General features: G+C 45.6%; 2 protein-coding genes across 2 annotated transcripts; both read left to right on the top strand.

The window, feature by feature from the left end:
* Positions 1–16,537: 16,537 nt before the first annotated feature.
* Positions 16,538–29,572, top strand: LOC147717248 (keratin, type I cytoskeletal 12-like). Its single transcript, XM_086924197.1, has 8 exons — positions 16,538–17,093; positions 19,313–19,395; positions 20,803–20,959; positions 22,077–22,238; positions 22,321–22,446; positions 24,093–24,310; positions 25,310–25,440; positions 28,785–29,572. The coding sequence occupies exons 1-8, from the start codon at positions 16,596–16,598 to the stop codon at positions 28,808–28,810; spliced, it is 1,401 nt and encodes a 466-aa protein (XP_086780323.1). The 5' UTR covers positions 16,538–16,595; the 3' UTR covers positions 28,811–29,572.
* A 9,733-nt stretch (positions 29,573–39,305) lies between these two features.
* On the top strand, positions 39,306–40,271 carry LOC147717249 (uncharacterized). The gene has a single exon (XM_086920499.1). The coding sequence runs from the start codon at positions 39,306–39,308 to the stop codon at positions 40,269–40,271; it is 966 nt and encodes a 321-aa protein (XP_086776625.1).
* The last annotated feature ends 31,818 nt before the right edge of the window (positions 40,272–72,089 follow it).

Consider the following 72,089-nt stretch of genomic DNA (forward strand, 5'->3'; position numbering starts at 1 on the left):
GGCACAGGCAGCAACTGAATACTATGACAAGGGCAATGCCTAGGAAGGATAGGATCTTCCATCCCCAAGCAGTCAATGTTGTCCAGAACCAACCGGACCAAGTCCAGGTGCCTGGATTCTGATGTATCAAACTTGCAATTTTATGAAGACGTGTAATAGCTTGGTATACCGTTGGTGCGTTTTCTGGAATGAAAACACAGCAACTTGACCCGATGACCTTACAAGCTCCGCCTCTATCTGCCAAGATGACGTCAATAACGAGACGGTTTTGAAGAACAACAACCCGCATGGCGGACTGCTCCTCTGTTAAGTTGCCTAGAGCGGAGGTAGTTTCATTCACTACTGCTTCGAGTGTTCTAGTTAATCTACGTATTAGTTTACTGTTTTGGACGGGGCCTGTAAAGAAAAAGAATCCTTTATTGAAATCTGTGTATTGCTCCCATGCCGTTTCAGTATAGTCGACAATCGGGAGATCTCTTCTGAGTCTACTCTTTACTAGATTTGTATTTCTGTGATAATCAGGAGGGGCTAGGAAAACAGGTGGCAGAAGGAAGGCAATGTAACAGGTACCATCCCAATCTGGAGGTAAGTGTATGTATGCGGTATGGCCACAAACAAAATAGGAATGACGAGTAGCTCTAAAGGAAGACTTGCCATGATCACTGAATTCGACCACAGTAGTACATTTACTATGACCTAAGTGTACTGAACCCTTCTTTCTGACGCATAAGTCACCTGTGACAGGTAATACTGACATAGCAGGGAGAACTGGTGCAGCTTCGGATTCAACAGTAAGAATCATGAGGTTAATTGTATAATTACCTAATCCATATACTTCATTTTCTAGATCAGTTCCTGTACTAATGGGAAGTCCCTTCTTGTCAGGGTAGCAGGCGTTGAGCAGAACTAGGTTCAGGTTTCCCCAAATCCAATTCCCCTCGAAAACAGCAATATCAGAATCTAAAGAATTAATTAATCTAAACCATGCACCACAGGAGCCATTGTGAGTGAACGGGTACGGAAAGAGAGGCAGAACTCCCTTATATTTCTGGTAGGGAGGGAGTCGGCCACATATCCAACAGTTTGTAGTATTGTTAGTCTGATGGGAGTGATGTAACATACTAATGAATGTGTTGTTGCGCAGCGCAAGTCTGTAAGATAGTTCATGAGGCGGTAATTCACTAAAAGAATGTTCGGCAGTTACATTGTAAGCAGAGTGTTCACGCTTGAAGATAGGGTAGTATATTGGCAGTAGTATACTAGCAACAATAATCAAAAGACTTAGAAAAAACATAACCAATAATGTCACTATACAGTGACTGCGGAGTGATTTACAGTATGTACGTTTCTTGAGTTGTCTCTCTCTCTCTCTTTCTCGATCTAGGGGATACATGTCAGAAACTATTTAACCGATTCACCTAGGGGAGGACTTAAACAATTAAACTGTCTGACTTGCTAGATCGAAGTTTTGTTCGATACTCCTCTTGGGGAGTTTTCTCTCGCTTGGGAACTTTAGAGTCACTCGATTCGAGGCAGTCCTTTGAGGGGGTGGACGAGTCAGTTTCTGGCAGCAGTTCGTTGCATTTTTTAATATGACTCGTGTGGATCCACCCCTTTCGGCCTTCCACTTTAATCGCGGTCCTCGTGGTCAGAAGGACGCTCTTCGGCTCTTTCCAGCGGGGCTCCAGCGGGCTTTTCCTGTCGAAATTGCGAATCAACACAGTATCGCCGGGACGGACATCGTGTGGCTTTACATCAGTGTTGTCGGGAAAGGCGGCGGCAACCTGTGAACGACATGATTGGAGTGCAGACATCAAGGAGGCAAGGTAATCTGTCAGCATATTACAGTCAACATCGGTAATTTTCTTAGGCATGGGCGTCCCCCACATATTCGGTGGTCTGCCAAAAACCACTTCATACGGGGATAGCCCTGATCTCGAATGGGGGACCATTCTCATGTAAAACAGTGCAACTGGCAGGGCGACTATCCAGTCGACCCCTTTCTCTTTACAGATTTTGGCAAGGCGTGTTTTTAATGTCTGGTTATGCCTTTCTACAAGGCCAGCGGCCTCGGGATGTCGGACACAATGGAATCTCCACTGATATCCTAGCAGAAGGGAAACCTGTTTCATGAGCTCGGATGAGAATGGCTGTCCGTTATCTGAGTACACGATACGAGGCAAGCAGTACCGTGGGAAGAATTCTCGAACCAGCTGCCTGGCAGTGGTCGGGGCAGTATAATCTGGGACTGGATATGCTTCGGTCCAACGGGAAAGTGCACAAACAACTACGAGTTAGAGCTATTGGCATTGTAAATGACAATTTTTTTATTTATGTGTTGGTTTTGAAAACATATAAATAAATGGCATTGTCATTTACAATGTCAATAGCTTAATCTCCCCCAAATGCCACACACAAACATACAGACCCACACACACGCATAGAGCCCCACACTCACGCATAGAGCCCCCCCCCCCACACACACACACACACACACACACACACAGACCCACCCACACACACACACAGAGCGCCCCACTCACACAGAGCCCCACACCCACACAGAGCCCACATTATACGCTTGTCTGTTGATGGCGAGAGACTAGGAAATTAATTTGTAAATTATATAACATGATGACATGGATTACATCAAACAGTTACTGGGGAAGACAGTCATGAGGACTAGGTGGGCAAGGTAGTATGGAAGGATATGATTAATGTTTAATTATGTAGGTAAATTTACACACACAATGGAAAAGGCAACAAAACATCAATTTTCATAACACAGGGTACGCGCTACAAACGCAAGGATATGCCACTAAACTGCTGATTCTCCAACGAAGGTAAGAGTGTTAGTCTTAAATGTTGGCATTGTTGAAATCAGTGGAGATTAACAACTGTATGAAGTGAGAGGATGGTTTGCATGGTGGGCTATAGGAGAAATCTTGTGGTGGGGAAGTTGCCAGTGACCACCAAACAGTAGTTGGGACTCGAGAGATAGGCAAGCGCACAATCTCTCTCTCTCTCACACACACACACACACTCACACAGGGCTACTGTCAGTAGCTGGCCCGAAAGAGCGATACCTGGAGATCGGGGAAGGTGTTAGACACAGTTAGCAGTTTACGCAGGTCAACATGTTGAGTCTCATCTACAGCCACAGGCGCCTGTCCATCCTCTTCTCCCGCGGGCAGCAGGAGAGCAGACTGCTATAAGTAATGCTGCTGACGGCACTAGGCGCTATACCTTCATACAGACATATTAACATTACAGTTGTAATCCCTAGTAGCAGAGAGTGACGCTCACAAGAGGGACTGCACGAGCGGTTGTCAGCACAACTACGAAGCTGCAAAGTGCGTCACATTAATAATACTCGATTGTAGGGCTGCAGCTCTAACGCTGCTTGACAGCAGGGTTACCATCTCAATATTACTGCCATACCGAGTCGTCACTTAGCTATTACTATAGACCACATAATAATAATAAATATAGGTACCACTGCATTTACTATGTTAATTAGATGTATTTTTGCCGCAATGATCCTCTTGCAGTACCGCTGTTTTAGAATTTTAACATTACAGCTGTAATAATACTTTATGACTGTGATGGTGCTGAAGTTACCCGCTGGCAGCACTGCTGCTTTAGCTGTACTCTATGCCAATGTTGCTATGGTAGTTTCATCAGCTGGAAGTTTTAGTGATGTTTCAGTGAGTGTCTCTGCCAGCACTCCTGCTTGTTACTTTATTACTGCTGCTGTTGTAATACAACGGTGTGACGAAAGTGCTTCTTTAAGCTTTGTGTGAGTGTCTATGTTTCGATCCCAACTGAGACCTGTCACTTTAATACTTCCTGGTGGAAGTGCAGCAATAGTACTATTCTCCAGCGCTGCTGCTGTTTCACTGTTTTCCTGGCACTGCTGGCACTTTCATGTTACTACTCTTCGGCAGCAGTGCTCTTTTTACTCAACCGTCGAAACTTTGTGTTTCTTACTGTGTTCTGTGAATGGGTTTTCACAGTGTACTTACTGGTGACTTAGGGCATGTACATTTCCACCATTGGAGTATTTGTGAAGGAGTGGCCCAAGTTCACAACAGCTGTAAACAAGGATGGACCTGTTGAGCTAATGACAGAGCCCTTCTTAGTACGAGGTGGGTCACAGAGCTACTAATTCCTGGCTACTTGGGACTGTCACTTCCGGGAAACCGTGGACATCGGATAGTCATGCCTAGGATCCCCAGCCTCCCCCTGTCAGGTGTCCGGAGCCTGAGTCAGGCTGGAAGACCAATGTCCGCCACACCCACTCACCGTCTTGATCGAAGGGGTTGGATCCGAAGAGCGGCATGGTGCCGGCCTTCGATCCCAATGGTCCTGGCACCGCTGTCCACCCTCAGGCCTCTCTTAGCACCTCTTTGGATTTGGATTAGAGCATAGATGCCAAGGTTTCGGATTGCTATGAGTGACGTGTTCATAATTTTAGGGAAATTATGAGCGACTTTTCAACGACTATGAGTGACACTTTTTTGTGAGTAAAATCAAGCAATGAAAACGTAAATATCAGAAATTACACCAATTTGAGCAACGCGACTGTGCCACCAAAAGCAAATTTTCATAGCATAGCAAGTCAGTGCAGCAGTGGGAGATCATAACGTACACCATAACAAACACGTTTTCAGGTGGACCTCATATGCTATATACCTGTTTTGCAAGTCATATTCCGTTCATTTAAGCTTACTTAAGGATTTTATTTTCTTCAGAAAAATCAGCAGTCCAGCCGACAAGGCCACAAACAGACAAAAAAAAAACACCTCACACACTGTGACCTGACCCGCCATCTGGAGATCGGACTGCACTGGTGGCAGAACGTCAACTAAAGAGATAGCTGCAACCTCATCTCAGGGGGGAAATTGCCATGGTCTCAGCTGTCTTCAGTTTAGGCTTCATTGAAGCTCCGGGGCGGATCGCCGGTCCAGCTCCAAATTATCTATAGATTCTCTCACTGTGGCAAGGCTGGATACAACCTCTTCCTCACTCTTCCCTCCGGGGCATAGGCTTCCCCACTGTGCAGTTCCGGGTCAGGGGCTGCGACCTGCTGCTGTGCTGCCAGTGCTTGAATATCTGCTGCAATTGTGTAGTGCACATCATGCATTTTGCAGCTGCAAACTGACTTTGTCCTGCACCGGGCAACATAAAGGAGCTCTGGCCCGTGTCACCCAAGATTCGCTTTGGACAGGCAGGACCCGGCTGGCATGGGTTCCTCCCACACCACCACCACTTACCGATATTATCCTGACGTGGTCCTTTTCTGCCTGGGAGTCCCGTTAGAACCAAAATGAAAGGCCACCGGGCACTGATGCAGGGCCTTGTCCGGTGTACTGTATCCAATTAAATCAGAGGAGAAAGCCAAGCAATGAGAGCTGTAACAGGCACACCACAGTGATTACTGATGCTCAAAAATAAATAAAAGACTATCAAATTAACTGGGTGAAACTTCTGGCACAGTGATCAAAGGAGTATTGTCGGGCCCAGCGTTATGAGAGCCTGCATGCAGGCAATATGTTCTCCGGCAGCCGCACCTGGGCCCGAGTCACGCAACATGATCCTTACAGGCTACAGGCACCAACTACATTCTGTCCAGCAGCGTCGGCGGATGTACTCACTTGCGAGGCAGCAGGCACAAACCAAATATAGCTGGCGGTGCAAGCACAGGTAAGCTCACTCTTGGCAGAATTAAACATTTAGAAAATGTCATAACTGGCGCCCATTTCCACGCCGCGTGCAGCATCACGTCCTATTTATAATGTGCATCTCGTGTCTCCGCATTGCTGGACGAATTAAACATGGATTGGAGCCAGAACACACATTTACAAATGGGCATCCCTGCGTTATTAGCGGTGGTCGCACTTTATTTTGTCCACAGCTGCGGCAGTGAACTTTGCGGTGTTGGTGCCCCTGCGTCTGTCCAATCTGATCCACGGCGCCCCAGCCTGTATAAACGAAACTACTTGGGCAGGCCCCGCCCGGGTCTCGGTAATTAGGCAGTCGGAGTCAGTATCGGAATGTATAGGAGTGGTGGGGTTAGCAAGTTAGACGTTCCCCGTAATATCAGCCAACAATGGACAGCGCAAGGGGGCTTCAGCGGAGTTGGGGGCCGCTGGGGTCCGTGGTGCGGGCTTTAATGGCAGGGGACAGTGGGGTCAGGCTCCTACACAGCGGAGGGCGAGGGGGCGTCTTGCGGGACACGTCAGAATTGGGCAGGGTGTCATGGTGCCCAGGCAACAACAATAGCGGGGGGACGAGGCCGAGCACGAGGAGGTTAGGTGCGAAGTCGTGGGGAGGCGGGCACACGGGAGGGCTCGGGCGCAGGGAAGAAAATAAGCAAGGGCATTGAGGGATTGTAGCCAGAGGGACCAGGAGTAGAGGGTGTGATCTTCCACAGGGCGGGGTGGGGGCTCAAGGATATGTGAGGGGCGTTTGGTGATGTGAGTCAGGGGTCTTAGTCTGCGAGTCGGGTCAGGCATGCTGACACGGAGGGAGACCGGATTGCTGGAGAGGTATGGAGAGGCGCGGCGCCCCCCTCCGGACGGCGGGTAAATGGAGGACAGAGTAGAATGGTTGGAAGCTTGTTGAAAATTACGGATATGGGGCTGTGTAGTAGATGCCCTTTATTGTCACGGGGCTGAGGATTGAAGAGTGGCATAATAGGAGGGGAGGGGCTGATGCTCGGAACTGGGGGCTCTGTTTTGGAGGGCGCAAGGGACAAAAGGAGCATGGTGCAGGACAGACAAGGAAAGGGAAAGAATGGGGGGGTCGGGAAGACGCAGCTGGGGAACAAAGTTGCGGTGGGATGGAGGTTTACTGGTAGACGGAAAGTGCGGTTACAACGGAGCGGGAGGTTTTATTCGGGGGATGGTGGCATAGGCTTGGTTGTACGGGGATGGGTAACGTCATGCGAGGAGGAGGGCGTTGTCACCTATGAACTATTGTCACTGAGGAACTGCAGAGTAAGATGAAGAAGGTGCAGGAACGACTGGAGAAAGAAGACACTTCGTGGGGTAGTGACGCAAAAGCACCAGTGAGAAAACCGCAGCATGAAAAACAAGAGCCAGTGAGGTAAGAGGGAGGAGGGGTGTGTGTGTGTGTGTGTGTGCCTGTGTGTGTGTGTGTGTGCGCGCGCGTGTGTGCTTCCGTGAGTGTGACTGTGTGTGCGCGCGTGATTGTGAGAGGCTGCCGCTGTGAATGTGGAGCAAGAGATGTGCATGGCGCCGGGCTGGACGTGCGCGTGCCCCGGTCTGTCTCCCTTGAGAGGCATCTCGGCGACAATAGGTCTCGAGAGCGAGATCTAATAAAAAACAAGTGGTGGGGGATAGAGCTGCCCATTGTTCATGATGCCCGGGGCATTATGTTTGTAAGCTACGGCCTTCGGAGCGTAGAATAAAGACAGCTGCATCAATGATGGGCTGAAAGGAGCACATTATGAATAGTGTGCTCTTTGATCACCTAAATATTTGCAGTAAACAAAGCGTTCATATATTAAGTACACATAAAGAGTGCACAACAGTGTCTGTACTGGGCAGCGAATTATGCCCAATTAAAACGACCGAGATGTCCCCTCTAAGAAGAGAGTTACTTTTACTAGTTAGACAATCATGACAACTCCGTCGCTCCTCCCTCGCAATCAGACCTGTCCACTAAGTCAAGAGTTGGGTACGGAAGAATGTTTGCGCTCAGGATCGCATTACTTACCTCATCAAGTCTGCCGGTCTAGATAAAGTGTGTGAGTATGCATTAGTTCAGGGTGAGCAGTAGTGTGGGGATTCACGACTTGGGCAACTTTAGAGCGACAATTAATTCTGTCCGTGCTAGGCCATGGTTGTAGTTACTGGACAGACAGGTTATGGTCGAAGTTACTGGACAGACAGGATGGAATATATCATACTGTCATGATTAAAGCACACCCTATTGGAATGCAGTTAATGAAGCCAAAACAGGGGAGATCCCACATATCTTCTTTCTGGTAAAGCATAAATGTGTCATTTGTACATGGCATTGCATTTCTAAGGTTTTAGTTGATGCCAACCTTTCTCAGTTATTAGGAAACGGACGAAGAGGTATAACAAACCCACACCACTTCCTGAAAATGATACATTGCTATGGATTGGATTGCAATTACATTTATATAGAGCTTATTACCTTCGAGGAGGTTTTGGTAGCAGTAGATTTGGGAGAGCTCACGAAGTCAAAAGGTGTAAAGGAAGGTTTCATACACATATAGAAATTTACATAGGTCCGGGCAGCCCTTGAAAACTTGTGCAGGGGTCTGTAAGAGAGCATTATGCTGTATGGTCCCTTTATGCAGCAATGCAATGGCCAAGATGTACTGAAAGTTGCTCCGGGAACTTGGGAGGTGCAGTACTTAGGTGGGAATGCCCTACCCACGCCTCAAGATGAATACTTAAAATTAGCATTTAGTGTGCTTGGAAACACAATAAAACTGCATGGAAACATTAGACGACCTGGATGCTCAGGGAGAGGGTCCCACACCACCAGCTCAAGAGGTGCACCTTTGTAAGGCCGAAGCTTTCAAATCCCCGAAAGGTGGGAGCCAACCCTGCAGAGGGCGCCACGCATAAAGCTACCCCAGTGACAAAGAGATGCAGCACCCGTCCACGTAACGCCCACTTACTTGACACACAGCTGCTCTGAAGTCCCGGTAACCGCTACCTCCCGCCACCTCCAGCGTTGTCGGTTTGTTCCAGGCGACGGTCAAATACGAACACCCGACCACCTCTACAACCCCATCGTTCTCCTGCAGCCATGTTTACTAATAGTATACAAAATGAGGGGTCTCAGTGAAAAAGTATCAAAACTACATGAGTGAACACTTTCAAAAGTATTTTTAAAAAGAGCAAATCACAGACAAGTCCTTCAACACACTGTTATTTAATCACAATGTGCTTATTCAAATTACATGTAGCAAATTGATAACACAGTTGTCATAGTGCCCCAGGGGAAGGGAGGGTAAAAAAACTGTGATTGGGTGAGGAGAGAGGGATGTCCAAGGTAGGTCAAAGTGCAAACAATGGTATCAATACATAATTCATAAACAGATGATGCAGCTGGCTTCAGAGCACTGAGCCAGTAACATGAGGGAGCAACTAATGCTCTATAGTTATAGGAAAACCATGCTGGCAACGCTGATATTTAATATTTAAAATGAAGGTTGCGCCAACTGGTGTATAATAGTAGCCGTCGACGTTTCGACCCCAAGACTACAGTGGTAGGTGTACGTCGCACCTTAAAGGGGGGTCTTCATCAGGACAGAAAGAAGAAGCCCAGGGGAACTGGTTTCTCTCTGAAAGTTTAAGATAAAACGTGTGTTACTATATACAGTGTTAGATTTGTTAAAGAACGCGCTAGAAAAGCGCCACAACACAATCAAAATCAAGAGAATTGAATCACCATGGAAAGTTGGGCTGTTAAGGACAGGAGAACGCAGAAGGGGTACATCAAAGTATCCGAAAGGATTCCAGGGGTCAATATTTACTGGAACCATTAATTCATTTGGAAATTCGGTATGTTGCCAAACTGGTCATCAAAGTTCTAAAGGAGAAGACAGAGGCCAAGAGGGACATATAAATTGTACCCTATAAAACACAAGCTAAGCAGACATTATCAAAATTTAGCTGCAACGGACTGCACCTTACAAATTTGTGGTGGGGAATAGGACCATAACACCAAGGAGGTAGTTATTCCACCCTAGGTATTCAGTTAATATAAAAATAAATGAGGCAGAGGGGAACCACCTCGTAATCTCATTGTCTAAAATGTCATCAATTCAAGACTTAAATGCAAGGGTCAGATTGGAATGTAACCGTGCTTTATCAAATTGGATTAACTGCAGCCATGATATTCATATTCAGCAGTACAACTATTGTGGGAGCGTCAGGGTCATAAATCACTCAGAGTATGTTAGCTAACCCATACAAGAGTGCCCAGTTCGTATCCAACTGCTTCGATGGATAGAAATCTCTGTTGTACAACTGTGCAACTGTGATTGCAACCATAATGTTCATGCTCTACAACCAATAATAAGGACAAGTTACTGAAAAAGCCCCATTATACTGGTGTATAGCAACAGTTCAGTGATTAGGAGCGTCAATTAGTGCCTTGTACATACCTAACTACACACACAAATCCTTACGCTGTTTTCTGAAGCCATCTTAACCACTTGGATGCTAGGCGTTTTCCCCCTCCTGTGCTGGAAAATGCCATTTTAGTGGCACCATGACGAGCTCAGCTCGTCATCAGCACACGACCCCCGTGGGTGATGACGAGCTGAGCTCGTCATCAGCATCGAAGGGGTTAAAACCGGAAAAAAATCTCCATTGTTCGATTGTGTAACTTCAATTGCAGCGGAGACTGTAAAAAACCCTGTAGTGTTTGTGCTCTACAATCATTAATGAGTATAAGTAAGTAGAAAAGCCCAAATACTCGGATGTCCATCAAAAGCTCTATAATCGTTAGCGGCACCCTGTGCCTTATACGTACCTAACTGCACAAAAACACTTCCGCTATTTTCTTGTGCCAATTCGAAACTGGAGAAAGAAGCGTCTGTGCGTCAGCCGGCAAATTTGTACCCTAAAGAAAAAGATTTGCCTGTGACGAGTGGTGCAATCTTTATTTAACACAATACATAGTATTTTATCTGTTAGCTAGCCATCCTCGTGATCAATTGTCCAGGTCTTACCTTAAATGCGCTAAAAAATCGCAGAGTTCCCGCTCCGCATCTCGTCACACTGAAACTCCAACCAGCGTTTAATTAACCGTAAGAGAAGCGTGCACTGGCGTCACGTAATTAAACATAGAAAGCGGGCCGTAGTGAACCCAGAACAGCTTGGCTATGTTACTCTCTGTTTGTCATGACAACGTCAGCACTAACTTAACGTAAATGAACAATGAATGCGGGCCATGATAAAACGGAACTGCGGAACTACGTTACTCTTAGAATGCTTTGACAGCCGCCATAGCTATATGCATAATACATTTACGTCCAAAGAGCATTAGAGCACAAGTCCAAGGCACTGTTAATTTAAAAACCCTTTTCTCATGTTGAGTGTAATATCTAATTACAATCATTTGGCATGGCACATGCTAAATGATTAGAGGTGCAATGTCAAAGATTTGAGCAACTGACGTGATTGTAGTGTCTGGGAATACAATAGGAATGTATTAAAGATGCATGTTACATCAACGAGGTTGTGCACATATTTCGTAGCAACATTGTTTAAAAAACGGGTTAACCAGCATTGCGCACCTCTTACACAGAAGGGTGAAAGCAATACATCTTATCATAGGAGCTGTCTTCAGGCACAATAATGAGGACACAGAAAAAAAAATACAATTATTTTAACAGAGCATCACGCACCTCCTACTCAGAGAGGTGTAGGCGACTTGTCACATCACTGGTTAGGGTACATTAAGAGGACTGCAACATTAAGGTAGTCGTGCACCTCTCAGCCATGAGGGTGAAAACAACATATACAGTTATGCAATTAGTATTACTAAGGCTGGCAGAAAAACTCTTGGCAAAAAAGTCTAGCGACCTAATCTTGCTAATTGGGCGTGACTACTATCTGCCTCATTAAGTCCATTGTTGATTGAATCCAGGATAGCCATCCATTTGGATTTGCGTGTGTTAAGAATGAGGGATATATCACCACCCCTGGGGCCCAGAATCACCTTTTCCAAAACTAACCATTTCAGGACCTCTGGAGTGTGTCCTTGTCTCTTGCAATGATCAACTAATGGGGCACCCAGGACATTGCACTTAATCCTGCTACCATGCTGTAGAATCCTAGCTTTAACTTTTTGCTGAGTTTGGCCCACATATACCTGATCACAAGGGCATTTAATCACATAGATAACGTTCATAGTATTGCAGTTCGTATGTGCTTTCAATGTATAAGTGCGATCTCGATGTGAGAAATCCTTTGTCTGAACAGTTGTTGGACATGCCGCACATGAGCCACATCTAGTGTGTCCCATAATGGGAGGGAGGTTCCACAAGGACAAGATTGTTGGTGGTTTGGGGCAGTCCAAAAAGGATTGGACTACTGCATCTTTAATGTTTCTTGCTCTTCTTAATGAGTATAAGAGCAGGGCATTTTGTTCAATATCATCCGCCACTAAAGACCAGTGCTTATTAATAACCTTCTTGACATCATTACTCCTAGTGGAGAACGGGGTTACACAGATTAAACGTTCTAAAGTTTTGTTAATATTATCCACTGGTTGTAGGAGTGTCTCTCGGGGGTTCAGACAAAGGATTTCTCACATCGAGGTCGCACTTATACATTGAAAGCACATACGAACTGCAATACTATGAACGTTATCTATTTGATTAAATGCCCTTGTGATCAGGTATATGTGGGCCAAACTCAGCAAAAAGTTAAAGCTAGGATTCTACAGTATGGTAGCAGGATTAGGTGCAATGTCCTGGGTGCCACATTAGTTGATCATTGCAAGAGACAAGGACACACTCCAGAGGTCCTGAAATGGTTAGTTTTGGAAAAGGTGATTCTGGGCCCCAGGGGTGGTGATGTATCCCTCATTCTTAACACACGCGAATCCAAATGGATGGCTATCCTGGATTCAATCAACAATGGACTTAATGAGGCAGATAGCAGTCACGCCCAATTAGCAAGATTAGGTCGCTAGACTTTTTTGCCAAGACTTTTTCTGCCAAGCCTTAGTAATACTAATTGCATAACTGTATATGTCGTTTTCACCCTCATGGCTGAGAGGTGCACGACTACCTTAATGTTGCAGTCCTCTTAATGTACCCTAACCAGTGATGTGACAAGTCGCCTACACCCCTCTGAGTAGGAGGTGCGTGATGCTCTGTTAAAGTAATTGTATTTTTTTTCTGTGTCCTCATTATTGTGCCCGAAGACAGCTCCTATGATGAGATGTATTGCTTTCACCCTTCTGTGTAAGAGGTGCGCAATGCTGGTTAACCCGTTTTTTAAACAATGTTGCTACGAAATATGTGCATAACCTCGTTGATGTAACATGCATGTTTAATACATTCATATTGTATTCCCAGACACTACAATCACGTCAGTTGCTCAAATCTTTGACATTGCACCTCTATTCATTTAGCATGTGCCATGCCGATTGTAATTACATATTACTTCAACATGAGAAAAGGGTTTTTAAATTAACAGTGCCTTGGACTTGTGCTCTAATGCTCTTTGGACGTAAATGTATTATGCATATAGCTATGGCGGCTGTCAAAGCATTCTAAGAGTAACGTAGTCCTGCTGTTCCGTTTTATCATGGCCCGCATTCATTGTTCATTTACGTAACGTTAGTGCTGACGTTGTCATGACAAACAGAGAGTAACAGAGCCAAGCTGTTCTGGGTTCACTACGGCCCGCTTTCTATGTTTAATTACGTGACACCAGTGCACGCTTCTCTTACGGTTAATTAAACGCTGGTTGGAGTTTCAGTGTGACGAGATGCGGAGCGGGAACTCTGCGATTTTTTAGCGCATTTAAGGTAAGACCTGGACAATTGATCACGAGGATGGCTAGCTAACAGATAAAATACGATGTATTGTGTTAAATAAAGATTGCACCACTCGTCACAGGCAAATCTTTTTCTTTAGGGTACGAATTTGCCGGCTGAGGCACGTACACTTCTTTCTCCGGTTTCGAATTGGCACAAGAAAATAGCGGAAGTGTTTTTGTGCAGTTAGGTACGTATAAGGCACAGGGTGCCGCTAACGATTATAGAGCTTTTGATGGACATCCGAGTATTTGCGCTTTTCTACTTACTTATACTCATTAATGATTGTAGAGCACAAACACTACGGGGTTTTTTACAGTCTCCGCTGCAATTGAAGTTACACAATCGAACAATGGAGATTTCTTTCTGGTTTTAAGATGGCATCAGAAAATAGCGTAAGGATTTGTGTGTCTAGTTAGGTATGTACAAGGCACTAATTGACGCTCCTAATCACTGAACTGTTGCTATACACCAGTATAATGGGGCTTTTTCATTAACTTGTCCTTATTATTGGTTGTAGAGCATGAACATTATGGTTGCAATCACAGTTGCACAGTTGTACAACGGAGATTTCTATCCATCGAAGCAGTTGGATACGAACTGGGCACTCTTGTATGGGTTAGCTAACATACCCTGAGTGATTTATAACCCTGACGCTCCCACAATAGTTGTACTGCAGAATATGAATATCATGGCTGCAGTTAATCCAATTTGATAAGGCACGGTTACATTCCAACCTGACTCTTGCATTTAAGTCTTGAATTGATGACATTTTAAACAATGAGATTACGAGGTGGTTCCCCTCTGCCTCATTTATTTTTATATTAACTGAATAACTAGGATGGGATAACTACCTCCTTGGTGTTATGGTCCTATTCCCCATCACAAATTTGTAAGTTGCAGTCCGTTGCAGCTAAATGTTGATAATGTCTGCTTAGGTAGTGTTTTACAGGGTACAATTTATATGTCCCTCTTGGCCTCTGTCTTCTCCTTTAGAACTTTGATGACCAGTTTGGCAACATACCGAATTTCCAAATGAATTAATGGTTCCAGTAAATATTGACCCCTGGAATTCCTTTCGGATACTTTGATGTACCCCTTCTGCGTGCTCCTGTCCGTGTTGCGAGCTTAACAGCCCAACTTTCCATGGTGATTCAATTCTCTTGATTTTGATTGTGTTGTGGCGCTTTTCTAGCGCGTTTGTTAACGAATCTAACACTGTATATAGTAACACACGTTTTATCTTAAACTTTCACAGAGAAACCAATTCCCCTGGGCTTCTTCTTTCTGTCCTGATTAAGACCCCCCTTTAAGGTGCGACGTACACCTACCACTGTAGTCTTGGGGTCGAAACGTCGACGGCTACTATTATACACCAGTTGGCGCAACCTTCATTTTAAATATTAAATATCAGCGTTGCCAGCATGGTTTTCCTATAACTATAGAGCATTAGTTGCTCCCCCATGTTACTGGCTCAGTGCTCTGAAGCCAGCCTTATCATCTGTTTATGAATTATGTATTGATACCATTGTTTGCACTTTGACCTACCTTGCACATCTGTCTCTCCTCACCCAATCACAGTTCTTTTACCCTCATTTCCCCTGGCGCACTATGACAACTGTGTTATCAATTTGGTACATGTAATTTGAATAAGCACATTGTGATTAAATAACAGTGTGTTGAAGGACTTGTCTGTGATTTGCTCTTTTTAAAAATACTTTTGAAAGTGTTCACTCATGTAGTTTTGATACTTTTTCACTGGGACCCCTCATTTTGTATCGTATAACACCCAGTTCCCTAGTGACTTTATTGGGTAAACCCCCTTGTTTAATATATGTTCTCTAATAGTGGCGCCGGCGACGTGGGCTCGAGAACCTGCGCTACCTCCATACAGGAGGAGGGTGGTGGGAGGCACGAGGTGGGGGAGAAGACGGAGCACTGGGTCTCAGACCCAGGGCTAGCACGAGCCTTCTATGCCATGCCTTCTTGTGCGCACTCGCCACAGCCCCTGTCAAGCGACCCAGCGACAGCGCACATGCACGTTGCCTAGACTCCCATGTCTCGTTGCACGCTCTCCTGTGCTGAAGAGACCCGGGAAATGGTTCAAACGTCGATGCAGGAATTTGGGCAATTGCCCCTTTAGCCATCGGGGACGCACAAACTTTCACTGTTGCAAACATAAATCATGGCGGTGTGCCAAGTCCTAAAACAATGATACAAACGTCGATGCAGGAATTTAGTCAATTACCCGTCTTATCCGTCGGGGAAGCGCAAACTTCCACAGTGGCAAACAAATCATGGCGGTGTGCCAAGTCCTAAAACACATGTGCGCTGCAGCAGGATGAGGGCGCCAGCTGCTCGCTCCTGCGAGTGAATAGCCAGAGATGCACGCGGCGCCATAGGAGGCAATGCAACGCATGCACTTTTTTCATGGGAAAGCTGTGTCGATGGCTACAAGTCTCTTTCCTATGCAGCACATGCGCGCTGCGTAGGTGAGACCTAAAAAGCACTACCTTCCGAACACTCCCTCCTATTCAACTCATAAGAAAGAAGCTCAAATAAAGAAGATACTAGTGTAGAATTGCATTTAGTTTTAGAACTCTGTTTGTGAGTAGTCCTGCTATTATGTCTTTGACGTGTCTTGGTATTAAATTATCAAAACCTGGTCTCCCTGACCTGCCTGGACGTGGAGAAGGCTGGGTGTCTGAAGAAAGCAGCGAAGGAGTACAGCGTCCTGGAAAGTATTCTGCACCCCGCCCTTCTCATGTCCTGACATAACAAAAAAGCCCTGGGGCAGGGGCAGCGGCACACACACGGGGAAGAAACATGTATGATTAATAATGGCTATAATTGATCTTATAATGAGCGAGAGATAAGCTGGCAAACTCTGCATATTGATATGGGAAACAGCACCCAGTGAGGTGACACACCCTCTCCAATTTGTATATAACGAGTAACCATTTAGCCAGCAGCCAGTCACCACCTCTGCTGCCTTTCCTGAGCTGGTGCATCTGCAATAGTACAGCATGGCAAGTTTATACAGTTCTGGGGGCATGCAAGCTCGTAGTGTTTCTTCTCAGAAAACTAGTGTTAGACAGGGTGCTAGCCAGGGTAGCCATGCTGGGGGTTCTTTCGGGGGCTATACGGGTGGCAGCTATTTTGGTGGTGCCGGAAGTATCTTGTCTGGTGGTGCAGTAGGTAGGTTTGTCGGTGGTGGTGTTGTTGGCAGTGAACATGGGGGCCAGTGGGGCCAGTCGAACCAGTGGGGCCAGGCTAGCCATGAGGACCAATGGAGCCATGCTAGCCAACCACATAGTGAGGGCCTTCTCGATGCCGGGGAGAAAGCAACCATGCAGAACCTCAACGACCGCCTGGCTACCTACCTGGACAAGGTCAAGGACCTGGAGAATGCCAACGCTGAGCTTGAGCGCAAAATCAAAGAGTGGTACGCAACGCACCGACCAGCTCCTGGAGAAAAGGACTACAGCAAATATTTCAAACAAATTGAAGAACTTCAAGCTAAGGTGAAGTATCATGTTCGGCTCAATTGATTCCTTATTTTAGACAATGTTCTCACTGGTCAAAACGAATTCTTTAATTTTCTCTGCAAAATGTCAAGGTACTTATTTCTCTTCCTCTTTAAGAGTTTGCCTAATCCTGTATCGTCCATATGTCTCTCTATGTTCTTCTCTTTCCCAATTTTTTTTCTATTTTAAGCCTAATCTAATTTAAGCAAAATTGAATAATTTAACATTAACCTTTTCGCCAGAATGCAATAAGAGGTTTAAACATAAACAACTGTCTATAGCTCGTGTAATTAACCCAATGTTTGCTGCAACCTATGTGCCCCATCTTATTGGCAACCTCCCAAATATACCCGAGTTCCTCTGTATGGTATCAAGTACCTGTACTGGAACGGTACCCTAAAGATGTTACTCACTAACTTTCTTCTCTTGATTGCAGGATAAAAGTCTAGGAATTTATATCTGGGTTCTAGAATAACATGTTAAATGAAAATCCCAAAGTTTGAAAGCAAATGTTAAGAGATAAAGTTGTCCGTGATGGTTAAGCATTTCTTTGTTTTTTCCTATCTGAAGCACACATCACTAAATAAATTGGTACTAATTACCTTAACAAAGCATACACTGAAATCAATTAATACTCATGCTTATGCGGCAAATAGCATACAACCAGAGCAGAAGTTGTAGAAGAGGTGTCATGCAGTTGAAACGGTAGACACTCATATCATGATAGAAAAGTATGATAATAGAAATAAGCTAACGGAGAAAACATCAATTTATTTTCTGGCATGGGTAATTTGAAAAAGCGACTTTAAAGCACAGGAAGCAAGCAACAACAAACCACAGTAGGAGATGCTAGAGTATGCTTTCCATCCCTGCTCTAACCCAGCATTGGCTGATAAAAAGCAACAAAACAAACAAGATAAACGCTTTCCAATTCAGATTCCTAGCCATATTCTAACCTTTTTCTGAGAATGACCAGTTGAAAATCTTATTCAGTACAGTATGTTTTCTCCTCTGATCTTGTAGCACCTCGGTTTACCCAGAGGCCAAATCATATTGTAGTGCAGCTTCTTTAAACAGCCTCACTTACTGATAGACAAAACCTCAAATAAATTGTTTTCCCTCTAGGAACGTCCTATTTGCCTTATCGAGCTAAGGTTTTAGAGAGTAGCACTGAACCTAAAAACATCTCCCCGTAATTCTAAACAAATATTCAGACCAAGAACAGCCCATCAAGAGAGAAAGCTGTTTCTCGCAGGTCCTTGCAGTTTATGTGAAATTATAACCTAAGGTTTCACAACCTCCTTTGTACACAAACCCGGGATCTTTACATAATAGTCTTAGGGAGAACCGCTCTTGCAGCAGCTTCGTACACTCGAATGTGGATTGGCACTGGAAACTGAAAAAGTAACTACGAAAAGAGTTTTTCATCAACTCCAGAGAGAGTCTGGCCAGCAGACCTTGTTAAGCAACTCGTAACATTTACTTGCCTTTTGCAATAAGACTGCTTTAGTTTGCAGTAGCCCTTAAGAAGAAAATTAAAGTTGTTTACAGGTATGAATTTACACACCAAATGCATAATGTAATTACTTTGAATTACAATATTAATGTAAACTAAGCGCAACAGTTGGGATTCAAAAACAAAAAATCATGTTTTCATTTTTTTAAATAAATCTTCGAGCAAAATTCCTAATGTGGCAGCTATTTTTATTTCCCAACTTAGCAAGGAAGTTCCAATGTCTACCCAACTTTTGAGCTGATTTTAATATGCTAAAATGGTGAATCATTTACAGGTGATGAGCAGCAGAAGAAGTAGTCTGAAGTCTATGGTTACATAATTCAACACAGTACTCACTACAGAGGCCAACAAAGGCGAACTAGAATGAGGAATTCAAGTGAACTAGACTGCAGCCAAATGAAGTGTTATTCTGTCTTTTGGCAATTATCACCAGTACTAAGACCACGATGTGTCAAGCTGATAAAGTGCTGAGATGCAGTTTTTCATGTTTATATTTGAGTGTGAGATTCAGCACTTTTAGACAGTAGACTTGCCCAGTAGATCAGCACTCACAATAATGGAGGACACCACTTAGTGAACATAAAATGTAACGTTGCAATTCCCATTAAAAATAACTGACCCAACTTGCCACCCATGTTAAATATAACTTTATATGAACGAGTAGGCATTAACTCTTCCTTATGCCATCTTTTGTTTGCAGATCCTGCAGGCCCAAGTGGCCAAAGCCAGCGTCGTCCTGCAGCTTGATAATGCCAGGCTGGCTGCTGAGGACTTCAAGCTCAAGTGAGTAAAACACAGTAGTGACGTGTCGCATATGGTTCACATCAGCATACTTCCTATTCAAATTCAGGCAGTGTGGAAGTTCAAGAAACACTGATGCTTCCTAGCAGATCTCAGACCCATGTCCCTAAGGCAGATACAGCACTCACTGGCAGCCATGTTACATGGGAGTTGTACAGGGTTTTTCACTTGTGGCTTCTCTTGTTCACTGAAGGCAAAGATGCATGACTCGGGTAAGTCATCCACTTTACTGACACTGTTCCTAATAAAGTGAGCATTGTGCGTCATTTTAGCTGCTCACTGTTGTATGATAAAGGTCTGACATGTAGAAAGAGAGTAGGTTAATGTAAAGAACTTATCCCAGCAATGTGCCTATTTCTTCAGCACAGTATTTGCTGCTGGTGACACCACCAGAGCAGGAACTCGTTGGAGTTCCCTTCCAAAATGCCCACCTTACACAGGTATTTATGTCATATTAGATGAACATACTTCCTTAAAGTGCAGCATGTTTAAGGGATTATTTGCTGCAATATAGCAAAGGAAGGGGCACTTTTACATGACTACACTTCAAAGAAAATGAGAAATGGAGATAACTCTATTAGGGGAGGAAGCAGACACAGTGCTGTTTGCACTGGGTCCACTGTATACTATTTCCAGATTAAATGGATTGGATTGGTACTGATGGAATTTGGCACCGATTTTTGCAGTACCTGACAAGTACAAAAAAAGATTTTAAATGATTGACCAGTGTAAACACAACCATTGGTTCGTCCAAATGTTGGTACAGTTGCCAGGACAAATATTCAACTCCAGAAGTAAAATCAAGGCGATAAAAGAAACTTGGAAAAAACTGCTGATGAAAAACAGTACTGCCACTTATGTAATATATGTAGCCATGCTTACCAGTAATTCGTGGATGTAAAATAACCCCCATATTATGAGTGATTTCCTCTGGAATAGTGAACATCACCCAAAATTAGCATTTCCCTATGTCATTCTCAAATGCTGAGAGAAGTTCCTGAAAATGTCCTCATGGTTTCACCTGACAAATTCATCCCTGGAAACACAATAGGCAATTCTGTTTCTGTACATGAAGTACCCAGAATGAAGGTTTATAAAGTGTTCCTTGAGAAAGCCTTGCGATTTTCTGCCCCAAAAGACACTCAATGATTGTTCCGATAACTTCCGCTAAGGCTCGTTCTATGTGTATTCTATCGTAGCTGACACCATGTTTGGCTGGGATTGGTAAGACTTGTTGCACCCCATGTATCATCACCACTAGTGTGACTGTGATCAGACAGAGCCAAAATAATGGATATTGTGCAAGGAAACCTTTAACAGTAAACTTGGACAAGACAAAAATGTCATGCTTTATCAAAAGGCCTGAGGCTTTCATTAACGTGTTCCTAGGTATGAGACTGAACTGATGCTTCGCCAGAGTGTGGAGACTGACATCAATGGGCTGCGTCGGGTATTGGACGAGCTGACCCTGGCCAAATCTGACTTGGAGTCAGAGCTGGAGAGCCTGACTGAGGAGCTGGCAGCACTGAAGAAGAACCACGAGGAAGTAAGGGAAAGCAATGTGTTTCAGATCTTCGAAGTGATGAATATTGGATAAACCCAAAGTACCAATACTTTTCAGTACCAATCTTTTAGAGGCCAATGAAAAGCACCAAATGTTTGCCTATACTATAGGACATAATTGTCCAACAGTTGTGCAGTAGTACTGTGTCCATGCCAGATTTACAGGATAGCGGATGACTATTTAGATTCACCGTATGCTAATTTTTCTTATGAGAATATGCTGCAAATCTGGCATGGATCATAGAGTCTCTCTTAAACATTTTTATGGGACCCTAAACAGCAACGCTCGGTCAGTGGCATACTAGTAACTGATAGCATCTTCAGCTAGTCTGTCATCCACCAGGAGGAGGTGTCTCAAACACCAGAATGGAATCCCTGACGTAGATACTGTGTTCAATAATTTCCTCCTGTCCCAGTGAAAAATGAATTTATTAATGTTAAGGCAGGGGTAAGGTTAAAAGAAAAAGAGATGTGGGTAGGAAAGAGCTAGATATTCCGCACATCTATATACACATATGGCCAACATATTTCCGCCTACTTGTGCCTGTCAAGATTCATAAGGACCATAAGGTATGTAACTTGGATCCCTTTAGTAGGACAGAAGGGACACTATCACCTGGTCATATGAGTCACAGGTATGTTCTTTCTATGGAGATACAGGAGAATGCAATGTCCTCCCCTTCGTGATTCATAGTTGGGTCCCCAAAGGTGCCGGGGGGTAGAAGGGAAGGCGGAAAAGTTACGCTCAGTTGGCACAGGCTCTTCAAGCGAGAGAGACTCCTTGATGAAGCACTGTGTTTTCCCACTCTTTTGATGTCTGTTGATACTCTTTTGGGAAGCTGAGTGGGATACCTTCTTCTCTTTGCTGCTCTCTCCCCCTACCGATATTTGTGATGGATGTTAGATCAACATTAGATACTCCTGTCGTAAAGTGTGTTGATTATTATAGCATGCTGAACATTACTTAGCGGTCAACAGCGCGACAAGCAAAACATTTTTTTACATAACGCAATTTCTATTGTGGATCTTCTATTTTTTTACATCTCTAGTATGTAAATTAGGGTTAAAATTAAGGGTTCTTGTCTTATTTTCTCTTGTAGGAGATGAAGGCTCACCAAAGTGATAGTCAAGGAGACGTCAGCGTCGAGATGCATGCTGCTCCAGGCATAAACCTCCTTGCCCTCCTAACCCAGACAAGGGAGCAATATGAAAGAATGGCGGAGGAGAACCGCAGGCGGGCCGAAGAGGATTACAACCAAAGGGTATGGACTCCTCTTCCCACTATGTTCATTGTTGAAACAAAACAGAGAAGACCCCATCAAATAACCTTCATTTGTCTTTCAGAGTGCTGAGCTGAAACAACAGATCTCATCTGGGGTGGAGCAGGTGCAATCAAGCAAGACTGAGGTGTCAGAACTGCGACGGTCCTTGCAATCGCTGGAGATAGAGCTGCAGGCCCAACTGGCAATGGTGAGAGAAAATGTAGCGCTCAAAAGGCATCTCCACTATTACTAACCCTAAAAGTGTTGTGTAATAACATACGTCTTTTGCCAGTTATGTAATCATATTAATGATTTATGCAACTGCACTTTTTTTCTCTAAAAAGAAAATGTTCTTCCATCAATCTTGGAGGGTTCACTACTCATTTCCTATTCAGTACAATGATTAACTCCTGCCTTTGACAGAAGTACATCTACAGTCATTTACAGGATGGGACTGGGTTGGGGAAAACTCTGCAAATATTCACAAACTCTCAATCTTCTGGGTGTTCTGCAATTTTTTTATGGAATCCTTGTCCTGGAATTCCTTCCCAGCTCTTGTATATGTTTTAACCATGTGGAATATCGCATCAAATAGTGTATCAATATACCTAGGAAAATTGATTTTCGAGTGCCGGTCCACTGTTTGTGTACAAATAGCAAAATGTATGATTTAAAGGAATTCACACACACAGACACAACTTGGTGAATTGTGCTCAGTGTGTTTAGAGACATACAGGCACATGCATCAAAGGAAAAAACGGTCGCAAACGGGCAGATTCTCAGAAACCGCCCCTTTGCGACCGGTATTTTTGCATTTGGGATGCATCATCCCAAATGCAAAAATCGCAATTTAAGGAATCTCTAAATTGTGATTCCTTAAATTGAGATTGCATTTAAGGAATCCCAAATTGAGATTCCTTAAATGCAATACATGAAAGTTAAAAAATTAGCAATTTCGCTAACATGAGTAGCAAATTACCATGAAGTTGAACTTCATGGTACTTTGCAAAAACTTTAAAAAATGCACTTTTGTGCTTTTTCAAAGTTCCATGTTGCGTACACACATGCCCTTAGGGCAACTTATGTGCACAGATCAATTTCAGGGGGTGCAACAGGGTGTCATTTGGACACCCTTGCACCCTTGAAATTGCATAAGCAATTTGCGAGTACCTACTGGTTCTCGCAAATTGCTAATGCATACTCCAATTCATTCATATGGGCCTACAGGCCCATAGGAAGGAATGGGGCAGCATTCCTTAATTGCGACTAGCAATTTGCAAGTAGCAATTAAGGAATGTTTAGGAATCGCTATTTTTATAACGATTCCTACATGCATAGGCTTTTGCGATTCCTTAATTACAATTCCTTAATAATCGCAATTAAGGAATCGCAAAAGACTACGTTGATGCATGTGCCAGTTAGTGAATGTAAGAACAGCCAGCCCATATTAATTCAAACCCTTGTACTCCACTCTTGAGCACTTTTGGATCATTTCGGTCTATATCTTTCCCATTATTTCAGCTTTTTCTTGAATCTTTACCTATGCCTAGGTTAGTTTCTATTCACCTTACTCTAGGGTTGGATGAGTGTCGGAGCATTACCATTCGACAGCCACCAAAACTGCACATTAAATGTCCCTAAAGGGTCAAGAAACACAAGAACCCAACTCAAATTAGCTGAACAACTAATAGACATTTCACTACACTATAAATAGCTTATGCAAAAGGTAGAGTAAAAATGAGATGCTTTGACCATGAAATCACCAGCAATGCGATGCAGGAACCAAATAAAACCAATGTTTGTAGACCTGGTTTCTCAAAAGGTTTGACTGTGCCCTTTTTGTTGATCAAACAGAAAGGTACTCTGGAGATGGACTTGGCCGAGACAGAGGGAAACTATTGTTCTCAGCTGGCAGAGCTGCAAGCCAAGATCACCATCGTAGAGGAGCAGCTGGTCGAACTCAGGGAAGAGACAGAGCGCCAGACTGATGAGTACAACCTACTCCTGGACATCAAGAGCCGGCTGGAGCAGGAGATTGCGACCTACCAGCGTCTGCTCGAAGGCTCAGGCGGGTAAGAAGGTGGCAGCAAGCTCCATTAATGAATTCCTTTACTTCCCTTAGCAAGGCACACTATGTAGAAGGATCTCATAGTAGAGAAGCATGTGTAGTGTCACAAGGCAGTCAGAATGAGGTTAAAGTGGATTCAGCTCTCTTGATAAAGATTCCCATCACTTTTCAAAATGCGGGCCCAAACCTCCTATACTGCGTGCAGTTCTGCTGTATGAAAATCTGTATTGCTCTGTGTGTGAGCAGTAACATCTGGCCAGCAGCAATTTTATAAAAAGTTGTGCACTGACTTTTGTCGTCGTCGGTTCAAAAAGACTTTTTAGAGCGACTTTATCGGGTCCTAAAGCTTTACTAGACTGCTTGTAGATGAATGAACACATTAATGACAATTTCTAGAGCAGGGACAACTACCCAAAGGGCGTCTTGGCACTGATAAACGATTCCAGCCTAAAAGAGAAGTGTCTCCTAGTCAAGAATATGGAAGTGGAAAGAGCCAGGATTTAAGTTGTTTCCTCAAAAGACTGTTATCTTAGCTGACAGATAAGGGAACGCTCTTCCATCTTGTCTAGATCATTTGATTCTGGTATTGTAAGAGTATGGAGTGAAGAAGGCTCAGCGATTGTTGGTGAATGAGCTTTTCTAGATATGGCTTGGCCTTACATCTGCCAGGCTTATGTGCATTAGGCAGACTGCCTTAAGCCTTATCTAGAAAAGCTCATTCCCCATCAACCGCTGAACCATCAGGATTTTAACGTTTTTCCAAGGAAGAATTCAATTGCATCATATTTGTCAGATATAGAAGATGCATACTCTGAGAAGTTATCTAAAGGTCTTTTAATGTCATGGAAGTGTTCAAATGTTGCGCACATGTCACTGGAGATGTTTGCCACTACTCGCTGTGAAGTGTGTCATTCCTTCGTTACTCAAGAGAGACATTGTTCAAGTGCCAATCCAAAAGGCTCTTTACTCAGGACAATATCATTCATTGTGTTTCTGGAAACAGGTCCTCACAGGTCTCGCAAACTAAGCAGCAGTCAGACTCTGGCTCTAAAGGATACGGCCTAGGAGGACGCAGCAGTTATGGCGGCAGCAGCGGGTACGACAGAGGCTCTAGCACCGGTTCTTCTTCCAAAGGTAAATGTTTCTTGTGATACCCAATGCCTGCACACTTGTACCCCACTCTCACAATAAACAGGCTCTGACGTCATCACTAGCATCCCACACAGTCTCTGACCCAAGAGTCACAGCGCTGGGTTAGATTGAGCATGTGGAGGTTAGCTTAGAGCATGTGACTAAGATTCAGGCCCAGACTGGAGCTTTGGAATGCTGATCTTGTATTCTGTCAGTAAGTTCCTTCCTCCATATTGACACGTCTAGATTTTCAATAGGACAATGTAAGGCAACAGCTTTAAGCACATCCCCTTCGGGTGGTACCAAATTACTGAAAAAAGCATAAATAAACTGATTTCTCTATAGTTTGCTGGTCTCAACTAGACTACTTTAACTACTGTACAGGCTTCCAGATAGAAACAAATCATATGTATCACTGAATTAGACTCATGCCAAACTTTATAATGCTGTGTAGATGTAGTGAACAGGTTTTTCCAATCCTACCTCAATGTACAGTGGATAGCACTTTCTACTTCCTACTGAGGCCCTCAGCACTATCCAGATGGTCGAGCTAACCAATGGTGTGGTATTTGAATCTGATAAAAATGCAGCGCTGCTCTCTCTGTATCGGAAACAGTTCAAGGATCTGAATGTCTGGCAAGGGAATGAGCTTCCACAGATGGAGGGTATGTTGGGAGGCCACCCTGGTGTGACAGGGTTCATACCATTTGTGAAATTGCCTCATCTAAAGGGAAATTTTACACAAAGTATAGCCAAGCACTCTTAAGCTCCCAGTAAAACACTATAGCCCTCATTCTGAGTCAGGCAGAGAAACTCTACAACCTCAACTTGCTGAACTCCCATCTAACATTAGTACTTGGGTCAACATACCTACCTCTTTTCTAACGTGTAGCATGTGTGTCACTCCAGTAACGCAGTATAAAAAGAGTGATGAATGGGATGATTGAATTAATCTCAGCCACTGGAAATTGCTCGGGCCACATCCTAATCCATTATTATTTTGAACACCATGCAATCTCAGTTTGGACCCAGTCAGATGCAAATCAGTCTTGATCCTGCTCCAGTGGGAACAGTCAAGCCTGAACTGCCAGGCCAGGTGGTCCTCCCTGAGCCGGAACGCAAGCAACCTAGGACCATTTTCTCCCTCTCTGATAAGGGCTCATCAGCCAGATATAGCTTGGTTCCTTTTTTTAAAAATGTTTATTATTTTATTTTATGCTTTACCAACAGGTTAGAAAGTTGATTATTTCATCATCAAACATCCTCCCCCCCACCCCGGGTCCAAGGAGAAAAAAAATCCTAACGATACACATTATATTTATAAGCAGTGAGGCACAGTCATTCAATATTAATAAATGCCAACATTATTTATACAACAAAAGAAAAATAGAAGCAAAGATATCTTATTTTAGAGATAATAGAAGAAGCGTGGAAACACCAAGAGTAAAAGGAGAGGAAGGAGTGGGCGAGGGGGAGCCGGAGGCGGGTGGGGCAAGCGGAGGTGGGGGGAGGGTGGCGGACCGAGAGAGGGAGACACACAGCACAATTCATTGTACTTCCTGAGTGTTCAAAGTGTCAAGCCATCTAGTCAGAGGATTCCAGACTACCAGGCCCTTATTTTCTGCCCGTCTGCCCTTTTTAGCATAGATTGCCCTAATCTATAGGTGGCGAGCAATCTAGCCTGCCATTGACCAAATGAGTGGTGATTCAGATCTTTCCAATATGTAGCGATGCATATCCGCAAAATGGTCATTGTAACAAACAGTAGTGCGCCCCCTTCCTTAGAATCGATCCGATCACATAGCCCTAACATAATGGTGGTTGGCGTGAGTTGCATATCTAAAAAAAGAACTCTGCTTAAAAACCGTTGTATTTCTTTCAATAATGGCTCCAGTTTTGGGCATGTTGCAAACATATGCACAGAGTCCGCACTATATTCCGTGCAGCGTGGGCGGGTAGTTCCGAGACCAGTTGCCCATTTAGAGATCCTGTTAGGGGTTTATACATAAAGTAGCCCGTCTTGTAAAATTGCGATTGCAATTTAGGTGATAACAGATATGCTTGCGCAAAACCCAAAGCTGAGCAGAAGGCATTAGGCGGAGTATTTAGTTTCAGCTGCCATTTCGCATCTATTTTGCTTAGATCATCAGGTCGTTCTTCATTTAATATATAATAAATATTTCCTATCCTTGGTAGAGCTGAGCAATTTATCTATAAGGTCAACCACTGCAAACCCAGCTGACCCCCAGGTTTATTTGCTAAATATCTCGTAATAGCATGGTAATGAAACATCTGATTATTATTCAGATTGTAACAAGTTTTCAGATCTTCAAATGGCCGAACGCAGCCAGAGCTAATCAGATCTCCTAATCTACAGACACCTGCTAAGTGCCATTGTTGAAGATATAAGTTTTTAAATATTAATGGCCGATTGTTATTGTTCCTGATGGGGGTATCATAATTCAGTTTGGCTATTCCAAATACTTTACGAATATTACAAAGAACCTGATAAGCACTCATCATCGTTTAAAATCTAACTCGCTTGTAATAGCTAAATTCCCAATGTCGCCAAAGGCACCCCCTTTTATTTTCCCCTAGTAGTAGAAGATAAGGAGAAGACAATCCTGAAGAGCTTATAGTACGATCCTCGTGCAATAGTTCACAGCTGTATTGTAGGGCTGCAGCCAGTTATACAGTTTTAGATCAGGGAGAGCCCAGCCTCCCCTATCCCTGGGTAAATAGAAGATTAAAAGCCCTTCTAGTTGTGTATAGGCCCATATGAACTGAGAAAAAATTTGTTTGAATACCGGAAGCATGTGATTATTAAAAACAAGTGGGATTGTCCTAAAAAATAAAGTAACTTAGGAAAATAAGTCATTTTTAAAACATTACGTACTACGATAGTGAGATGTAAGTTATCAATTTTCAGGAGTGATTTCTTCATGTCAGCTGCCAGCGGAATCAGGTTGATATAGCTTGGTTCCAATGACATAGTGCCCACGGGACCCATATCTGGGCTCTATTCTCATATGAAAAAATCTACTTGAAATGCAAACACGAGAAACTTTCAATACGATTAGGTGCCCTCTAGGAAAAAAGACAACAAATTTCATAGCACAAAAGTTTAGTACATTTTGGGAATTTCACATAGCGCAAAAGTTGGCAATTTCACTGTTGTAATTTACATTTCACCTAGGGCTAACTCACTGGTATCAGGGCTGAGTCCCCTTAACTTACTGGGAGCAAGCTCCACTGGCTGGCTGATTCAAACCCCCATGTTGCAATACACTAGGGTGGCTGCTTTTTAGATTGATCTGCTCTAACTTGCTCCATATTTTGTTTTTCAGACCCAGCCAGGACAACACGGCCATAACAATTACAGAGGACTTAGTTGATGGCAAACCGGTCAGTACGAATAGACAGGTACATGACCATCAATGAATGTTGAGGAGGAGCTGAAGTTTGTGGACCCAACCAATAGAACATGTGAGGAAAGGATTCCAGATAATGGAGAATGTCAAAATTATTATACGCTTTCGGACTGCTTGCCACTTTATCCACATGCTTACAGTAGATCCCATGTGTACTACTCTCTCAATAAAAGTGCCTTTTCCAATTTTCAACTTGAATAAAAGCATCCCAGTGCAGAGCTGGTGAAATCACAATTTACGTGCAGCTGCGATAACAAAGTTCATGGATGTCACTAAGTTTCACAGAGAATTATACACAGTTAATGTTAAATGTATTAACAATAGAAAGCATAGGGACCAGGAGCGGTCCGTGCAGGTAAGAGCGGTGAGCCGGTGGGGCCATGTTGGGGGAGGATTTAACAGACAAACACAAGGGGAAATGAAATAAATAATTAATATTCTCTCAGTGGCGTCTGTCAAAATCCTCCACGCCACCCAACCCAACCCCTCCTACCTGCACAGGCCACGGCTAACAGTGATAATAATGCATTAATTGCACTTGAAGATATTGTAAGAGAGGGTACAAGAAATAAACTGCCACCTGGAAACGTATGATGTGTGGTTCCTTTTCAAACATCTATTCTTTGGGTTGTGGGGACAGTCTCCTTTTTACATCTGCTTGCTTTGTTGTTCAATGCAATAAACTTTCTCTTCGATGCAAGGTACTATACGTCTTTTCATTCATTTGTGTTGCAGCAACTAACTTCTCTCCAGGTTTCCGAGATTTTTTGCTCCAGACCTTCTTTGCCACTGAACAAAATTGCATTTGCAACAAAGCTCAACTCCGAGGCAGAAGGAGCTTTAAGGACAAAAGATGATTTGAGTGTTAAATAAATGGATGAATGATTGGGATACATTTATATAGCAGACAATGTATATTGTGTTCTTTTGTGCTGATCTGCATTATAATCTACCAGCCAGAAACTGTAGGTGTTCATTAAGTTCACAATTAATTTAGAAAGACAGATTTGATTATCGAAGGGAATCTGAGCTAGAGAGTGTCCTGACTAATATCCCTGGAACGGCATTACAGTATCTGGGACCTACGTAAAAGAAAGTCCATCTTTCTCTATCCCTGGCACCTAATGATGAACAGTAAAACACATTTTCAATGAGATTGCAGTTGTCTGGTGTGGAATTCAGGTTGAATTTTGGGAATAATATATCCAGGTTTGCTAAAAAAAATTACATCACAAATAGGATTTTGAAATTAAGATTGTCCTTTATTTGAAGCTGGTTTAAATATTTGCTACGATGGATTGCAATTAAAATTGTGGAGAACAGGGCGTGGCCAGCCAACGCCCTCAAGTGGACGTGATCCACCGAGGATCCATTGCATCAGGTGACAAAGATGAGGAAAACCTGTTGAAGCTGTCAATGTATCACCTGCGCTTGTTAAAGGGAACATGATCGACAGGGTTAAGGCATTCCTTGGACTGACTAAGTACTATAAAAGATTTGGTCAGAACTATGGGACCATTATTGCTCCCCTTGACAAAACTGACTTCTAAAAAGAGGCCCAAGAAAGTCTCAGAAGCCTGCTATGTGTTCAACACCAGTGGTATTGGACCCTGACTACACAAATGAATTTGTTTCTTCAGAAATATTCTTCAGATCCCCAGTTTAGGAAAAAAAACTTAAAACTTATCTGTTTCAGTAGGTAGCTTGGTTGGGAGGAGGGGGGACAGTTACAATACAACAAGAAGGTATAGGAGGGTCCGAGGGAAAGTTTAACGACCTCACAGGTAGTTACCCCCAGTACAACAGCCACAAGAACAAAAAGTACCTGTCGGTCGGATAACGCCGAGGTGCTAAGAAATAGTGCTGGAGAAAGAAATGCACAGAAGAAACAATACAACAACCAGATAAATCAAAAACTCATTTGACCATCAACATTTGCTGATTAAAGTCCTATCAGACCAACCAAACAAGGCGGGGCCTCATCATGTAGGACACTCAGGCCATGGTCAGTCTACAGATGCCCAGATGTAAATTGCACGGTCTGGACACCGCAAAAGTTAATATAGAAATGGTACTGATAGGTGCAGTGCAAACAAAGAATACATAAGTATAGTGCAGTGGCTAAAATGGCTGTCGAGGCAAACAAAGACCTTTATTAGTGCCTGCCTGGACGTCAGATTAAAAATAGTGTAATGACAGCGTAAAATAATCACTGTCCTGCTCGCTTGGTGGAAAACAAAAATAAGGCCAACATGTTTCTGCCGTATTGTGTCAGTACACCGGCATTCGTCAGGGCCAAGCTATCAAATGCTACTGCAGATCACACTACCTAATGTGTAGAGAAAATAAAAACGTGAATAAACTAAGAGTGGTCGGACACGACCATCCTACCGCATCTTCTAAGTCTTGGCAGTGGATGCGAATGGACTTCCCTGTGGTGAAAGAGTGAGAAAAAAACGTATGAACACGTGGATTAATCACATAGGGCCCGATTCACAGAATGAATTTAAGACTCAATCCTTAACTTACTACTATTTTGGTATTCACAGAACGCACTTACAAATTTTGGCATTCACAGAATGAACTTACTACTTTTGGCATTCACAGAAGTTAGGATTTTGTCTTAAGTTTGTCTTAAGACAAACTTAAGACAGACTTAAGACAGACTTAAGACAAATTTAAGACAGACTTAAGACAGACTTAAGACAAAATCCTAACTTAAGTCTGTCCTAAGTCTGTCTTAAGTTTGTCTTAAGTCTGTCTTAAGTTTGTTTTAAGACAAACTTAAGACAAAATCCTAACTTCTGTGAATACCAAAAGTAGTAAGTAAATTCTGTGAATACTAAAAGTAGTAAGTGCATTCTGTGAATGCCAATAGTATTAAGTGCATTCTGTGAATGCCAAAATAGGAGTAAGTTTAGGATTGAGTCTTAAATTAATTCTGTGAATCGGGCCCTTTGGCTCTAAATACCACGTATCATTACAGTGCATCTCCAGCAATCATTCCAGCAACCTACGGCCGATCAAGCATAAACTTATGATGATCATTCTAGTGGCACGCGAAAAACATCACCACAAGCTACTACTGTGTAGAATTACATAATAAGTGAAGAAATTATTTAACACTTACCCATTAACTGTGGGAAGTACGCCTCACCTCACCCGGCAACTGCTCGGAAAGACAAGGCCCCGCTCAAGACGTGTAAACAAAGACAGTTCCTTGGTCAGATCACTGTCAATGTTGTAGTACAATGTACTGTCTACCTAACCCAATAATTTTCTGAATTGTCCAAACAAAGGATCCCGCCACGAGGGAGAAAGATGGTCACATTAAGATGAGTCATTTAGGCAAAAATCCCAATGAGTCAAGCCACAAATCTAGTGACTACAGACACAGTCCCTAGTGAGACCCATCTACTTGCAGAGTGTATAAACTCTATGAATATAGATAAAGGTTTAGCTGTAGATATACTAATAACAATCAGGTATACCTCCACTAAGGGATGTGCAACCCATGAGGATATATACGTTGTTTCAGTTGTAAAAAAACGAAAACCAGGGAAAAATGAGCAGTATAGCTCCTCAACCCTATCAGTGTCTCTCAAGTCAAACCATACTCAAGCACACATAGCCCAAGTCAACGGAGTGCGCTAGAAATACCTGTTAGGTCACACGCAATCACTCACTACTAACCTGTCCGTCGGTACCTCACGGCGGGTTCACGAGCCGAAGGGGAGGCACCGACGGACAGTTCAGGGCCGGTATATATACCGGCGCTAGCCGGTGTAATGCAGGGCAGCTGGACCACGTCCCGCTGTAGACGCGCCTGTGTGTAGACAAGACACTACCCTGCGCATGCGCGTCTGTGAGGCCGGTGATGGCGCGCATGCGTGGAAGCTTCAGTAATGATCGCCTCCCGCGCCACTATCCCTGCCGCACTCCGTCTCAGGACCGCGCATGCGCACACCACAGAGACTCAAAAAGCTGTATCTGCCCCGAATTCACCGCGCATCAAAGGCTCACGAGAGCCAGTCAAGCAAGCGCGACCTGGCTGTTACAGTTCAGATCACAGTTTAGAAGGCCAAAGCTAAAGTGAGTCACTAAGTATACACAATCTACCTGTGTATAGATCAATGTACCTCATCTTTAATGGATACACCCCGATCAGTAAGTGTGAACCTATGTTAAGCAAGGTCACACCGGGCAGACCTCCTCCCCAGTAGACTAAAAGGGTAGCGAACGAGTCAAGAAGAGCCTACCTGGGAAAAATCTGATGGCCAGACTCAACAAAGAAGGGGAGGGGTGAGAGAAGGAGTCTATATGTATCTCTTTGACCCTAGGGAAGTGCAATACGCTATACAACCCTATAGGTGCTGACAACTCAAACATGAGTGCACAGCACTAACGGGGACAGTCGCCAATTAGCAGGTTTACCATAGACACTTAGATCCTTAGATCCCGATGTTGGAGAATACCCGCTCAGTTCCCAAGGGGGGTAGTAAGGAGTATCGCAATGGCAAATAGTGCAAAACCAGGTCGTGGGTGCACAGGTGAGTGCTGTCAGATGGAAATCCACGGGATATTGTCATTCAAGCCACTCACGTCCGTTTTCAACTTGAAAATCCAGCGCTGCTCTTTAACAAATAAAAAGTGCGAGACATCGGTGATATGTGGTGGAATATACGGCTGTTCGAGAACTACCCAAAACAACTCCTCGGCCTTGTGTTGAGCCTCTAAGAAATGGTTAGTGAGGCCGGTAGACTGTTTCTTACAGCGGATCGGGCTTTTGTGCTCGCTGATTCGCGCCTTGATGGGTCTTGTTGTGTGGCCCACATACTGTTTCTTGCATGGACACGAGATTAAATAGATGAGTTTGTCCGAATTGCAGTTCGTATGTTTTGTGAGCCTCCACGGTCTCGTAGTCCCGATGTCAACTGTTAGGGTCTTGCGTGTCTGTGGACAGGCCGCACAGTTGCCGCATGGATAATGGCCTTGTACAGGTATGGTGTTCCACAATGTGTTCGTACTTTGTTGAAGTTCTCTCCGTGGTCGAGTGTGGACCAAACTATCTCGAATCGATGGTCCTCTCTTGAATGCAAACAGGGGTCGGGGTATGGTGTCACACCCTGTGTTCAAGATCTTCCAATGTCTGAGTATGGTTTTTTTGACTGCATTGGACGATGTAGTGAAGGTCTGTACCATGGTCATACAGTCTCTGGTACCCTCAGACCTCCTGTGTTGGAGCAGAGCCTCACGATTGTTGTTAAAAGCTCTCTTGTGAGCCCTGCGTACTAGATGGTTCGGGTAGTGCCGATCCCTTAGATTGGATGCTAATTCAGCAGCATGGTGTTCATAAAGAGGGTTCGAAGAACAATTCCTTCTAACCCTAAGGAATTGGCCAACAGGCAAGTTCTCGCGCAAAGATTGCGGATGGAAGCTATGAAATGACAATAGCGAGTTCCGTGCCATGGGTTTTTTGTAGAGTTCACTTCGTAAACCTCCCTCGGCTGGAAAGATATGTAGGTCCAAGTAGGCCAATCTGTCTTTACTGCTCTCCATGGTGAAATTAAGGAACTGATTCCTTGTATTCAACCAGGCGTGAAAAGATCCCAAATCGGCAGCAGACCCCTTCCATATGACGAGAATATCGTCAATGTAACGTTTCCACAGTCCTACCTGGTGGAAGAAGGGGTTGCTGTGGTTCAACACATGGTCCTGCTCAAATTGGTGCATGTATAGATTAGCCAGGCTCGGTGCGAAGACGCTCCCCATTGACGTGCCTGACACCTGGAGGTAGAGATCGTTCCGGTACTGGAAGAAATTCTCCATCATGGCGATCCTGGCACACTCCATGATGAAGGAAACCGGTGTTATCGTGTCCAGTTGTTTAGCATCCAGGATGGTTCTGATGCAGTCAAGAGTTTCCTGTTGGGGAATCGACGTATACAGCGACTCGACGTCAAAGCTGACCAGTAGGTCGGTCTCTGCGTCGAACTCTACGGCTGTGAGTAGTCTCAGGACGTCCCCAGTGTCCTGTAGGTAGGTAGGGGTCTCTTTCACTATCGGCTTCAAGAAGACATCTACAAAGGTGGAAAGTGGCTCGAGTAGTGAGCCTATCCCCGAGATGATGGGTCGTCCAGGCGGTGGTCTCTGGGTCTTGTGTATCTTTGGTAGACAGTAAAAGTAAGGAGTGACCGGATGTGCTGTTACTAGGTATCTCGCCTCCTGAGGAGTGATCCAACCCTCTGATACTCCTTCTTCTACAAGACTCTTGATGTCATTCGAGACTCTCTGCGTGGGGTCTTGTTGAAGGCGCCGATAGGCTCTGGTGTCACTCAGTTGTCTTTCGCATTCTGCCTGATAGGTGGTGGTGTCTTGTAGCACGATCGCTCCGCCCTTATCCGCGGGTTTGATGGTAAGGGACATATCATTAGCCAATGCAGATAGTGCTTGTTTCTCGATGGAAGGCAAATTGACAAAGTTCTTCCGTTGCTGAGTGCAATTCATGGCGTCATATGTTACCGCTTGCTAAAATGCTAAGACATTGGCTGGCACTTGGTGGTTCAAAGGTGTAAAAGTCGACTTGGGTTTGAGGCCAGTGTTCTGTTCACCCGGTTCGGATGCGTTGCCCGCTACCAATGAAGGATCCGATTTTTTGAAGAAGAAATGCAACCGGATCTTCCTGAAGAAACGTTCCAATTCACACCTAGTGTTGAAACGATCGCCAGTGTAAGTGGGGACAAAGCTCAACCCTTTGTTCAATACCGCATTCTCAGTCGGAGTGATATCCCTAGAGCTCAAGTTTACTACGAGGTCGCAGCTCCTGATGTCGCTCCGGTCGTGTTGCTGGTCTGTGGAGCCCAGTTGACATTTTGTTGGCCTCTTCTTTTGCCCCGATTTCTGCCCTGGCCCTGCCATAAAAAAGGCTGGTCATAATAGAATGACGGATTCGGAGGGTACATGGGCATGGGATGCCCCATTGGTGAGGGGCCCATAGGTCCTTGATGGTAATTCCATGGGCCTGGTGGCCACCATTGTCCTTGGTTAGGGTATTGTGGAGCCCCTCGGCCTCTGTTGGCTCTACGTTGGAAACCTCTGCCACGGGTTCCAGAGTTGGGGCCTGCATTAGGATTTCCTTGATCACTGGAGCCAGAATCAGAGCCCGAGGACGAGTAGTTTGACCCATACCTCCTCCCTTTTGAGGTAGTGGATGGAGCTACATAGGAGTCACTCAGATAAGGATAGGCCGACTCCATTGAAAAGCGTGCCAAATCTTTTTTAAACTTCTCTACTTTGTTCAGTAGGATGTTATCACAGTAGTCCTTGTTTGTCCTTGTTTGTCTTATTGGCCTCGTCCAAGTTCTTTTTGTAGATCACAGGTCTAATTGCTGCGTTGATTTGGCCCTCCAGGACCTGGATCTCGATCAGGAGTGCATCGGCCGTTTTTTAGCTGTTTTAATTATTAAAATCAACCAGTCACGGGTGCACCGCCAAGCAATAAGCGCCCAATTCTTCACGAACTGAATGCGGCAACTGTGCGGCCTGTCCACAGACACGCAAGACCCTAACAGTTGACATCGGGACTACGAGACCGTGGAGGCTCACAAAACATACGAACTGCAATTCGGACAAACTCATCTATTTAATCTCGTGTCCATGCAACAAACAGTATGTGGGCCACACAACAAGACCCATCAAGGCGCGAATCAGCGAGCACAAAAGCACGATCCGCTGTAAGAAATAGTCTACCGGCCTCACTAACCATTTCTTAGAGGCTCAACACAAGGCCGAGGAGTTGTTTTGGGTAGTTCTCGAACAGCCGTATATTCCACCACATATCACCGATGTCTCTCACTTTTTATTTGTTAAAGAGCAGCGCTGGATTTTCAAGTTGAAAACGGACGTGAGTGGCTTGAATGACAATATCCCGTGGATTTCCATTTGACAGCACTCACCTGTGCACCCACGACCTGGTTTTGCACTATTTGCCATTGCGATACTCCTTACTACCCCCCTTGGGAACTGAGCGGGTATTCTCCAACATCGGGATCTAAGGATCTAAGTGTCTATGGTAAACCTGCTAATTGGCGACTGTCCCCGTTAGTGCTGTGCACTCATGTTTGAGTTGTCAGCACCTATAGGGTTGTATAGCGTATTGCACTTCCCTAGGGTCAAAGAGATACATATAGACTCCTTCTCTCACCCCTCCCCTTCTTTGTTGAGTCTGGCCATCAGATTTTTCCCAGGTAGGCTCTTCTTGACTCGTTCGCTACCCTTTTAGTCTACTGGGGAGGAGGTCTGCCCGGTGTGACCTTGCTTAACATAGGTTCACACTTACTGATCGGGGTGTATCCATTAAAGATGAGGTACATTGATCTATACACAGGTAGATTGTGTATACTTAGTGACTCACTTTAGCTTTGGCCTTCTAAACTGTGATCTGAACTGTAACAGCCAGGTCGCGCTTGCTTGACTGGCTCTCGTGAGCCTTTGATGCGCGGTGAATTCGGGGCAGATACAGCTTTTTGAGTCTCTGTGGTGTGCGCATGCGCGGTCCTGAGACGGAGTGCGGCAGGGATAGTGGCGCGGGAGGCGATCATTACTGAAGCTTCCACGCATACGCGCCATCACCGGCCTCACAGACGCGCATGCGCAGGGTAGTGTCTTGTCTACACACAGGCGCGTCTACAGCGGGACGTGGTCCAGCTGCCCTGCATTACACCGGCTAGCGCCGGTATATATACCGGCCCTGAACTGTCCGTCGGTGCCTCCCCTTCGGCTCGTGAACCCGCCGTGAGGTACCGACGGACAGGTTAGTAGTGAGTGATTGCGTGTGACCTAACAGGTATTTCTAGCGCACTCCGTTGACTTGGGCTATGTGTGCTTGAGTATGGTTTGACTTGAGAGACACTGATAGGGTTGAGGAGCTATACTGCTCATTTTTCCCTGGTTTTCGTTTTTTTACAACTGAAACAACTTATATATCCTCATGGGTTGCACATCCCTTAGTGGAGGTATACCTGATTGTTATTAGTATATCTACAGCTAAACCTTTATCTATATTCATAGAGTTTATACACTCTGCAAGTAGATGGGTCTCACTAGGGACTGTGTCTGTAGTCACTAGATTTGTGGCTTGACTCATTGGGATTTTTGCCTAAATGACTCATCTTAATGTGACCATCTTTCTCCCTCGTGGCGGGATCCTTTGTTTGGACAATTCAGAAAATTATTGGGTTAGGTAGACAGTACATTGTACTACAACATTGACAGTGATCTGACCAAGGAACTGTCTTTGTTTACACGTCTTGAGCGGGGCCTTGTCTTTCCGAGCAGTTGCCGGGTGAGGTGAGGCGTACTTCCCACAGTTAATGGGTAAGTGTTAAATAATTTCTTCACTTATTATGTAATTCTACACAGTAGTAGCTTGTGGTGATGTTTTTCGCGTGCCACTAGAATGATCATCATAAGTTTATGCTTGATCGGCCGTAGGTTGCTGGAATGATTGCTGGAGATGCACTGTAATGATACGTGGTATTTAGAGCCTATGTGATTAATCCACGTGTTCATACGTTTTTTTCTCACTCTTTCACCACAGGGAAGTCCATTCGCATCCACTGCCAAGACTTAGAAGATGCGGTAGGATGGTCGTGTCCGACCACTCTTAGTTTATTCACGTTTTTATTTTCTCTACACATTAGGTAGTGTGATCTGCAGTAGCATTTGATAGCTTGGCCCTGACGAATGCCGGTGTACTGACACAATACGGCAGAAACATGTTGGCCTTATTTTTGTTTTCCACCAAGCGAGCAGGACAGTGATTATTTTACGCTGTCATTACACTATTTTTAATCTGACGTCCAGGCAGGCACTAATAAAGGTCTTTGTTTGCCTCGACAGCCATTTTAGCCACTGCACTATACTTATGTATTCTTTGTTTGCACTGCACCTATCAGTACCATTTCTATATTAACTTTTGCGGTGTCCAGACCGTGACTCAGTCATACATCGCCAATTTACATCTGGGCATCTGTAGACTGACCATGGCCTGAGTGTCCTACATGATGAGGCCCCGCCTTGTTTGGTTGGTCTGATAGGACTTTAATCAGCAAATGTTGATGGTCAAATGAGTTTTTGATTTATCTGGTTGTTGTATTGTTTCTTCTGTGCATTTCTTTCTCCAGCACTATTTCTTAGCACCTCGGCGTTATCCGACCGACAGGTACTTTTTGTTCTTGTGGCTGTTGTACTGGGGGTAACTACCTGTGAGGTCGTTAAACTTTCCCTCGGACCCTCCTATACCTTCTTGTTGTATTGTACTGAGCAGCTACGGCTGCGGGTCCCTGTTTTTTTATTGTAGCATCATACAGCAATTGTAGTGGTGCCCATTAGCTCACCCAATATATTTAGTTTTGTTGTCCACGACGGTTTTCTACTATGGAGGAGTTTGGTGGTCTAGCTTTTGAGGAAGAGGATCTCAACACCATCCTCAATGACAACCCTAGCATTCTAGATGACCTACCCTCTACTTCAAACCCCACTACGGAAGATGATTGGGTTAAATTATTGAACCTCAAGAAAAATCACTCACGTATCTCTTTACATGGGGTTATCATGAATGAGTATCTGCATGGCAAATGTGCACCATCGGGCTTGATTGTGACCACGGCGCCACGTTTATTCCTCACTGACAAAGAGTTCGTGAAGAATTGGGCGCTTATTGCTTGGCGGTGCACCCGTGACTGGTTGATTTTAATAATTAAAACAGCTAAAAAAACGGCCGATGCACTCCTGATCGAGATCCAGGTCCTGGAGGGCCAAATCAACGCAGCAATTAGACCTGTGATCTACAAAAAGAACTTGGACGAGGCCAATAAGACAAACAAGGACTACCGTGATAACATCCTACTGAACAAAGTAGAGAAGTTTAAAAAAGATTTGGCACGCTTTTCAATGGAGTCGGCCTATCCTTATCTGAGTGACTCCTATGTAGCTCCATCCACTACCTCAAAAGGGAGGAGGTATGGGTCAAACTACTCGTCCTCGGGCTCTGATTCTGGCTCCAGTGATCAAGGAAATCCTAATGCAGGCCCCAACTCTGGAACCCGTGGCAGAGGTTTCCAACGTAGAGCCAACAGAGGCCGAGGGGCTCCACAATACCCTAACCAAGGACAATGGTGGCCACCAGGCCCATGGAATTACCATCAAGGACCTATGGGCCCCTCACCAATGGGGCATCCCATGCCCATGTACCCTCCGAATCCGTCATTCTATTATGACCAGCCTTTTTTATGGCAGGGCCAGGGCAGAAATCGGGGCAAAAGAAGAGGCCAACAAAATGTCAACTGGGCTCCACAGACCAGCAACACGACCGGAGCGACATCAGGAGCTGCGACCTCGTAGTAAACTTGAGCTCTAGGGATATCACTCCGACTGAGAATGCGGTATTGAACAAAGGGTTGAGCTTTGTCCCCACTTACACTGGCGATCGTTTCAACACTAGGTGTGAATTGGAACGTTTCTTCAGGAAGATCCGGTTGCATTTCTTCTTCAAAAAATCGGATCCTTCATTGGTAGCGGGCAACGCATCCGAACCGGGTGAACAGAACACTGGCCTCAAACCCAAGTCGACTTTTACACCTTTGAACCACCAAGTGCCAGCCAATGTCTTAGCATTTGAGCAAGCGGTAACATATGACGCCATGAATTGCACTCAGCAACGGAAGAACTTTGTCAATTTGCCTTCCATCGAGAAACAAGCACTATCTGCATTGGCTAATGATATGTCCCTTACCATCAAACCCGCGGATAAGGGCGGAGCGATCGTGCTACAAGACACCACCACCTATCAGGCAGAATACGAAAGACAACTGAGTGACACCAGAGCCTATCGGCGCCTTCAACAAGACCCCACGCAGAGAGTCTCGAATGACATCAAGAGTCTTGTAGAAGAAGGAGTATCAGAGGGTTGGATCACTCCTCAGGAGGCAAGATACCTAGTAACAGCACATCCGGTCACTCCTTACTTTTACTGTCTACCAAAGATACACAAGACCCAGAGACCACCGCCTGGACGACCCATCATCTCGGGGATAGGCTCACTACTCGAGCCACTTTCCACCTTTGTAGATGTCTTCTTGAAGCCGATAGTGAAAGAGACCCCTACCTACCTACAGGACACTGGGGACGTCCTGAGACTACTCACAGCCGTAGAGTTCGACGCAGAGACCGACCTACTGGTCAGCTTTGACGTCGAGTCGCTGTATACGTCGATTCCCCAACAGGAAACTCTTGACTGCATCAGAACCATCCTGGATGCTAAACAACTGGACACGATAACACCGGTTTCCTTCATCATGGAGTGTGCCAGGATCGCCATGATGGAGAATTTCTTCCAGTACCGGAACGATCTCTACCTCCAGGTGTCAGGCACGTCAATGGGGAGCGTCTTCGCACCGAGCCTGGCTAATCTATACATGCACCAATTTGAGCAGGACCATGTGTTGAACCACAGCAACCCCTTCTTCCACCAGGTAGGACTGTGGAAACGTTACATTGACGATATTCTCGTCATATGGAAGGGGTCTGCTGCCGATTTGGGATCTTTTCACGCCTGGTTGAATACAAGGAATCAGTTCCTTAATTTCACCATGGAGAGCAGTAAAGACAGATTGGCCTACTTGGACCTACATATCTTTCCAGCCGAGGGAGGTTTACGAAGTGAACTCTACAAAAAACCCATGGCACGGAACTCGCTATTGTCATTTCATAGCTTCCATCCGCAATCTTTGCGCGAGAACTTGCCTGTTGGCCAATTCCTTAGGGTTAGAAGGAATTGTTCTTCGAACCCTCTTTATGAACACCATGCTGCTGAATTAGCATCCAATCTAAGGGATCGGCACTACCCGAACCATCTAGTACGCAGGGCTCACAAGAGAGCTTTTAACAACAATCGTGAGGCTCTGCTCCAACACAGGAGGTCTGAGGGTACCAGAGACTGTATGACCATGGTACAGACCTTCACTACATCGTCCAATGCAGTCAAAAAAACCATACTCAGACATTGGAAGATCTTGAACACAGGGTGTGACACCATACCCCGACCCCTGTTTGCATTCAAGAGAGGACCATCGATTCGAGATAGTTTGGTCCACACTCGACCACGGAGAGAACTTCAACAAAGTACGAACACATTGTGGAACACCATACCTGTACAAGGCCATTATCCATGCGGCAACTGTGCGGCCTGTCCACAGACACGCAAGACCCTAACAGTTGACATCGGGACTACGAGACCGTGGAGGCTCACAAAACATACGAACTGCAATTCGGACAAACTCATCTATTTAATCTCGTGTCCATGCAAGAAACAGTATGTGGGCCACACAACAAGACCCATCAAGGCGCGAATCAGCGAGCACAAAAGCACGATCCGCTGTAAGAAACAGTCTACCGGCCTCACTAACCATTTCTTAGAGGCTCAACACAAGGCCGAGGAGTTGTTTTGGGTAGTTCTCGAACAGCCGTATATTCCACCACATATCACCGATGTCTCGCACTTTTTATTTGTTAAAGAGCAGCGCTGGATTTTCAAGTTGAAAACGGACGTGAGTGGCTTGAATGACAATATCCCGTGGATTTCCATCTGACAGCACTCACCTGTGCACCCACGACCTGGTTTTGCACTATTTGCCATTGCGATACTCCTTACTACCCCCCTTGGGAACTGAGCGGGTATTCTCCAACATCGGGATCTAAGGATCTAAGTGTCTATGGTAAACCTGCTAATTGGCGACTGTCCCCGTTAGTGCTGTGCACTCATGTTTGAGTTGTCAGCACCTATAGGGTTGTATAGTGTATTGCACTTCCCTAGGGTCAAAGAGATACATATAGACTCCTTCTCTCACCCCTCCCCTTCTTTGTTGAGTCTGGCCATCAGATTTTTCCCAGGTAGGCTCTTCTTGACTCGTTCGCTACCCTTTTAGTCTACTGGGGAGGAGGTCTGCCCGGTGTGACCTTGCTTAACATAGGTTCACACTTACTGATCGGGGTGTATCCATTAAAGATGAGGTACATTGATCTATACACAGGTAGATTGTGTATACTTAGTGACTCACTTTAGCTTTGGCCTTCTAAACTGTGATCTGAACTGTAACAGCCAGGTCGCGCTTGCTTGACTGGCTCTCGTGAGCCTTTGATGCGCGGTGAATTCGGGGCAGATACAGCTTTTTGAGTCTCTGTGGTGTGCGCATGCGCGGTCCTGAGACGGAGTGCGGCAGGGATAGTGGCGCGGGAGGCGATCATTACTGAAGCTTCCACGCATGCGCGCCATCACCGGCCTCACAGACGCGCATGCGCAGGGTAGTGTCTTGTCTACACACAGGCGCGTCTACAGCGGGACGTGGTCCAGCTGCCCTGCATTACACCGGCTAGCGCCGGTATATATACCGGCCCTGAACTGTCCGTCGGTGCCTCCCCTTCGGCTCGTGAACCCGCCGTGAGGTACCGACGGACAGGTTAGTAGTGAGTGATTGCGTGTGACCTAACAGGTATTTCTAGCGCACTCCGTTGACTTGGGCTATGTGTGCTTGAGTATGGTTTGACTTGAGAGACACTGATAGGGTTGAGGAGCTATACTGCTCATTTTTCCCTGGTTTTCGTTTTTTTACAACTGAAACAACTTATATATCCTCATGGGTTGCACATCCCTTAGTGGAGGTATACCTGATTGTTATTAGTATATCTACAGCTAAACCTTTATCTATATTCATAGAGTTTATACACTCTGCAAGTAGATGGGTCTCACTAGGGACTGTGTCTGTAGTCACTAGATTTGTGGCTTGACTCATTGGGATTTTTGCCTAAATGACTCATCTTAATGTGACCATCTTTCTCCCTCGTGGCGGGATCCTTTGTTTGGACAATTCAGAAAATTATTGGGTTAGGTAGACAGTACATTGTACTACAACATTGACAGTGATCTGACCAAGGAACTGTCTTTGTTTACACGTCGGGACACCCCTTTGCCGGGGTAGCTGTTGCGCTTCACCAAATCTAGAAATAGAAATAGAAAATTGAGCGGGGCCTTGTCTTTCCGAGCAGTTGCCGGGTGAGGTGAGGCGTACTTCCCACAGTTAATGGGTAAGTGTTAAATAATTTCTTCACTTATTATGTAATTCTACACAGTAGTAGCTTGTGGTGATGTTTTTCGCGTGCCACTAGAATGATCATCATAAGTTTATGCTTGATCGGCCGTAGGTTGCTGGAATGATTGCTGGAGATGCACTGTAATGATACGTGGTATTTAGAGCCTATGTGATTAATCCACGTGTTCATACGTTTTTTTCTCACTCTTTCACCACAGGGAAGTCCATTCGCATCCACTGCCAAGACTTAGAAGATGCGGTAGGATGGTCGTGTCCGACCACTCTTAGTTTATTCACGTTTTTATTTTCTCTACACATTAGGTAGTGTGATCTGCAGTAGCATTTGATAGCTTGGCCCTGACGAATGCCGGTGTACTGACACAATACGGCAGAAACATGTTGGCCTTATTTTTGTTTTCCACCAAGCGAGCAGGACAGTGATTATTTTACGCTGTCATTACACTATTTTTAATCTGACGTCCAGGCAGGCACTAATAAAGGTCTTTGTTTGCCTCGACAGCCATTTTAGCCACTGCACTATACTTATGTATTCTTTGTTTGCACTGCACCTATCAGTACCATTTCTATATTAACTTTTGCGGTGTCCAGACCGTGACTCAGTCATACATCGCCAATTTACATCTGGGCATCTGTAGACTGACCATGGCCTGAGTGTCCTACATGATGAGGCCCCGCCTTGTTTGGTTGGTCTGATAGGACTTTAATCAGCAAATGTTGATGGTCAAATGAGTTTTTGATTTATCTGGTTGTTGTATTGTTTCTTCTGTGCATTTCTTTCTCCAGCACTATTTCTTAGCACCTCGGCGTTATCCGACCGACAGGTACTTTTTGTTCTTGGGGGGACAGTTACTCCACTTGCCATAGCGCGGGGACACGCCAGTGGCGTAACCAGGCGCTTAATAAATCTCCAATAATAATAATAATAATAAGATCAAGGGATTGGGGTAGTGCTGGCACAGGTCAATGAGGAGGGCCTTGATCAGCCACTTGAATTCATTAGCAGATGACATCTCCCCAGAAAGCAGAGATGGAATGCCATTGAGAGAGAGGGCTTTGCTGTGGTTTGGTACCTGAAAAAGCTGAGACCATATTTGTTTGGTACTCACTTTCGTGTTCAAACTGACCACAAACCTCTCAGATGGCTCATGGAAATGAATAGGGAGTAACCCAAGCTAATGAGGTGATGCATTTCCCTACAGGGAATGTACTTTGCAGTGGAACAGTAACCTGGGGTTGCACATGCCAGTGCAGATGGGCTTTCCAAGTTTTTTTAAATTAGCTGACGAGGACTACTAGGGTGTAGGTTAGCGGCCTTTGATAAGGTCAGCCCTGAGACACTCTTGACCCGTCTTCCTGAAGTCAAAGTTCACAGCTCGGCTCGGTCTCTACTGGCATCCGATCTGTGCAATAGAACTTTTTCAGTAGAGTTGGTAGAGGCAAGATAGAAATCATTTAGCTCGCCTTGTGGGGTGCCCCAGGGGTCATCATTGAGTCCTACCCTTTATAATTTGTATGTAGCTCCCTTGGCAGGAATCATAAGGAAAAGTGGTTTTATTCCAGTTTCCTATGCCGACGACACCCAGATAGTGGTGTCCATCAGCAACGATGCTAAAGAGACAGCTAATAAATTTAGATCATGTATGACACAGGTCAAACAATGGATGATGAACAACTGCCTGAAGTTAAATGGGTATAAAAGTGAAGTACTGGTGCTGGGGGCTGATCCAAACATAAGGTCCCCTGAGTGGTGGCCAGACAGCCTTGGCAACTGCCCAGCTCCAGTAAACAAGGTGAAAAACCTAGGTATGACTCTAGACATCAAACTTTCATTTGATGCTCAAGCTAGCAAACTGGCTTCATCAGTCTAGTACATATTGAAAATGATTAGAAAGCTCCTGCCTTACATGATTCCAGCAGACGCCCGTAAAACGGTGGTAATGGCTTTCGCTTTGTCAAGGATAGACTATGGGAATGCCTTGTATGCTGGGGCACAGGTCCAAATTCTCGCAAAACTACAACGCCTGCAGAATGCAGCCGCAAGGCTGGTGTTGGACATTCCCAAACATGAGCCAATCGCCCACAAATTAAAAACCCTTCATTGGCTCCCCATCACCAAAAGAGTGCAGTTTAAATCACTCCGCCTGGCTTACAAGGCGCTTCATGGATCTGGCTCGCAGTTTTTAAAAAGCCATCTTAAACTGTACAAACCTTCTAGGCCTCTTAGATCAAGCCAGGCCAAATTAATCCAGGTTCCTAAATACAGATTGGCCAGATGGGGAGGGAGAAGCTTTTTATTACAAACAGCAAAGATATGGAACCTTCTCCTAATATCTATCAAAGACAGACCATCACTGCTCTCCTTTAGGAAAGCAGTGAAAACTTGGCTCTTTTGTGCCAGCTAGTCTCTGTATTGTCGACTGGAAGTTCTCTGATTTGTCATGGCGCCAAGACGCCCATGGGCATTCGCGCGCTCTATAAAATTATAAGTCAAATCCATTGCCTTCCGTTGGGAAGGGGCGGGGGTGCTATGTTGCAAAGTCATCCTATATGCCCTGTGCAACCCCATGTTTTGCTGGCTGGCACTGGTGGTAACTGACTGTCCTTGGGCTCTGTCTAAGCAGGGCCAGGGCCAGTGCTATGTTGAAAACACAGTGAAAACACACATTCATGAGGGTACACTATATATTAGGGTAAACTTAAAATTGGCATGACCTACTGTATAAGTCCCTAGTTATGTTATGTTATGTTAATTTCGATTTATATAGCGCCAAATCACCGACAGGTCTCTTAGCGTTTACTTTGGGAACCCGTCCTGGCTTTCCCTGCGCGATAACCCCTACTGGGCATCCCCAAGGTGAAGACCAGGCATCCCATCACGGTGGGGCCATAGTGGAGATTAAGCAAGCTATTGCCCAGAGTTGCAGAGTGTGAACCCATGATTCAAGTAGGCACCGAGGCGAGAATTATCAAGTCCATGGACATTTGAGCTCAAGACCCTGCCGCGTCGAGAATTGAACCCTGGTCCCGGATCGGACCTCTGCATCAGGGTCTGCCTCTTCTAACCAGTGAGCCACACTTCTCCATAGAGAAGTGTGGCTCACGGTTCTCCTAGTAGATAATTGGGCAGGGGAATTAAAACTAACTTTAAGTCCATAGTGTATAATAGGGTATGGCAGTTTAGAGGCCAGCAGCCCTTTCTGCACCTGCACACTGCCGACAGTCTAAGGTCATTTTAAAATCAGCCTTGCGTAGCAGCACTGATTTAAATGTAAATAGTGCCCAAACTCAACTTTGGTGGTAGGGACACATACAAAAGTGATAAACCACACTATTCTATCAGTTTAGGTACCCCCAGGGTCTCCCTAGGTAACACAGGAGTAGGGGGCATGGAATTATAAGGAGGGGCCTTATAAAAGATGTTTTATATTCCCTGGGGAGAAAGAATTGCACATTTCACTTTCCCAATTGTAGTAAAGTGCCTCACAAAATTAGCTTTGGTGCTAAGAGCACTGTGGAGTGAGGATTTACCCTAGCTTTGCATATTCAGGACCCCTAAAGTCCCCCCTTGGTGTCCCAAGGGTGAGGGGTCATGTAACTATAAGCAGGGCTTTTATAAAAGATGTTGTATATGTCCTGGTGATGGAGAAAATGCCCATTTTGTTTTCCCCATTGTAGATCCCTGCCCTATAGGATAACATTCCAATAGTTTATGAACGCATAACTATCATTAGGAATTGAATTAGGATATCATTCAAGGACTTACGAGAATTATATTGATAAATCCAGCATATGCCAATGCGGAATTGTTTCCAAAATTCGACAGAAAATAAGTTATGACTTTCTTGTCTGTAAGCCATAATTCAGCATTCCTGCAGTCCTCTCTGATTGGTCAGAGTTAACAGGATTAGCCAGGCTGCTTTGATCAAGTGATAAGTGGATCACCCATGGAAAGGCTATTTGGTGGAGAGAGCTCTGCTATACGGGAATGCCAGAGGAAGAAGGGGGGAGGGGATGTAAAGCATACAGCTTCAAAGGAGGAATGACATGCAGGGAGTGCCAGGTCCATCTACCCTCATCCCCCCCATCTCCTTTGACTCAGCCAGATGGTAGGCTTATGGAAGGAATCCACAGATGGTAGGGGAGTAGAGCTATGGAAATGATCCATATTGGAGGTTGGTTTAATTAGTTCTTGCTCCTCATTGGACAGGAATGTCCACCTCATTGGACAGGAGTGCTCTCTTGCTTGACCCCAGAGAACAATAAATAAATATGTGAGAGGAGAAGAGGCTCTCAGATCTGCTGTTTGAAACTAAGAGAAGAAGAAGGATTGCCAAGATGGAAACTTGATTTGTACCATCAGGCCTTGCATTTCAACTGACTGCGCCTACTACATTATCTGAAACTACAGCTCTGTGGATGTACCCTGCTTCAAGAGGAATATAGAGTGGACTCCCTGCAAGCTACAGGATAACAGAGCTCAACCGGGCCATCACCACCAAGAATCCTCTACCAGGAGTGCATCAAGTAGATTTCTAAGGGTTTAGTCCAGGTGTATTGTTGGAATTCTGGTCCCAACCTTTCAAGGACCATCTTGGAGATTCCAGACCATTGGACTGTGTCTTGTATGTCAAGGACCTTCAAGAGGAACTTCAGAGAGAAGTTCCAGAAGTTGGAAGAAGTTAGCAGCAACATTTGGAGAAAAGCTCCATAAGGGGGGCGGACACAACTGCGAGAGCCAAGCTGGCCACCTTCGACCGTGAGCTGAGCTGACCTGCTGGTTCATCCTGTTGAAAAGCTCTGAGGTCTGACTTACAGGGTTTGACTGGAAGATTCCTGAAAAACAAGCCGGCGAACCCTCACCGAATCCAGACTGGTGAAGAGCATCGAGGGACACCGGCAAAAAAAACTTCCAGAAACATTTCTAAGTCTGAAGGTAAAATTTGGACCGCGACCCCCCCACAAGGGGGATCTGCACAGGGCTCCATCACAGACGACCTGAAACGTTGACTTTGTCCTAGTCAAGCACGACCGGAAGTCCCACAGTGGCGCTATAGGTTTTTAGGCTCTACATAGTGTTAAATCAATAAATATTTATATCTCCGGTTCCCTATGTAAGATTTTTGTCGTTTTGGTGTCATTTTAAAGATAAAAATATTTCAATTTTTTTTATAAATTTGTGTTAGGTTTTTATTGTCTTATTATGTATTAATTATTTATTGAATTGGTGACTTACTGACTACTGAGTTTGTGTTTTTAAATGCTTTACATACCTGTCTCCTAAGTTAAGCCTGCCTGCTTGCAGCCAAGCTTCCCAGGGGTGAGCATGGGAAAAATGTGTTGAAACCTGTGCGGAGCCCTATACTGTGTTAGTGGCCCTATTGCCAGTGGTAGATGCATATGTACCACTACCAAAAACCCACTTCCTAACATCCTTTTTATGTTCCTGTTTATTAATGTACCTAAACTTAATGTATTCCTCTTCAGGATTGCAATCTTAAAATCTTAACATAAATATTTGACAAGCCACTTCAGTGATGACTTTTCTTAGATATGCCAACAGAACCTCCCTTTCTTACATTACACGCAAAGATCCTTACTTGGTTACCTTTATCCAGTTCCATAGTAGGTTCCTATAAGTAAGTAGATTATTAATTGGGGTTGGTGACTACCCACCCCACACAGCACCAATGATAGTTAATGGTCGAAGTAAGCCAACTGCGATGGAGTGCAGGTCTGATTTACCGGAGGTGTGTCCTGGTCAAAGACTTTATCTTCTGATTTAGGGCCCTTTTTATATCTTGGCCATAAGCATATTCAGTCACAACAGAATGCTTACTGCCAAGCTAATAGTTCACATGCGGGCAGGCCTTATATTTAATCATGGGGGAGACTACTCCGTCTACACCCTGATTAAGCAGTCCTGTAATTCCGCCTACTAATTTAAATGGGTGGAATTATAGATCAGTTTTTGCTGCCTGTCACCGCCAGGAAAACTCTGGCGGTTAGTGATAGTGAAAACTGCTAAATGTTACCCTAGCCATGGTAGAGAACTCCCATGGCAAGGGGGAGCAATGTTTTTTTGAGATTTTATTTTTGAAAATAAAAAAACAAATGTTACTTGTTGATTGAGCCTTGTACCAAACAGCAAACTGCATTGACAAGAAACGCTGTGACAGTGGTTCCTAAGATGCTTCATAAATGACCCGCAAGCTTGGCAGTCATTTGTACATTTGGGGGCAGTCTACTCACAAGGGTGACTGAGAAATTTACTCTATAGGCCTAGCACAACAATGTTCCACCCGCCAGGAAATACATCTTCTCTTACTCTTTTAAGTTGCAATCAACCACAGAATTAAACTTTTAAGGCTACCAGGACTTCAGGGTACCCATTTATAGACTCACAGGGTGTCAGGCAGAGAAAGTCAGGAGTGTCCAGTCCAGTTGTCCTTGGTTAGCTGGGTACTTCCAGGAAATGGACTCTTGCATCGTGTTGCCTCCTTGTAGCCACAAAGGCTACAGCTGTCCCTTGGAGTGCATTTCTTTGTTTTGGGTAAAGAGGGAGCATATCAACTCTTTCAGAGCTCCTCTTGTGCTACAGGCACCAGGTCCAGTCCCCTTTTGCTGGCCCATAAAGTGTTTTCTAGAAAGTGCCCTGTGATGCACCTTTAAAGCCTGGCACTAGCTAGACAGTGGGGGTAACTTCTTGCCCTCCCTAACAAATGTAGTAAACATTCCCGGAGCCAGGCCTATCCACTATTTTAGTGGTTTCTCTGACTTACTGCCAACAGACCCAAAAAACCATGTGTGGGGGCATTTTCAAGAGAGTGCAAGTCTTCAGCCAAACTAAACTAGGATTCTGAGGTCTGAGGTGGGGATGTGGGTAGGAAGTGTCCTATGTTAATTCTAGTGTCCAACCACTTCTAACAAAACAATTATCATGTTAGACACAAGCACTGTACCCACAACAAACCCAGTGACAAAAGTTTGGAAGGACAAAAGCAGGGTCCTTCAGCAACTTAAAAGGTGGTACATGCGAATTGACTTGGTATCCTGTTTTCTTGCTTTCAAGCATGACCCACACATTACCTGTGGCTCCATAGATCTGTCAAGCAGGATGTGACACTATGCTCACATAAGGAGACACAAGGCCCCTACTCTGCATATTCTATTGAACCCAGATGAGTCATCTCTGTCAATTAAGGTAAGCCTACTGTTTGCTCCTGGGAGGCATTTTCAACCTTCTTCATACCTATTAAAGGCTACACACTGGCTGGGAGAGGGTACAGGTTTATGCTAATGTTCCTTCTAACAGTTCAGGTAGGTAGAAGGTAACTTTCTAAAAGTTACTTTTACCTAATATTTATAAAAAAATCTGACTTCACCATTGAATTGAATTTGTAATAACAATTATCAATAGTTGTTTAATTAGTAATCAAGCAGGCCCAATTCAAGAGCTCCAGTATTAGTTATTAATATTGCTCCCCAGTGTTTCTCTGTGTGCCTGTGTAGGAGTGATCAATTAATATTCAAAACACATAATTTTAGGAGGCCCCACTGCAGATTTTAAACTGCACCATTAGGCTACACAGGGCAGACCTGAGCAATGTCCACCCTGCCACTTCAGCACAATAGTGGCACAATAGGTGCTGCAAGCAAGAATTGTCATTTAATTTGCTATAAGCAAGAAAAACTAACTGTGAAGAAGGGTCTAAGGGGAAGAGTTTAAAGACCTGCTTGCATCCTATCCCCCAATCTAACTAGTAAACACACACAGAGGATGCTAATGGTCTAGATAAACCTCGAGATATCTATACACTCCCAGGTAATGTATGGAGAGCTAATCAATGTGTTCAGTGAAGAAGAAGAAGAGGAAAGAATACCCATCAGCCCACCCATTGGCGGAATCTCGTCATCTGTGTTTTTGTAAGAACTGGTATCCACTAGGTCCTTCACTGAGTCATATTGTGAAGAGTACTAGTATAAGATCCAACAGTGAAAGAAAACCAACAAGATCGAATGGTGGTGCTCGTAGTGAAAAAGAAAAGTTGCAGTGCACAGAGAATTGTGAAAAATTCAAAATCAAGAAGTGATTAAAATTGCCTGTTATGACGCCAAAGATAACACTTTATTAGGAGGATCAACATAACGGCAAGATTAAAAGCAGAGTGATGATAGTGTGTCGGCAAATACTACTATCAGTGGATGGAAGTTATATGGTCGACATGTTTCAGCCTCACAAGGCTTTCTTCAGGACCTGTACATATGGAAAGGGGCGACCAATCGGTCCCCCCGAACGTATGGTGGAGTACCACGATCCCCCCGGGAAGCCATCTTGGGCGGGAGGCGAGTCTCGGCTGGTATGCCCGAAGCGGCGTAGCCGGGGCGCGCCTTTTTCCCGCCCTAGAGTGGGCTGGCCTAGACACCAACGCGGCCGGCCACGCCCTCGGAGGCAGGCGGGGGCGGGTTCACGCCCACCCTGAAGACGGATAAAAGGAGCGGAAGCCAAGAAAGCATCCTCTTGTTCCTGTGCTCTGAAGCTGCACCTCCCCGCTGCACGTGAGCTCGAGACGGAACGAAGAGCAATTTTGAGCGTTGTAATCCCTCTTTTTGTCTTACAGATATCCCGTCTAAGAATGCCCAAGAAGGTCGGAAAGCGGGTCGGTACCGAGGAGATGCTCCGCATACTCATGAAGGAGATAGCCGATCTGAAGAGAAAGGTTGAGGCTAAGGACGGGGAGGGAGGACCGAAACGGCCTTTACAGGGAACAATTCCCGGTGGAAAAAGCAAGAGGCCCAGAAGGGGAGCACTTGGGGGGGAGACCCCGGTTCCCAAAGCCCCACGAGAGGGGCCAACCCCGGCGCCAAAGGAGGGGAATCCAATCCCTGTGGTGGTCACCCCTGCGAACAGGGAGGATATGCCCCCCGAGTTAGCGGCACAATTGGCAGCGTGGTTGGGAAACGATAGCGAGGGCGCCACGGCTGACGACGCCCGGGCAGTGATGAGGCAACTGCGGGAATCTAGGGAGGCTGCAAAGACGCCATCTTCTGTTCCCCCACAGGTCCCGGCGGTTGGAAGTACAGCAGGCCCAAGTTCGGCGACAAGCGTGGGGTCTACTTCAGGTAAGCAGCCATTGCCGATTGCGGGGGGGGAGTCTGCACCTTCTCGAAAGGAGAAGATTGCCCAGCACGTCCCACTAGAAGTCAAGGAATTGATTTGGGCGGATAAATATGTAAACATGTTTTCATTGCTTACTGACCATTACGAGATCGAGCATGTAAAGAGTCAAAAGGAGCTCATGCATCCGAGTGTTTGGCGCGCAAAAATGGCCACCTTTAAGGTCGACGAGACCATTGGTACTTGGGGAAGAGCGTGGGGAATTTTTACTTCCATCATGGGGGAGCGCAGGCCTGAGTTGTTGACCGAGTTACCCATTTATCAGTCACGTATTATGGAGTATTCTGTGGCATATGGGGGCAATCAGTGGTTCTGCTATGATAATCTGTTTAGAAAAGCTAAAGAACACAACCCGTTGTTGTCTTGGGATTGTTACGACTCTGTGTCTTGGCAAAAAATGGAGAGTACAGGGATGTTGAAGGTTCCATTAGTAGGGAGTAACGGGGGGGAATCCTCCCGGCAACACTCTGGGACGCCCTTTCGGACGGGTGCAGGTAACGAGTTCCACACGAAGCCGAGTGGCAACACAGGTAAAAGGGGGATCTGTTGGAATTTTAACAGGGGCAAATGTACCAGGCCCCAGGGGTCATGCAAATTCAGACATGAGTGTGGGGGGTGCGGGCAGCCATCCCATCCTGAGTCCATGTGCAGAGCCAAAACGGGTGATAACGGTGGTAAGGGAGGCGCCAAACAGGTCTAATATAGTCCGAGGGGCGCCTTTACCGACCCCGATTGATACCATGGCAATGATTCCTTAGCTCAGCGAATACCCAGATCATGCTTCCGCTGGGGTGTTACGAAACGGGTTTTCATATGGTTTCCGCATCCCAGTGGGGGATTTTCAGGGGGTACCGGACTGTAAGAATCAAATGTCGGTCTTACAGCACACGGCAGTGGTGCAGGTAAAGATTGGGAAAGAGGTGACTCGAGGTCGTGTCGCCGGTCCATTCGATTTGCCACCAGTTGCTAATTTTGTGTGTTCTCCTCTAGGGGTGGTTCCCAAGAAGGACCCGGGTGAGTTTCGGCTGATACATAATTTGTCAGCCCCACGTGGTCTTTCCGTGAATGACGCGATAGACCCGGAAGTATGTTCGGTGCGGTACGCATCTTTCGATGAGGCCGTTGCCATGTTGAATCGCCTGGGGCCCGGGACGCTGATGGCCAAATCGGACATCGAGTCAGCGTTCCGGTTGCTCCCGGTACACCCAGACGATCAGCGTCTCCTTGGTTTTCAGTTTCAGGGTCGCTATTACATGGATAAATGTATGCCAATGGGATGCTCGATTTCATGTGCCTATTTCGAGAAATTCAGTTGTTTTCTGCAGTGGGTATTCACGAGGAAGACAGGTTTTCAACATGTTATGCACTATCTCGATGACTTTCTGTTTTTGGGGGCAGCCGGGGATTCTGAGTGTGGACAGGCCTTACATGAATTTTGTGTCCTAATGAATCAATTCGGTGTGCCATTGGCGCCAGGTAAGACGGTGGGTCCCTCGACCTTGATCGAGTTTCTGGGGATCGAGCTCGACTCGGTGGAAGGTTGTTTTCGATTACCTAAAGAAAAAGTGTTAAAATTCAGGTTATCCCTTGAGACATGTATTCGTGCAACGAAAGTGAACCTGCATCAATTGCAACAGGTGGTGGGTCAGTTGAATTTTGCCCTAAGAGTTATGCCGATGGCGCGCCCCTTTTCCCGCTCGATTGCACAGTCCATGGTCGGCTTGAAGGAAGGACATCATCGTAAGAGACTCTCGGCAGAGGTTCGCCAGGACATGCGCATTTGGATTGCATTCCTGGCGAATTTCAATGGTCGAATTGTCTGGAATAAACCAGCAGTGTCTTCCGAGGAGTTGGGGCTATGGACAGACTCGGCGGGGAGTATGGGTTTTGGCGCCATATTGGGTACACAATGGTCGGCTCAAAAATGGCCGTCATGGTGGCATGAGTGCGGGTTGACGAGTAACATTGCTTTTCTCGAACTGTTCCCTATTCTGGTGGCCTTGAAAACATGGCCAGAAGGGTTTAGGGATCACTCTGTGGTATTCTGGTCTGATAACATGACCGTGGTTGAGTGTATCAATAATCAGGCAGCACGTTGCAAATTGATTCTGAGACTGCTCAAGGAAATTGTGTTGTTGTGCATGCAACTGAATGTACTGTTTAGGGCGCGACACGTGCCGGGGGTGATGAACCAAGCGGCTGATGCGCTCTCTCGTTTCCGTATGCAGGCCTTCTGGGGTTTTCTGCCCACAGCGGACCCGGTGGCGGCACCCTTTCCCGAAGCTCTCTGGTCTCTCGGTGCCCCGAACTACAAGACCTCGTGGGAGAGAGTTTAGCACCCAGGACGAGGAAGGCATATGAAGGGGCGTTCCGTTCCTATTGGGCCTTTTTGGGTACTGCCGAGAGGGAGCTTTGGGGTCTGGAAGAGTGTGTAGTGAGATTCCTGCTCTCTTTACGTCACGCAGGCAAGTCAGTAGCTACGGCCCAGAGGCATCGGGCCGCCATTTCCTTCATGGCAAGGGCTCATGGGATCCAGGACCCGACAGCGTCTTTCGTTGTGCAGAAAGCGCTACGTGGGTGGCAACGCCTTGAGGGTCGCAGAGTAGACGATAGGCACCCGATAGGTCTGGATAGGTTGGCCCTGTTATTATCCGTGCTACCGGTAACATGTTCATCCCAGTACGAAGCAGTGTTGTTCCGAGCCGCATTTGCATTAGCATTCCATGGGGCTATGCGGGTAAGCGAATTAGTGGCAAAGAACAAGCAGGATACGATGGGGGGACTGTGCCGGGAACACATTCAGGTCAGGGAGGAGACGATGACGGTCTCGTTTGTCAGGTCCAAATCCGATCAGGATGCAATCGGGGACTGCGTAATCATCCAGAGGATCCCCGGGTCTGCCATGTGCCCTGTTGGGTGCGTAGAGGAATATTTAGCGCAGAGGGTGGCAGCATGGGGGGGGACCTTGTTAAGACACGCTGACGCCACCCCACTGACGAGGTTTCAGTTTCAGCGGGTGCTTGCGATGTCGATTTCTGCCGCGGGCTTGAACCCCGGCGACTTTGGGACCCATTCCTTTCGGATAGGGGCTGCTACGGAAGCTACAGCCAGGGGTCTGAATGTTGAACAAATAAAACGTGTGGGGCGTTGGTCCTCGAATTTTTATAAGAGGTATGTGCGGTTGCACATGTTGTGAAGCTGTAATGATGTACTCACGCTTCTTGTTTTTGTTTGGTTTTCAGTTGCGCAAGCCTACGAGGCGGGGCGGACTGTCCAGTCGACCCGACACCGGGGGGCCAGCGGTCAGACATTACCGGCTGTGAAAAAGGAGGTGTGGGTCGTGGGCCACTCATACGTGAGGCGTGCCGCGGACGTATTCAAAGCAGGTGACATGATTCACGTGGCTGGGGAATACGGGTACAGTGTGTCCTTTTACGGAAAGGGCGGGCTCTGTATTGACCAGTTTCGATCATTTTTCGAGGGTTTGTTAGGGCGGACAAGGTCACCGCCGTCTGTAGTCATAGTACATCTTGGGGGCAATGATTTGGTGACCACTGGTAGACGACTTCTTCTTGAGGCGATGCTTTCCACGGTAAGTTGGTTGGCGAGAAGAGTTCCAGGGTGCACAATTGCATGGTCCCATATGATCCCACGGAAAGTGTGGCGGGGGGCTATTTCTGTTTCTGCTCTGAATCATTCAGTAAGGAAAATTAATAATAAAGTGAGTAGACTGTTCCGTTCAAGTACACTGCATTCTATTTCGCATGGTTGTATTAAAGGGGACAGTATGTATTCGGGGGATGGTGTTCATTTGTCCCGGATGGGGAACGAGTTACTCATAGGAGACCTGATAGCCTGGCTAAAGACTTTATGAAATGACCTTTAGGCAGGAGTGTTGTGGGGGGTCCGGATAGCCGGTCAACTATCCGGCCTGTGGCGGTAAGGTCATGATCGGTGAGCAGTAATTCGAAGATCCCTATGAGCGGGCGTCACCCATTACGGATGGGAGCGCGCGGGGGAGGTGGCCAATTGGCCCCTCAACGGGGAGGCGGTCCTGTCTAAGGAGAGGCCGCCGGAAGGAAAGGAAAGGTGGTCAAGGCCCCTTCCTGGATAGGAGGGGCTACGGCCCCTCCTGGGGAATTTCCCGGGGCCAGGACATCTGCGACGGCAGATGGGTAAGTTGTGTGGGGTGCGGGAGGGGGTTTACGCTACCTTTTTAGACACCTCACACGAGTCCTCGAACGACCGTTAAATGGCGTCGAGTTTATTGGGGCCCCCGTCAAGTACAAAGGGAAATTGGTAGATGCACTTGAGGTACGCCTCTGTGCGGTCGCTCCTCTCACAAGTGAGGGGGGTATTTCTGGTTTAGGGATCTGACACCGGTTACGACCTTGCCGTTGGCCCTTAACGTTAGGATGTACAATTTCAAGTCAAATGTTTTGTAGGATGTTAGTTCGGCTAGGAGAACCTTTGTAGTAGAGATCTGTTAAGGTTAGCCAAACATCGTAATGTGGAAATGAAATTGTACATTATATGAAACTGTTATTTTAATGTTTTCTTTTGTTTCATATTTTAATAAATACGGCCGGGAAGGGTGACTCCCTTCCCGCCTTCCAAAAGTTCAAGAACTGTTTCCGGTTTCCCAATTCTTGGGGATTGTGTTGAGAGGGGGTGGCGGGTATCTCGGCCATATGGAAAGGGGCGACCAGTCGGTCCCCCCGAACGTATGGTGGAGTACCACGATCCCCCCGGGAAGCCATCTTGGGCGGGAGGCGAGTCTCGGCTGGTATGCCCGAAGCGGCATAGCCGGGGCGCGCCTTTTTCCCGCCCTAGAGTGGGCTGGCCTAGACACCAACGCGGCCGGCCACGCCCTCGGAGGCAGGCGGGGGCGGGTTCACGCCCACCCTGAAGACGGATAAAAGGAGCGGAAGCCAAGAAAGCATCCTCTTGTTCCTGTGCTCTGAAGCTGCACCTCCCCGCTGCACGTGAGCTCGAGACGGAACGAAGAGCAATTTTGACCCACCCACCAGCCCCTGAGGACAGCGATTCGTTGTGAATACAGTTGATATAGTATCTTTTTGTTTTCTCTGTTTTCTTACAGGTTGCGATGATTGTCGTGAAATTTCTTAAAGATGCAATAAAGATTGGTTATTTTCAGTATGTTTTGCAAATAAAGTAATTTTGAACAAGGATTGATCAGTATTTACGCTTGATAATAAATGTTGTTTTGGTTTGTAAATCTTAGTAACTTAGGTAGAACTGTCGTATTTATTTTGGTCGGGCGGTAAGGTCATGATCGGTGAGCAGTAATTCGAAGATCCCTATGAGGGGGCGTCACCCATTACGGATGGGAGCGCGCGGGGGAGGTGGCCAATTGGCCCCTCAACGGGGAGGCGGTCCTGTCTAAGGAGAGGCCGCCGGAAGGAAAGGAAAGGTGGTCAAGGCCCCTTCCTGGATAGGAGGGGCTACGGCCCCTCCTGGGGAATTTCCCGGGCCAGGACATCTGCGACGGCAGATGGGTAAGTTGTGTGGGGTGCGGGAGGGGGTTTACGCTACCTTTTTAGACACCTCACACGAGTCCTCGAACGACCGTTAAATGGCGTCGAGTTTATTGGGGCCCCCGTCAAGTACAAAGGGAAATTGGTAGATGCACTTGAGGTACGCCTCTGTGCGGTCGCTCCTCTCACAAGTGAGGGGGGTATTTCTGGTTTAGGGATCTGACACCGGTTACGACCTTGCCGTTGGCCCTTAACGTTAGGATGTACAATTTCAAGTCAAATGTTTTGTAGGATGTTAGTTCGGCTAGGAGAACCTTTGTAGTAGAGATCTGTTAAGGTTAGCCAAACATCGTAATGTGGAAATGAAATTGTACATTATATGAAACTGTTATTTTAATGTTTTCTTTTGTTTCATATTTTAATAAATACGGCCGGGAAGGGTGACTCCCTTCCCGCCTTCCAAAAGTTCAAGAACTGTTTCCGGTTTCCCAATTCTTGGGGATTGTGTTGAGAGGGGGTGGCGGGTATCTCGGCCATATTACACTACTGCAACAGTGAAAAATAATAAAAGTGAACCATGTAAATAAAGACCTACCGTTAGTAGGCTAAGATCATGGTAAAAGTACTTCTCTTCTGAAACACAGAAAACAGACATCCACAAATAGATATCATCATTTCAAGAATAACGAAACACAATTCGACATGTAGAGGGATATAAACATATATGTATACAATGTTTATTTTGTAATTTGTCAAAAACTCACCCACAAAGTTGTGTGGAACAAGCCTCACCTCGCCTGGCACTCGCTCAGGTTTTTGAGGCCCCGCTCTAGAAAGATAGGGAGAGAGAAAAAACAGACAATTTTGCCAAACTCATACTTCCCTCAGAATACTCTGGTGTGGGGTGGACACAAAAAAGAGGAAAACTCCAAAAACCCTGGCAAATCAAAGATCATAAGGACCCTGAGGTTGTTCTATAAACCGTGTGACTGGATCCATTAATTTAACTCAACCCAGAGCAACACAGTGCTATCCCTGGGTACACTTTGTAAACCTTATACTAAGGTGTTATAGGTTAGTTAAATAAACCAGTTTGGAAAATGCCAATTCAACCATGTTTACAAGTGGGAGCACAGGCCCTTTACTAGTGGCTAATAGGGGTAAAGTGAACAAAGCTCCGGAGCCAACAAAAATAGGGTCTAGCAAAAGGTGAACAATCCAGAGTGAGCGCACAGAAAAGGCAGATTTTCGACAGATCACTTTTTAGCAGTTTCACTAAGGACAACAGAGCCTTGCTTGGTTACCTTTTAATCAGTCTGGTTGGAGTCTCCCTAGCTTACTCTGTCATCTGTCCTTTCAGAACTTACCTTTCTTACCTGTTTTCACCGGCCCAGTCAAAAATCCATCTTATCAGAGCCACACTTGCTTATCTTTTCACCTGTCCTCCTCCTACACACAAAATTTATTTCCTTCTCTTTCTCAATATCTTAGGACTATATTCTACTCTTCATTCATCAAAAGACTGCTCAAACAGCATATCCTCCACACAAGCGTAAAACTGTGGTAAATATTAATTACCTATACTTAATTTATGCGGTAAAGTTCAATAAGAATAACTCAGTCAAAAAGAAAAGGCAGAATCCGTGGTATTTGAGGTTTTAAAAGGGGTTTTATTCCTTAAAAAGGAATTGGTTATATGGTTCGAACCATGGCAAATCGATTTCCGTTGCCACTAAGGCTCGGGAAAGGATAGACAATACTTTATTGACAAGTTATCATATATATAGTCAATGCATTACAGTAATGACAGATGCAGGAGGCGTAACAGCTGAGAGGAGAGATAAGAATACACATACGTAATGAAAGAGGCGTTACAATAGGCGTGCATGAAGGCAGGTACTAGAAACGTCATTATGTGATGTCACAGGTGGGTGGATCCACAAGAGAATCCTGCAGTGTCAGCAGAAATATATGGCAGAGATGCGCGCGCAGCAGTATGACGTGTGATTGACGTGGGACTGGAGGGTGAAGGGGACTTGACATTTAGCCTTACATGAGGAGACAGAAGTCTGGGGTGTCAGAACAACCTAATCCCAAATCGTATCTAATATCTTGTGTTTAAGGAACTGTATTATCTGAAAGGAAAAGGTCTCTCGGGCAAAAGGCTATTCTATACTGACTGCTAGTGCGTGCATATGCGTCTTCGTGTCTGCATGAGATGCGAGGGGGCATGGGCCTACCATGGTAACAGGAGCTATGAATTACTTGCATGGAGACAGTGAGGCCGGGCCCTTTGCTCTGCAGCTGGAAGGATGTTTTCCTAAACTACCAGACAGGAATGTATTTTCGAGGAGTGGAGCAGATAACTCGAAGGCAAAATACCGGTTTGGCAGGCAGCAGCCTGAGCCAAGCACCGTTAGCCGCGCAGGGAGTGAGACAAAGGTCATGGATACAGATGCTCATCCTAGCTGGAGCATTCAAAGGCAGAAAGCAGAAAAGGACTCGATGACAGGAATCAGGGCCTAACTCGCCTGAGCCAGGGAAAACGTGAAAAGTGCACCATGAAAAGACGTTGGCAAGGAACACTTAGGAACGGAATATCTGACCCATTCATAGTGGATCTGAAAGAGGACATGTTAACGTTGGACGCAAATGTATTTGCGTCTTCATAGCTGATACAGGAGGGAAGTTACATGCACTTTAAGCTCGTACATGGAGACGGTGGGGTACACGTTAGGGAACATTTCTGACCATAAAATTTATATTTCCTCATTCCCTCCTTGTTCCCTAAGGACCCTTCATGATATATCGATACTCATAAGTCTATCAATCTGTTCACGTAGTATCATTTGCTCTTCTTTCTTCTTATGACGTTTAGAATGAGAATTTGAATGAGGAATACATGATGTGGCGCACAAGCCGCAAATCGCCGGCCCACATTGTAGACATAGGCAACAACTAAATACTATGAGAAGGGCAATACCTAGGAAGGATAGGATCTTCCATCCCCAGGCTGACAACGTAGTCCAGAACCAACCGGACCAAGTCCAGGTGCCTGGATTCTGGTGTATCTGACTTGCAATTTTATGAAGACGAGTAATGGCTCTATATACTGATGGCGCGTTTTCTGGAATGAAAACACAGCAACTCGATCCGATGACTCTACAGGCTCCGCCCCTATCGGCCAGGATGACGTCATGGACGAGACGATTTTGAAGAACAACAATCCGCATCGCAGACTGCTCCTCTGTTAAGTTACCTAGGGCGGAAGTAGTCTCATTCACTACTGCTTCGAGGGTTCTAGTTAACTTGCGTATCAGTTTACTATTAAAGACAGCACCTAAGTAGGGAAAGAAACCTTTATTGAAGTCTGTGTATTGCTCCCATGCCGTTTCAGTATAGTCGACAATCGGGAGAGCTCTCTGGGGTCTATTGTGCACTAGATGGGTATTCCTATGATAATCAGGAGGAGCTAGGAAAACAGGTGGCAAAAGGAATGCAATGTAACAGGTACCATCCCAATCTAGAGGTAAACGTATATATGCGGTATGACCAAAATGAAGTAGGAATGTTGTGAAGCTTTAAACGCAGACTTGCCCTTATCACTGAATTCGATCACAATAGTACATTTACTATGACCCAGGTGTACTGAACCATTCTTTCTAACACATAGTTTACCTTTGACTGGTAATACGGACATAGCGGGCAAGACTGGCTCGGATTCGGATTCAACATTCAGAATCATGAGGTTAAGTGTAAAGTTACCTAATCCATATACTTCATTTTCTAGATCAGTCCCTGTCCTTTTGGGGAGTCCCTCCTTGTCAGGGAAACATACTTTATGCAGAACTGTATTCAGGCTTCTGTTTCCAGGCTGAGATTGCATCCCAGTCTTCCTTTTTCGTTGACAATAAACGTGGTAACACTTGTACTAATAATCCTGGTAATGCTTTAGTTTTGTCCCCAAGCCCTAGGCCTGGAGTACGAGTGTTTTCTTCGTTTTCTAATACAGCCCACTCAATCTTTTGCTCTCCCACCTCCCATTCCTTTTCCTTGAGTTTCTCGTAAATACCGGCAGGCAATAATACTTTCAATATTTTCATGATATCCGGATAGGTGTAATCACCCATTAGTAACATGTCTTTTATTTCGCGGTGAAACCCTGCTGGATCTTTGTCATGACTAGGCACTAGTTTCTTCATTTCTAACAATTCCAATTTTGTTAAAGGCGTGTACACAAACACACGTCTAAGGGTGTTATCATCATTCATAACTGGGTGCACTTCTCGCAAGGGATTCTGTCTGTCTATGTAATACGTTTCTCTTTCCATGAAGGGAGCCGGATCAAGCCTTGGACACAAGAAGGCACTGTACCTGTGCCGATGTTCTAGAATTACTTTAATTAAATCAGTACCTAGACCTCTCCATTTCCTCATGAGTAGTTCTATCAATATATCGGGTAGGGGACCTGGATCAGAGTGTTGGCTTTTATACAATATAAGGAGATGTTGTATCATGTACATACCAGCTAAACGCTGTTCGTGTGGTGAAAGATTCAAAAACGTGTGTGCTAGCGCATCATCACTATATTTATCCGAACTGTCAGCCCATTGTACTGCTGACCTGGCTAATTCTTGTTCATCCATAGAATCGAGTACATGGTACCCCATTCGTTCTCGAAGTAATTTATCCGTAGCCTGAAATAAGTGTTCAGGCGTCCTCGGATTTGACATGGCAGCTTGATAAAGTCTCTTACTTTCTGGACGTACCGGACGTATTGAATTATTTAAGGGTCTTCCCTTACCTACATAAGCTATCATTTCTTTAGCTGATTGTTGTGAAGTTTCTGCTGATTCCTCTGTTTCCTCTTCCCCTTGGGAGGAAGTTGGATCATCTAAGTCAAGATCTTCGTCGGGCGCTCGCTGAGCGTGTATTTCTATTATTTCCTTACGGAGCTTTCTCACCATATGATGTACTTGTTTTTCTTTGTCGTGTTTGCCCTCCGACATATTCTGACTCCATCTAATCAATCTATCCATCTCACTTTGCGGAAAACCTGCCTGATCGTGTTCTCTTATTAAGCAATTAACCAAAAATCGCATTATCAAACCTTTAGTCTCAACCTTCTGACGTGACATGGCTTCAGCAACAGACTCTGGTCCTTCTCCTGTTCTAATAAAGTCATACAGGTTGTCTAGATGTTCTGGCATTCCTGGTAGTAACATTAAGTAGTCTGTAACACGTCTCAAACGTAGGGACGCTAATAACATGGGGCCTGACGTACCAGGCACTGGGTCATATCTGCAGTCTGTGAGCTCTCGTCTAAGTATTTCGGCCGGAACGCCTTTCGGTGTCCGCGCTTTTGCTAGGTCTCTCATCGTAATTCGGTGTACCTGTGGGGGTGTTCGATAACCTCCCGTGGCACCTCCTGAACCTCCTGAACCGGAGGCCTGGGCATGACCTGACTGTACTTGTTGTAGCAGGGTTGGGTCCTGGGCCACGCCAGTCCCAAAAGGATTTAATGGATGTAGCTGTTGAATACCGGGAGTAACAAGGGGAGCAGGTGCGGGCAGTGAGCCTGGAAAAATCTGCGGTTGCGGACCTGGGGGCTGATGTTGTAGCTGTTGTGAGTTGTCAGCTGGAGCAGGTTGTACGGGTACATGAGCAGTTGCAGAAGTATATGAGGGAGCTACATCATCTAGATAGGAAGAAAGGAAAATGTCCTTTGCGGTCTTGTGGTGTAATTTAGTCGGAAGTAATGGAGGTGGCAGATCTTTTGGTACTTCTGGGGTGGCTTTAGGTAAACCCTCGGTCAGAAGAGGATACATACCATTCATAAGAGTGTTTCGTTGTCTGTCTACTTGTTCTGCTTTTACTCGTATCCCTTCCCCAACTAATACGTTTTCTCGGGTTTTGTCAGACTCCTCTCTACTCTTCTCTTCTTTTCTGAGCGCTTTCTCTATGCGTCTATGCGATTCTTTACGCCATAATTCGATGGCATCTTTTTGTGACTGTCTGGCTTTCTTTTTCCATAATGCTTCTTCTACTCTCATGATGCAATCGGCATCCCATGTCCCAGCAGCGGGCCATCTCTGATTCTCTGTTAAGTCTTTAGTATAATCTACCCACAAATCGAGATATAGTACGGCATCTAAGCCATGTTTGTGGTACATAAAGTACCCTGGAGTGTCCCTAGGTGGAATAGGAACAGCTTCCTCGAGTACCCCTTTTCTGGTTTTTATCTGTCTTAATTTGGAGAACAGCGGCATCTTGAACCCTGATACTTGATGTTTACTTGAAACTTGAACACAGTTAATACAATAAACACAATAATGAAGATCTGACAATCACACATACCACGACATTTAAAACCACATTAAAACATTTTCAAAACGAACAATAATAATTAGAATAAAACTAGCTAACTGCATGATACTGGATGTACTGCTAAACAGTACAGATACACCGCTAAAACAGTGCATACCGGGTCTGTGTACCCAAACCCGTCTTGACCGGCACAAATTAATGCGCACGTCTAGATGCGTCCCCAGCAACGGTACTCACCGGGAAGCACGGAACAGAAGGCCTCGGAAACTCGACACTGGACTGGACTGGACTCGACCCGTGTCGCAGATACTTCGGAACTTCGGAACCTGGTGGGCCTCCGTATACCTCGGATCTTGCTCTCTCTCAGCTAGGCTCTGGTCGGGATCCTCCGCACTCCTCACCGCCTCGTCTGGGTGTTGATCGCAGCCTCAGTCACCTCCGTTAGCCTGAGGGAGATACAGGAAATCCTGCGGGTACGCGTAGTTGTCCCTCCGGCACGTAAGGTGGGGGAGGGGTCCCTATTCGGGTGCCAATTATGTGGTAAATATTAATTACCTATACTTAATTTATGCGGTAAAGTTCAATAAGAATAACTCAGTCAAAAAGAAAAGGCAGAATCCGTGGTATTTGAGGTTTTAAAAGGGGTTTTATTCCTTAAAAAGGAATTGGTTATATGGTTCGAACCATGGCAAATCGATTTCCGTTGCCACTAAGGCTCGGGAAAGGATAGACAATACTTTATTGACAAGTTATCATATATATAGTCAATGCATTACAGTAATGACAGATGCAGGAGGCGTAACAGCTGAGAGGAGAGATAAGAATACACATACGTAATGAAAGAGGCGTTACAATAGGCGTGCATGAAGGCAGGTACTAGAAACGTCATTATGTGATGTCACAGGTGGGTGGATCCACAAGAGAATCCTGCAGTGTCAGCAGAAATATATGGCAGAGATGCGCGCGCAGCAGTATGACGTGTGATTGACGTGGGACTGGAGGGTGAAGGGGACTTGACATTTAGCCTTACATGAGGAGACAGAAGTCTGGGGTGTCAGAACAACCTAATCCCAAATCGTATCTAATATCTTGTGTTTAAGGAACTGTATTATCTGAAAGGAAAAGGTCTCTCGGGAAAAGGCTATTCTATACTGACTGCTAGTGCGTGCATATGCGTCTTCGTGTCTGCATGAGATGCGAGGGGGCATGGGCCTACCATGGTAACAGGAGCTATGAATTACTTGCATGGAGACAGTGAGGCCGGGCCCTTTGCTCTGCAGCTGGAAGGATGTTTTCCTAAACTACCAGACAGGAATGTATTTTCGAGGAGTGGAGCAGATAACTCGAAGGCAAAATACCGGTTTGGCAGGCAACAGGCTGAGCCAAGCACCGTTAGCCGCGCAGGGAGTGAGACAAAGGTCATGGATACAGATGCTCATCCTAGCTGGAGCATTCAGAGGCAGAAAGCAGAAAAGGACTCGATGACAGGAATCAGGGCCTAACTCGCCTGAGCCAGGAAAAACGTGAAAAGTGCACCATGAAAAGACGTTGGCAAGGAACACTTAGGAACGGAATATCTGACCCATTCATAGTGGATCTGAAAGAGGACATGTTAACGTTGGACGCAAATGTATTTGCGTCTTCATAGCTGATACAGGAGGGAAGTTACATGCACTTTAAGCTCGTACATGGAGACGGTGGGGTACACGTTAGGGAACATTTCTGACCATAAAATTTATATTTCCTCAAAACAGTGACAGAGAACACCACCATTTACAGACATTTACAGAACGGCCATCAAAAAGCCTAGAGACCCCATTACGCACAAGAAGTCTTGGAGGAACATGTTCAACCAAAGAGTTCTTTGTAGGGGTTAATTAATTCTGCAGCCCCACTAGTACTTAAATATAAAATATGCACATGAACTCTGTTATACTCTTATACATAACGTCATTAAGAAAGCCGATAACCTTGAAGCTTACTTCCTCAAAGTAATGCAACACCCTCCCAGGACTCGTCACCAAATTAGGCACCTTTGACCCTCCGATCATACTGTGCTCATTAAACATACTAACATATAAACAATCAACCAACCTAATTAAAGCCACAAGCATGGATGGTCTACAGATGATCCTTGCTGGACAAACATTATCAAATCATACACGAGTCCTCTGCTGCTTTGGAGAGATCATCCTTCCTATTAATTGGTGAATTTTAAGTGATCTGAAAACATCATTTAATAAATCTAGTGTGAAACTCAAAGAAGCTGACCTAGCTGATTACAGACCAATCGATAATAGACCCTTCTGTCTGTGGTAAATTCACTGAAAAGACAATCTTTTCCCAGGGGACAATGTTCATCCAGCAAAACTACCCACTGGCAAACGGACACAATGGACTCTAACTAGGAAGACATGTGGAAACAGCACTGACATTACCTCTGTGGGGGTGCCACTCTACTTAGCTTGCATTGAACTTTTCATACAGCTGTCCAAAAACTAAACTACTCGCTCAAAGGCGGCATGCCACTTGAATAGAGGCTCCAGTCCTTAACTGGATAGAATCTTTCAAAGACAGACCCCATATTGGTGCACTATCACTATTCAATTCTACACCCCACATCAGTGAACATGCTGTTCCCCAGGGTTCAAATAGAGCACGTTTTTATTCTTACATTGCACAATTCTTTCAACTTGACCTGCTATTACTATGCTGATGAATGAATGAATGAATGAATGAAAGGGGTTTTGTTGAGCGCGACTGCTGCCCTTAGGCGTCCAAGCGCTAATAGAAAGGAAAGTGCCTTGAGGAGAGTAGATGGGCGTTAGTTAGCTGCTGAAAACGAATGTTTTAAGCTCCTTGTGAAAGGATGACAAATGGGGTTCGATCTGAGGTGTAGGGGGAGGGAGTTCCACAGCTTGGCGGCGTTGAGCATGAAGGACCTTCCTCCTGCTCTTGACCTCTTGATCTGGGGGGCTACCGCTAGGAATGCGTGAGTGGATCGGAGTTGTTTGCCGGGGCAGTAGGGGGAGAGCAGGGAGTGGTTTATTTGGAGCCGGTTTTCCAGAAGGCTTGGTGGGATATGCACATGGCTTTAAATTTTATTCTCTCCATGACAGGAAGCCAGTGTAGGGTCCTCAGCCCGGGTACCACTGATACTCTGCGTGGAATCTGCAGCAGGGTGCATGCAGCGCAGTTCTGGGTCAGCTGGAGTTTTTGCAGCACGTATTCCGGTGCCCCTAAGTAAAGGGCATTGTTGAAATCAACTCGGGATTGGATTAGGCCTTGTATGACAATTTGCTTGGCTTCAAAGGGCAGGAGTGGCAGGATTTCTTTCAGCATCCTGATGATCCCGAAACAGGTTGCAGATGTTTTTGTGGCTTGGGTGTTGAGGGTTAGGGATTTGTCCAGCCACTCAGATGACACTCAGATCAGCATAAAACCTGGTGAACACTCTCAGATCAAAACTTCCAGACATTGTCACAGTCTATTAGCTGTCAAACAATGAATGCTCACAACATTATTTCAAACTCAACTCATCAGAAACAGGAGTAGTTTCCTGTGCATTATGGCAAATTTATAACCCAATCAATATCTTCTTGCCCCAGGCAAAGGGGTCACCACCTACTACTTCAAATGAAGTGAAAAACCTTTGCGGGGTTATGGGCTCCAACATCTCTCTTCATTCCAATGTCAACAAAAAGCAGAGGAGAGAAAAACCATTTCTATACCATGTGAATTTGATGACAAGTTTATCTCTATGAAGGCATCTCATATGATATGGGCATCACTGGCCCTGGTGAACGCAAGACTGGATTTTGCTAACAGACTCTACTTCTGACTCATTAGAAAAGCACCTGCCAAAAAACTGAGAATACAAAAAACACTTCAGTCAAATAGCTATTCAACCTAAACAAAGAGGACAATATCACATCTGCCCTTAAAGCACTACACTGGTTACCAGTGGCAAGAAGAGTACCTGTAAACCGCATAGTGTTGCATATTGAGTAATTCATGGACTGGGACTTAGTTTTCTACAAAAGAATGTCAGACTATACAAAGGAGAAACCTCAGATCAGGAATAACTCAATGGCTGATAACTAAAAACTTAGGAGGAAGCTGTATCTCAATAAAGACACGAAAACTATGAGCTACACTGAAAAAGAAAATCACATCTTAAAAAAACTTTCTATTGAGAAGAGTCTCCAAGCCTTGATTTTTAACATCACCTAGACTTGAGTACCTCTAATGCCACAACCATGACTGCTTTGTATATAATGCAATGACTCTGCATTAAGTTTGGAGCACAGTCTCCAGACATCATGCAACATTCTATGTCAGGACCGGAGGCTTCAGATTATGCTTTTACTTCTTCTTTGTTTATTATAACACAAAACTCACATCAGCCCAGAAAAGCCCCACAAAATGCTTACATATCCCCAAAACACAGGAAAAAAAGCATTAATCCAAGAAATAAACATGATTTTGATAGAGACAAACTACAAATCCCATCAGTCCATTATAACAAAGGTAGCATCAGTCCTTTCACAGTGTCCATAACATCTAGATAGGGAGTCCATCTTGTGCCATCTACCTCTTTCTTCGCTGCTTCGTAGCCAGTTAAGTAGTTTTCCTTATGTACTCTGTGTTTTTCATTACGGTTTTTTCATGATTACTGTGGTATTATTATGCCTGGTTCATCGTTTTGGGGAGGGCTCTGTGGCATTTAACTTGTTTGTGCCTTTTTTCCCTTGCAGAGCCTGTACCGGTCGAGGGGCCGCTCTCCGTCCCTTTCGCCATCTCCCAGTGTAATTGTGGTGTGTGTCTCGCCCGCAAGGGGGAGCCATTGTGTTTTGCTGTCCCTCAGCGCGGTTTTCCCTAGAGTCGGAAACCGCGCTGAGGAGAGAGACTCTCTGGAGCCTCCCCCCGCCGCCTCACCCGAATGCCCTCTTTGTGGGCCTGTATTTGCCCTGTTACACGCCCGCAAAGGTCCGTACTGCGGTGTGAATACCGCTTTGACGCCTGCGGGCGTATTTCTGCACTGTGAAGCGGTTTTTACCGCGTGTTGGACCGCGCCTGTGAAGGCATATTTGTTGGTCGGTGATAAGACCTTGAGAGGGTGCGCAGGAGTGGTGGCCAAGACCCGGCCTTCCTTAGAGGGTCTGCGCGCTCAGGGGCTGGTGCTGCCCCAATTTCTGGTTTTTCAGCCAGCCCAAAAGTGTGTGCTCGCCTAAGGCTTGCCAAAAACCGGTGCTGGGAAGTTTAGCACTGTCCTCATCCTCACCTTTTGTGTCATTTACCTTGTATTAGAGTCCCCAGGCATGGAAGAGGGATATTATGAGGAGGAGGAGGAGACTCATCAGTATATTAATGATGATGAGTTTTATAACGCGGTGGACAGTTCCTTCTACCGCTGCGTTACTGGGATTGTAGGCCCCATGTAGGAGCGCCTTTCCACCCGTATAGTGGAGGAGTGCGTAAAATTGGTGCAGGCACATTTAGGAGCCCCGGTTAATGACCCGTCCCCTTCAGGGGAAGACCCACCTGCCCCTAAGAGACCATGCAGGGAGGGGTGCTCGGGGGGGGGGGGAGGTGCAAGGTGTAGATAGGGACGCCTTTGAGCGTCTACATGATGCTTTTTTGGCTAAGGTGACCAACCCTACCCCTGCACCGCCAGTGGCCCCAGCCCCCTCCGTGTCTATGGGAACGGCTCCTTCATCCCCGGGGGGATGTCACCTGCAGACTCAGACGATGACGAGGGGTCAGTGCATTCCTGGCGTCCGTCCGGCTCCGCCGCTGAGTTACCCCAGGACAGCTCGGGCACGCTAGACCCGGATGAAATAATTCATCCGCAGTTGGCTGCTTGGGTGCCTGGGGACAATGTGGCGAAGTTTGGGGTGGGGCGCCTCCGGAAGCCCTTGGAGAAGGAGGCGAGGAGCTGTCTGCAGGGGTAGTGTCCGCGTCCAACGTTCGAAGGGAAAGCCGCCCTGACACCGGAGCTGGATGCAAAGATGGCCACTTTCATGGCTAAATTTGTGAAGGATCCACGCAAGGGCATTGACCATTCCTGGCGTTCCTGCCAGGACAAATTGCTTGATGCAGTAGGTCCTATCACTAAGATCCTGGACATGGCGGAGGAGGTGAAGGTGTCAGGTGCCGCCATCTCCCCCGACGTTCTGTCGAATTGGGCGCAAAGGGTGATCATCTTTTTAGGGAATGCAATTATGCCCTCTCAACTTGATTAAATTGGACCCAAAGTCGGGTGATTTGGCCTCCTTAGAGGCAGGGGCGGTGGCCCAAGGGGGCCTATTAGGTGACCCTTTCATTAAAGAGTTAGAGAAGTTTGTGTCAACCTTCATGTCCCAGAACAAGGACCAGTCCAGTATCACAAGGGGTTTCTACAGTGTTTTTACAGAGGGGCCGGTCGTGGCAGGGGGCACGCGACTGGCCGTGGCGGCCAAAATTTTGCCAACAAGGGGCAAGGCTCCGGACAAGGTCAATATAACACCTCAGCCAACTATACAAACTTTTATCCTATGAGAGGCCAGTACTTCAGAGGGCGAGGCGGTTTCAAGAACAAAGCCCATAACAACGGTTCCAACAGAAAGTCTTATCTTGACGGACCAGGTTCAAATTGGTGGCCAGTTAGCGGCCTTCCCAGAGGCTTGAGCAGCAATTACTGCAATGGATGGGGGCAAGCGTTCGTTAATCAACCTCAAAGAGTTCAACAGGGGGTTGGGTTACCATCATTTCAAGATGGAGGGGATCCATCTTCTTCCCGAACGATTGGATGGTCCGTTTGGACCTCAACGACGCGTACCTAGTGGTACCCATTCACCCACCTCACCGTTGGTTCCTTCAGTTTACCTGGAACGATCAGGTGTTCGTGTTCACTGCCCTTCCGTTCGGACTTTCCTTAGGCCCTTGGTGCTTTACCAAGCTACTGCATCCGGTGGTACAAGTTCTGCGGAGCCAGGGGATCAGGATAATCTTGTATTTGGACGACATCCTCTTGATGGCTCAATGCCCCGAGAAGCTGAACCTTCAGCTTTAG

Source organism: Lissotriton vulgaris, chromosome 5 (genome assembly GCF_964263255.1).
Source record: "Lissotriton vulgaris chromosome 5, aLisVul1.2, whole genome shotgun sequence".
NCBI classification, from domain to species: Eukaryota; Metazoa; Chordata; class Amphibia; order Caudata; family Salamandridae; genus Lissotriton; species Lissotriton vulgaris.

Excerpts from the sequence above, each read along its gene's own strand:
- LOC147717249 (XM_086920499.1), top strand. The coding sequence starts at position 39,306 with ATGGAGGAGTTTGGTGGTCTAGCTTTTGAGGAAGAGGATCTCAACACC.
- LOC147717248 (XM_086924197.1), top strand. The coding sequence starts at position 16,596 with ATGGCAAGTTTATACAGTTCTGGGGGCATGCAAGCTCGTAGTGTTTCT. Across the intron at positions 19,396-20,802 it reads GCTGAGGACTTCAAGCTCAA|GTATGAGACTGAACTGATGC; the intron begins GTGAGTAAAACA and ends ACGTGTTCCTAG. Across the intron at positions 22,447-24,092 it reads TGCAGGCCCAACTGGCAATG|AAAGGTACTCTGGAGATGGA; the intron begins GTGAGAGAAAAT and ends TTGATCAAACAG.